General features: G+C 35.7%; 3 protein-coding genes across 3 annotated transcripts; 2 read left to right on the forward strand and 1 right to left on the reverse strand.

The window, feature by feature from the left end:
• The first annotated feature begins 21,804 nt into the window (after window positions 1–21,804).
• Window positions 21,805–22,113, forward strand: LOC128549352 (tigger transposable element-derived protein 6-like). Its single transcript, XM_053525963.1, has one exon. It carries the CDS (start codon window positions 21,805–21,807, stop codon window positions 22,111–22,113), a length of 309 nt encoding a protein of 102 aa, XP_053381938.1.
• A 36-nt stretch (window positions 22,114–22,149) lies between these two features.
• LOC128549353 (tigger transposable element-derived protein 4-like) lies at window positions 22,150–22,719 on the forward strand. Its single transcript, XM_053525965.1, has one exon. The coding sequence runs from the start codon at window positions 22,150–22,152 to the stop codon at window positions 22,717–22,719; it is 570 nt and encodes a 189-aa protein (XP_053381940.1).
• A 242-nt stretch (window positions 22,720–22,961) lies between these two features.
• Window positions 22,962–23,681, reverse strand: LOC123558829 (tigger transposable element-derived protein 4-like). The gene has a single exon (XM_053525966.1). The coding sequence runs from the start codon at window positions 23,679–23,681 to the stop codon at window positions 22,962–22,964; it is 720 nt and encodes a 239-aa protein (XP_053381941.1).
• Between the last annotated feature and the right edge of the window lie 48,408 nt (window positions 23,682–72,089).

The raw sequence follows: 72,089 nt of genomic DNA on the forward strand, positions 1-72,089 counted from the left end.
CGCATCCAACCTCACTCTTACCCCCACCATGTTCCAAAGACACGGGACAGTGTAAATAAAAGTAATCCCCTCCAGGTGAATCTCTAACACACGTAACAGAAACAAAAAGGCATGGCATGTAAAACACAAAAATGCTCGTGTATAAATATATAAAAAGCAAACCTTTAGAACCAAAAACGCATGTACTCAATGCCTTTTCAGAAGACAGAGCAACAAGAGAAACACCCTTAAGGGCCCGGCGAAACAGGTCAGAAGACAGATATCAAAACAATTCAGTCCTGGTAGGATTTAAAAACTGCTTATCATAGAGTTCCACCCCCCCCCCCCCCCCCTCTTCCGTCAGACACAATCAAAGAGGGAAGCGTAGTGTCCAACTGTAAACGGGTTGAACACTAAACATGAGGTATGTCTCAAAACAGTTGGGTCGTAACCTCTTTTAATAAAACGTTTTATAATTTTACCAAATACATTTGGAAAACTACCATGACCCAAGATCTTACGAAGTTTGTAATACCCCTATCCCCATAAAAAACGGGTTTAGAAATACCTTCTCGCAGAAGTGTCTTTAAATTACTATTGAATTTTAAAACTAAATCAGAATTACGATAGTAAAATTTAGCAAAATATTTACGCAATTTGTAATAACGGTAGCCTTGTTGAAGAAGTTTACTTGTAATATATTGATTACGTTCATTGAAATCCTTGACATGACTACACGCTCTGGCAAACCGAATCAATTGAGAAATATATACCCCATAAGATGTAGGCTGAGGTACATCCCCATCCAAATGGGGAAAATTTACAATAGTAAAATTAAAATCATCCCTCTTGTCATAAATTTTGGTATGTATAATATTGTCATAAATAGAGAGATGTAAATCTAAAAATGAAGCATCAGTATCCGAACTGTTAGTTTTAATTAACTGAAGCTCCCTAGGATAAATAGTACCCACCAACTGACCAAAAAACGGATTATCCACATTAAGAATATCATCCAGATAGCGTGATGTATTATTAAATGCAGTTATAATATCTGCCTGCGTATCTGGAGAAAGGCTCAACATAGTCTCTTTCATAACAATATAAAAACAAATCTGCGACAAGGGGTGCACAATTTGTTCCCATGGGAACAACAAGATTGTTGTCTAAACTTAGTACATGGCAAATACTCTGTCCCAATAAAACACTGTATTAAAAAGTCACAAGATACATAGGTTTTATTTCATTGATGGTAGATCTGTATATGCAAGAATGGTAGGCAGTTCAATATTAGTGACTTTGTATCCAAACAATAGTGCTATTTTTATTAAAAAATACTACTGACTTACCTGCATCCGGCTTTGCACCTTAATTTAATTAATCACACTATGATTTTGAAAGGACAAGTACTAACTGAAGACTGTTAGTAGTATTCAATATTATACATTATATTTATTAAGATCAAACTGCTCATTACAGCGTGAACAGTGTGAGTAAGTGTACGCGGGGTTTTGAACAAGTCAAGAAGTGGGTGGACCTTAAAGTAAGTATCTGGTAGAATCATTAGTTTTAGAATGCATTTGTATTTTATAGTACAGAAAAACAACTTTATTGTGTGGTTTAAAGGTCACCCACCCTCCATAGTTTTTGGGCAATGTAAAAAATGAGGCAAACGTGTTGCACTGGGAATGAAAACTAAAATTAAATGTTGTCTTTAAATTTCCTACTTAAAATGTTGTATTATCACAACTCATCTTAATAAATCACCATTCAACTTGGACTTTATTGATGAATAAAAATTACTAAAATCCCGATATGCTCTTTATGGTCTGCACTGTTCACTATTCAGTCTGTACATCTTTCATTAAAACCCCTTCGAACTATTAATGTAAAGATGGATCAGTCCATTTTAGAAATTTAACAAGGGAAGGGCTAAAATTAAATGCATTAGTAGAATTACATGATCAAAAGTGAAAAAATTACTTTTTTTAAATCAATAAGTTGCAAGAATGTGGGAAAAACTCATTCATGTAATTATATATTAAAGGTATAGATTTTATGAATATTTCAGTCGCAAACAAAGAAGAAGAGAATTTTACACATGCAGGAGGTTAGTAAGACTGTTCTTGACCTGGAGACTTGGGAAAGTCAGGTACAAACATTACAAATTTATGTTGAATATAATAAAATTCTAACTGGAAATTAAAGTATTTGCTTTATTACATTTATGATTTATTGTAGTATATGTGTATGTTATGAAATAGATACTTTTTTTTCTCTATAAAGGTTCTGAAGTCAATACCCTTGTGTAGTGTCAAAGGTATAAAGAACGGACCGGACACTTTTCTAGGTAAATTGTTTCCTTATTATGCCCCCCCACCCCCATTTGAAGGAGGGGTATATTGTTTTGCAATTCTCCAAATTTGAAGCACATGCATAGTTCTGTCTACCGAAATGAACTTTGACCTTGAAATTGATCTAGTGACCAACTTTCACATTTTCCAAGCCACAGCTTTCAAATTTAGACCACATGCAGTGTTTTGTACTGAAAAGAAATTTAACCTTGATTTTGATCTTGAGCTAGTCTTGAAATTTGTTACATTCAAAAAAGGCTCAGTGGTCGGTGCCAAGATCACTCTGTGATCTCTTGTTAGTTTAAAAGGTCAAAGTCAGATTGGACTAGAACAGGAGAACTTTTGTTTACAGTGAGCATATAATTTCTGTTCCTTGTGCAATTACTGAATGCATCAAGGGGGGCATTTCGTGTTCGACGAACTCTTGTTATACCTCATTTGCATGTTTCTCTATACAATATATAGGAAATTTATGTTCAAATATCACATGGAAATATTGCCCTGGCTCCACCCTAGCTCCACCTCTGCATTGAATTTGACTGTCAATCTTGAAATGAGTTCAATGCTTATTAAAATGAGAATGTACTCGGGGGTCTGAAAATGCTTTGATTGCCTCTGAATTAAAAAAAAATGGAAATATCTTAAGACTTCCCGTTTGTTGGGTATAATTAAATAAATATTACATTCCACAAGTGTTTGTTTGTTTTGGGTTAAACGCCATTTTTCAACAGTATTTCAGTCATGTAACGGCGGGCAGTTAACCTAACCAGTGTTCCTGGATTATGTACCAGTACAAACCTGTTCTCCGCAAGTAACTGCCAACTTCCCCACATGAATCAGAGGTGGAGGACTAATGATTTCAGACACAATGTCGTTTATCAAATAGTCACGGAGAACATACGCTCCGCCCGAGGATCGAACTCACGACCCCGCGATCCGTAGACCGACGCTCTACCTACTGAGCCATTCCACAAGTGTGACAGTGCATATGGTAAACCTTCAGAAAATACTATTGAACCTCGGCTGACAGCATTTCCTCACATTGAGATAATACATTGTTACACAATATCCTTTGAATACATGTACTGGGCATTTTGGTCTGTCTGTGTCTGTATGTCTTGCTCATTTGTTGTCACAAACTTTAACATTGCCATAGATCAATTTTCATTTCGTGATGGATCCTTTGAAATCATCACATTATCTTGTAACAAATCTTAACATTATTTATGTGTGATTTGACCTTTAAATTGCCTTATTCAGGCCAAACCTTATAAATTTTCCATTTAGACATTCTTTTTTTTCATTTTTTTACAATATTCACACATACCATTCATTACATTGATGCATAAACATATGACCATCACTCTCATTGTGATCTGCTTTAATGTCAAGGGGCCAAACACATCTTGTTTAATTTGTGGCAAGTCTACAAGAATGCTTCATTTCATACACGGTAACACTTAGTACTTTCTTCCAAAAACAAAATATTGGTGGTACACCTATATCTGTGCAGGTCAAACATAGAATTGTATAAATTATTTTTTTCAGAGAATACTTGTACTGCTGTTCTGACAGAGGGTGACAGGAGCTGTGCGGACCTCCCTATTGACAGTTTGACACAGTGTAAGTGTTTTAAAAATACAATGTTATGTGCTTCCAAATGTTTGTTACATCACTGATAACTTGCCAATTTACAAGGAGCAGTTTTAGCTCACCTGTCAGGTAGTGACAATGTGATTTTAACTGTTTATCTGAGAATTCTTATATATTTATTTGTTATTCATTCCGTTGTAGTCTTCTTTCTAAAAACCTACCATATTTTTCTCTTTCGCACACGTTCTCTCAAAGGGTGTACAATATGTAAAATTAATATTCTTTTTATAGTCAGTGCAAAGCTTAAATTCAAATTTAATTGCTGCCTTAAGTGATAGAAATGCATTTGCAGTGTCTTTTTTTAATCATTTACTCGGCACTTTTTCCAACTACACACATGACTTGTTTCCATCTCTGTCAAATGTTGACAGATTTGAATGGATACATTATTAATATGTCATTATGTGGTGTCATTAACGACGTCACAAATCTGATGTAAAATTAACATGAAAATATTGACTGATGTTTCAACGAAACGTAATTGAACATTCAGAATATAATAATTTTAATTTCATCAAATTCATAGGATCAAAGTGTACTACTGTGATTTGGACTTTACTATTTATGTGACTTTTAATTTAAGGGTTACCAGTACCTTATTGTTACCCTTATGGTTAAACGAATTTAAACCTGGCTATGATCGTTTTTATGTTTTATTATAATTAAATAAGCATTAAACATTGTTTAAAATGCCCATTCAAATGTCAAAATTTGGCGATAAAAAAAACAAATGTTGAGTTAGAAATGTGGTTGAGTATATTATTAATATGCACACCATTTTGCTATCTTTAATACATTAGAAGTCATTTTAAAAAGTTCAGTGTTGCCCTTGACATGTCCGAGACCTTGAAATTTCATTAAAATGACCCTTGAATAAGACAATACCAAAAAATATTTCTGCAGTTGATCCAGAGTATAAAGATTAGCAAACGTGTTAAATATAACACACTTTGCCATCGTATGTCACTTTTCCCAGATATATATATACAGTCGAATACCGTTACCTCGATATTCAAGGGACTGTAAAAATTGCATCGACGTATCCGAAGTTCGACGTAACGATATCGACTGTCTGGGAGTACTTTGTACTTGTGTCGGACGCCTATATTGTAATTATATCCAATGCGTATTCCAGGGTGTTTGAAAGGGGAAAGAAATAATATAAAACATAAATACGTTTTTAATTTTATTGACAAATAAAACAGCTTAATTAAATAGTAAATACATGTACATACATACGACTTTTTTAATTTTTCAAAATATATATTTCAAATTAGTTGTTATATTGGAAAACAGCTTGCTCGCTTGCACGCTGTTTTATAAGACTAATTATTGGGAATTAAATGCAAACCCTCCTGACATTTAAATTGGATTAAAGACTAAACAACAAACAAAACAAACACACAAACTAGCTTGATTATTATTAATACATCGACGAACAACAGTAGGTTGATTTTCACACCTTACAAATAACATGGATATTTTTTGACAAACTGTGATATCGACAAAACTAGGTGTAAAAACAATACAGGTAAGTTGACGGGACTGAAAAATCTCATCGAGTTAAACAAAATATCGAGCAAATCATATCGAGGTAATGATAAATAATTACATTAAAATATATAGGGGAAAATCGGGACCGAGTAAAACACATCGTGCTAACCGGAGTATCGAGCTAACCAATATCGAGGTAGCGATATTCAACTGTATATTAACATCAGTTTTATTTACAAAATACTAAAGGGCGTTTAGACACAATATTTAAACCAATTTAAATGGTTATATGAAATTTTAACGAATGCACACAGGCAAAGTTTATTTCAAATGCACTCATTTGACCTTTGACCGTATTATAATGTAATTAGGAACCCTAGAAGGCGACAGCCCCTTTTAAATTTCATGTTTGATCCTGTGCAACACTTCTGTACTAACAGCCGAGCATAAAAAAGAAATGCCACCAGAAGTCACATTTTCCTAAAATATTGGCAGACTAAAACGGCTTCACCTTCGGCTGCATGGCATCACATTTTGATACGCCGCTCCTAATCACACAACACGGTTTCAGTATGCATTAGACTGCGCCAAGCTTTACACTGCACGAACTCATGCTGCGTTTAACGTCAACACATTGTACTACATGATATTAAGCTTTTATACACCACTCTAATTACACAAAGCGGTTTCAGTAAGCATTAGACGGCGTGAAGTTGTAATACATCATTTCATTTAACACTGCACGTACTCATGTTATGTTAAACGGCTTCACATTGAGCTGCATGGTATCATGTTTTGTTTGATAATTTCATATTCTGGTGTGTCGCAACATGTTTTTTCAATGCATCGTTCCATGTTTAAATGGATGGAATGAAGGTTTGTATTACTTGTAAATGATTTCAAAATACAATGCGTTGAATGCAAATATATTGGACTGGTGGAGTTTTAGACTAGACGGCGTTGAAATACACTGCACTGACTGACTTGTTTATGAATGGGTAGTAGTACATTTACTAATTTTGGCGGTAACCGCCGCCCATACTAATATTCAAGCTTCTAGGACAACAATTCGTATAGTTGAGCTTTGGCTGTACACAGTTCATCACAGACTGATTTACAATTTTCCGGTTCTTAAGGTTTGCTTTTAAAATAATTATTAAAGAGCCTGCCCGCTTAACTCAGCAGGTAGAGCGTCGGTCTACGGATCACGGGGTCGTGAGTTCGATCCTCCGGCGGGGCGTGTGATCTCCTGACTATTTGATAAACGACATTGTGTCTGAAATCATTAGTCCTCCTATCCCTGATTCATGTGGGGAAGTTGGCAGTTACTTGCGGAGAACTGGTCTCTACTGGTACAGAATCCAGGTACACTGGTCAGGTAAACTGCCCGCCATTACATTACTGAAATACTGTTGAAAAACGGCATTAAACCCTAAATAAACAAACAAGCCATGCCTTTTGTTATCCCCCGCCGATGAAATCGGGAGGGGGTATAAAAATGGCGTTGTCCGTCCGTCAGTCCGTCCATCCATAGCCATTTCTCAGTAACTAACAGGTAGAGTTTCGTGAAACTTGAAATACACAGGAACCAACATACTGCGATGATGCCCATCAAATTTTGATTTGGATTGGTCAATTTCCCTTAGGGTTATTGCCCTTGATTTAATGAAAAATGCCCAAAAATGTCCGTCCGCAGCCATTTCTCAGTAACTATCAGGTAGAACTTCATAAAACTTGAAATAAACATGCACCAACATACTGCAATGATGCCCGTCAAGTTTTTTTTTGATTGGTCAATTTCCCTTAGAGTTATTGCCCTTGATTTAATGAAAAATCCACGTCTGTAGCCATTTCTCAGTAAAAAGCTGGCAGAATTTCATGAAACTTGAAATAAATATGAACCAACATACTTTGATGATGCCTGTCCTTTTATTTTTTCAATTGGTCAATTTGCCTTAGAGTTATTGCCCTTTAATTGTTTAAAAATCTACAGTTGGTAGAATTTCATTAAACTGCTATCATTCTTTTCCATGAACATTTATTATAAACATGTGAAGTTTTGTACCAACATCTGGTCACCACCTTGCCTTGGTCACACCCCCTCTTCCCCCCCCCCCCCCCCCCCCCCAAAAAAAAATCATTCCTTTTTATTATTATTACTAAATACATTGAATTGAACCTGGAAGTATGAAGTTATCAACTGATTTTTCAGATCTATAATATCATGATGCGAGAAGTGTCCTGTTAGCCGTACATGCACGGACCAAGAGCCTTGCAACGGGGCATTGTGGGTCAACGCACCCCCCCCCCCCCCTATGATTCTTACATTTTACAAAGAAAATCAGTCTTGAAACTCTGTGTGACCCCCCCCCACCCTGAAATGGGTGACCCCTCTTTAACGTTGGTGTCCCTCTAACCAAAATTCCTTGATCTGTACATGCTTTACTTATAAAATAGTGTATTCAAACAAATACGTGTATATGCTTACATGTTATTGTATGCGACAATTTTCGTCGCCGTCTAACATTTCTTGACTGTTTCGCTAGACAATTGGTGACTTCGCACAATTATATTGTGCTTTCTGCGAGTTTGGCATTATACAGAGTGTCATGATGCTGCCAAAACGTATGATATCACGAGAGTATCTTACATTTGTTTCAAATCGCTTGTTAAATGTATTCATAAATTGTGTATATTGGCTCATGTTATCAACGTGTCTTTTAAGGAATTCGATGTACAAAGTACCAATTCAAAGTAAAAATAACCTTTAAGAAAAACTAGTCAACAGAATGACGGATGAATCTGTCCTTTATATTTTATGGTCATGCCTTTTGTGTTCAAAGTATATCGAGAAATGCATTTGTAATAGTTGGTGTCTCATCTTTTTGTTTAAGAACACTATCAGCAATAGAATACGTTGATATGATTATCAATTTTATTTCCTCTCATGTATGATTTACAATCGTGCATTGTATACTGACATCATTTCATATGAAACCTAAATGTTCGGAGCAACACCAATGAGTTTTTACATTGTTCACATTGTTTCGCTTTTTTTTATCGTAATCGCACTAATATCCATGCGATGATTATATTATTATAATAATTGAAATGTTTTAATTTAATTTTCATTTTTAAAACCCTTTCGGACAATTGATATCAAAATGCACGAAAAAAAAAAAACGATCATAATTACGGATAAATTGAATGGGCGGATTAAAAGAAGTAAGGTTCATCCCAAAGTTTGAAATCTCAAGGAATTTTAATCGAACTTCAACTTTATATGTTAACTTCGCAAGAGACGTTGAAGGGGAAGGCGAAGGTTGAAATCTCAAACTCTCTAGTACCTCAGTCATATACGGCGGGCAGTAAACCTAATCAGTGTTCCCATTGTGTGTGTTAGATTCACCTGGCGGTAATTACTGTTATATACACTGTTCCTTGTAAAATGGTGGGGACAGAGTGAGGTTGGGTGTGCACCATTTAAACTCCCCAGTGATGTTTTGCCACTGACAGTTACAAGGCGGTGCCCTACTGTTTTCCTTTATTTGTTTGTTGAAGTGTGTACATGTGCGTGCTGAGGGTTTCGTTTATGGAAGGCTGTGTGTTGGATACCTGTTCGATATTTATCCCTGTTTTTCTTAGTAAACTTCCGATAACTTTAGAAATTAATTATGAATTCCTGCATCTGTCATAATTATGTTCTCGTTGGAAATAAAATTGAAAATCTACTGATTTGGTGTCATCAAGAATTGACCGTAGTCGAAGACATCTCACTGTCAACCAGAAAAAAAACTCAAAGCGCTTATCACCAGCATCATTTGTTTTCTGCGTTTAAGAAACAATCTATCTTAAATACAACCTTTTCTCTAGTGAAAAACGACACCATGAAACTTCTGTTAAGGTTTAGTAAGGTTTAGCAGTATATCACAAAACAAGATATTTTTAGTAAAATAAAACAGCATCTGACACACAACTACTGTCCAATACATGTTTACTGTTCTGTCCACAAGTGGATACTTAAAATATTCTAATGATTGTCCCCATTAAATAAGAATGCATTTTAAAGAAATAATGTAAACAAGTGTCAAACGATGTTTTGCCTAGTTAGTAAAGTTAAAACTCGCACGATGCTGCAATGCATTAAACGATACATAACAGCTTTTAAAAATGGTGATTTTAAAGCGACTGTCCGAATGTGGCCCCGTGCAGCCCTTCGTTACAAACTTCGAGTTAAATTGACAATGTTTGTAGAATAATATAAATGTATTTTACGCTGTTAAATTTTCATGTAAAACAATGCTTTCTTTCTATGATTTGATGACGTTCGAACTTTTTTCTCCGAAATATGGACCTATACCTTAAGGACAGAAATGACTCTTAAATTTGGAAAAGTGGAAACTACAGGTCGCTAACACAACAAAAACGAAAAATGTTGCATGCTGGGTTTGACTGAGCCTACTCATGGGCGGTAGTGGAAATGCATGCTACCATCCGCGCCCTCTTGCCCCGGGTTGAGCAGAACTCGGCATTTACACATGTTAAAAGTACAAACACTATTTAGAGACGTCCGCAGATGTGTTCATACGGCGGTGCACATAGAACCTTCAATGCTACGCTAGGCGTATGAAAATAAGGGGTTTGCTCTAAACGAGGAAACGATGAGCAGAACTGAACAAACTCGAATTTAGAGAGAGGATCTGAGGTTATGGAGCCTGCATATAACATGGACTTTCGTAAGACAAAATTAAAAGGTAAGCACCATTATGTCAGCAAAATACTGGATACAATATTGCAAGATTGGGTCCCTAGGAGAACAAATAACTGAGTTCTGTACGAGACTTGCCAAAGATTTGAACCTGAGACATCTGTATGCCTAGAGTAAGAGGCAATTGGCGCTCTAAAAATTCGCTTACAATATGAAAAAGTGAAAACTAAATAGGACGCGCAACACGACAGAAGTAAAAATGTTGCAGGCTCGGTTTGATTGAGCCTGTTCATGGACAGTAGCCGAAATGCATGCTACCATCCGCGCCCTCTTGCCCCGGGTTGAGCAGAACTCTGCATTTACACACGTTAGAAATACATAAACTATTTAGAGACGTCCGCAGATGCGTTCATACGGCGGTGCACATAGAATCTTCACTGCTGCGCTAGGCTTATGAAAATAAGGGGTTTGCTCTAAACGAGGAAACGATGAGCAGAACTAAACAAACTCGAATTTAGAGAGGGGATCTGAGGTTATGGAGTCTGCATATTGTTTGTTCGTTTTGTCATCATGTGTTGGCTTTGTGTGTGCGCGCGCGCGCGTCTGCGTGCTGTGGGTTTCGTTTTGGGGAGGCTGCGTTTTTTGTACGTGGCATTCCCTGTTTGATATTTGTCTTTGTTTTCTATAATTTTACTATCACTATACACAAATGCCAAAGCCTGTGACGGTATAGAGCACACCCGTATGTGCGTCCAGAATCATCGGGTATTTATTCTTAACATTTGTGGACGAAGAGTACACTTTATTCTTTTTTATACGGAGTATTAAGGATGCAACTCTCTTTGATTTATATAACATTTGACATCCACCCGAACAAACACTGTCGATCGGCTGATCTTTTGTTGGTCTATTTTAATTGTCTACCAACAGTAGAGAGCTTTGGTAATTAATATTTCGTCTGCGTCAGTGTTAGCGTCACTTAATTTTGCATGTAAGCAGGTTGCTAAAAACAACATAGCCAATTGCTTTCAAACCTCGTACATGTCTTCGGAATCATGAGGTGACCTCATACATCAATTAACATAAATGTACCTTAAACTTTTGTTTTCAAAGTATGCGTCTTTTTAAACTTAGAATTTCAGGTTAAATAAAATCTGAAAAGTAGATCCCTCGGAAGCACCGAGAACAAGTTTTGCGATTAGGAAGGTTTGTTAAAATTTACTCCGACAAATTGGAACACATCACAAGACAAGTTGCATAACACTAGCTTACACGTATGCTAAAATATGCCCTTTTGATAATTAGAATTCCAGGTTAAAATTTTAAATTGGTAAAATCTAAACAACCTTGGTAGAGGGTCACGCAAGGACCATTTGTGGAATATAACTTAAAATCGGTCTAGCAGTTTCACGCATGAAGATTTTTAAAATTTCCACTATATACATATCGGGAATAGTGACCTCGCCCTCTGGCGGCCATGATTTTCGACGAATCGAATGATTCGAACAACCGTGGTAGAGGGCAACACAAGGACCGTTTGTGTAAAACGATTTTAAAATTTCACACAAGAAGATGTTATAGTTTCCACTTAATACATTTAGGGAAAAGTGACAACGCCCAACGGCGGCCATGACTTTGAAAACTCAATATAATTTAATCTTGGTAGAGGACACAAGGACCATTTGTGTGAAATTATTTCAAAATCGGACCATTGGTTAAGGAGATGTCGTTTGAATTTTTTTTTTTATTTTTAACCAAGGTGGCCCTTTGTGCAACCAAACCTAACCATTTGAACAATTTCGTTAGGAAACTGTCCAAAGAAAATTCATGCCGAGTTTCATCAAACATCATTCAGTGGTTTTGGAGAAGATATATTTTAAACACTATTGTTGGCGATGGACGCACGGACGACAAACACGGCGCAATCACAATAGCTCACCGTGATAACCGATTTCTTTTTGTTCAAAGTGAATTTACCTCTGAAGAAAAGGTAGAGTTAGACATTTTTAAAAATACTGACTTACATGCGGTAAAAGTTCTCTTTTTTTTTTTGCCTTCACTCTTTAGATTACATATTGTGGAAGAATTGAAGGTAGGTTTACTTCTGCCTCAAGGTTATTTTTAAATGAAGTGAGAAAAATTCAAAACAGACCCACGGGATTTGGCAATAATTTTTCAATGTTGGGAGTTAGAATTCTGTCCCATTAAATCCGTTTACATCAGGCACGGTGACCCTAGAAAAATGATATTCACAGTTTTATTTTGATTTGTATAATTGTTTACCAAAAGCTTGGTGTTTCTTTTATCAGAATTAATAGTAAAATGAATTCTCTGCAAACGTTTTGGACAATGGCCACCACTATGAAAGTTTTCTCTACTTAGGCTTGAGGAAATACCATGCATTATACAAAATTTATATAAAAAACGGCACGGTAGAAGTTGTTAAAAATTGCAAAACATTATCAACTTAAAGAATATACCAATCAAATGACATTTTTTAAACATTGCTAATAGGGATCCAATACCTTGAAGCAATGTATTGCATCTCGATACTCATAGAAACTATGTCACCATTCTGTAAAACTCAATGACCCATACATTTTCATTTAAACACTGTCAAATTCAGATCGAAATTCTGTGCCTTCCTTCTTGATCGTTCTTTAATTACAATTCAGCTAAATTTTGGGTTGTAATTTATGTAAAACCTTGTTGTTTTTAAAGAACATTTACTTTCATGTTAAAATGTAAATTAGATATTCAAATTTCAAATTGAATTTTTGTTACAAGTAAGCACTTACAAACAATATAAAGTGGATGTCAAAATGTTAACCTCAAGATTTTTACTCAGTACTGTTGCATACGTGTTTTTACAGCATAAAATGCAACTTCAGTAAAAAACAAAGCCTCAAATATAGCTCATGATGTTTTATATTATTCGGTATCTTTCTTTTCACCATAAACAACATTTATTACAGTCTGAAACAGGCATAGAAACTTAAATGTCCCTTATCCATTTCTTTTTACTTCAAACATTGTTGTACTCTGATAAAAATTTTCGCAATCATCTTAATGGAATGTTATTTTATCTTCTCTATAATGGCATTTCAACAAAATCTTGGTTTGTAATTGTAAAATACAAACGTTTGTCAAACATGTCAATACACATGCACATTCATGATAGAAATGTAAAAGATATTATTAGGTTTTTATGCCCATCATCAATTTTTACAAAATTCCACAAATATGAAACATACAACTGGTAATATTTTATATAATTCAGTCTGCGAAAAACGTAAGTGATTTTGTTGGAAGTCCCTAGATACCATGTGAACATAAACAAATTTGTTTTGTTTTGACTTAATGACGGTTCACTTAGGCATCCCTTCTCATAGCGTAAATATCGAAAAAGGATGTCCGAGATTCAGTTAGGAGATCCCTCCGAACTTCACCAGCGTCTTGTGCAAGCTCTTTCTTTCCGTCTTGAAGAACTCGTTTAATTTTCAATATTTGATCTGTGATATTGTTGTTGGGGTGGATGTTACTGAAGAATGTTCAAGTACTGATAGGAGATCTGTTTGCTGAAGGAGAACCAGTATCTGTTCGAGAATATGAGGTCAAAGTTTAACTTGCTGTAGGTAGTTGTAGTCGAATGAGAAGCATTTGATTTATTAAGTAGCGAATTCAATTGGGTTCGGATCTCAGCAGGCACGAGCATCCGCGTGTCTTATGAATATGAACTCTGATTAGGATTAGCTACATGTTTTAAACCCTTGTACACTCGAAATAATGGTATTAAAGTTTGTGGTTTTGCATGATCTCACTGTCCCTTCGAAACCATAGTATGGAATGGAAAAGACACATCAGAATCTGTGTAAAATAAATGGTCAAAGTCATGTTTGTGTAGAAATATTTGCTGAAACAGCTGCAGTTTTGATCATATTGTCAGTATAAGTGTCTTGAAGGTCAGTGTCAGTGGACTTTATATCATCACTTGTATAACATCGGTCTGTCTTATCCTTTGCCTTGTTTTCAAGATGATGCAACTTGCTCTCAAGAAAAAGACGTCCCGATTTCAATGGTTGTATATATCTTTCTTGCTCGGTGTTTTTGTTACTGCTTTGAACGTATGTACAGGTGCAACCTTTCTCATATGATATGTTGCAAATAGGTCGCCACCCCTTAGAGATTCGTCTACGTCGGAGAAGGTAGAGTCGCAAAGCTTAAATCTGAACTCCGCAGCCGATCCTTTTAAAGATGGGAGAGAGATATTTAAATTTGCAACATCTCTGCCGCTGTCTGCATTCTGTTTAAGTGGAAGTCTATCATATCGATAAACAAAGTTGAGTTTATAATCCATAAGGACTAGAAACCACTTTAATATCTAAGATAAAATGTTTTACGGTCGCAATACGTCATCAAAGTCTGTTGTTGAAATACGAGTTTTAGAAGTAGTTTGTAGTTTTTAAGGAAAAAGACGTTCTAAGCAAAGGACGCAACTCGGTTAGGGTGAGTCTGTTTATTGGATATAATGAAATGTACACTCCCTCCGTCTTAAGTGGATATTTATCATATTGATAGGTTGAATACATTGAATACATTCAATATAACAATGAATTGACTTCAAATGAACCGCCACAAATAAAGCAACTCTTGAGTCAAATAACGATCTATTTTTGAATCATTATATTGATGTTCATATTTTCATTTTCAGTAAGATTATTTCCTTTCCAGTTAAACGATCGGGATTGTGTGTTTCGTTCCCAGCTTACGAACGTTCTATTTCTTTTCTAAATAGAAAATATTGTTAAAAAACTTTTTGTATCTCCTCTTTCATAAGATTTGATTAATGTGTAGGTCCTATTGTGGCTACTGTATGTCCCTTAACGGCCTACACCTGTTCTTAAAACTGTTTGACATCATGGAAGCTTGGTTATAACATGAAGATGTACCTTGTACATGCTTTATATGTAATTGTTTTCGTGTCAAATTATCCAATTTCGATAAATGGAAGTGATGTCAGTAGCGTTTGTCAACCATGTGATCTTCTTTAGCGTGACTGAATTAATTTTAATTATATGTTGTACAAACAAAAACATCAGTTTAACAAAAAGTTTATTTTGACATTGCACAAAGTGTAATTAACATGATACTAGAATGTGATATTGTGTTACAATGACCTGCGTTGCTTGCTTTTCTCTCCATTTCTCTCATTGTTGTCATCTGTTTGTGCTTGCGTGCCTTCATCAATAAAAGGTGAGTCAGTCTGACTTTAATTAGTATTGCGTGTTATGCATGTTCCAACATTATATTACATGACTTTATATTTAGTCTGCCGTAGAATTACAAGCGGTCGGAGATCTCGAACGGTGCGCAGTTATAATCAATGACTGAAAATGAACGCTTCGAAAACTGATTGTTTTTGTTTGGTAGCAGACTTCAATTGAACAAATGTTTTACGAATTCGATTAACATTGCTGGTGATGATATCAAACGTGAAAGCGTAATTAGATTTCTTGGTGCATTTCTTGACGAAACCTTGAACTTTAAAAATCTAATAAATCGCAAATGTCGTACAGCCTATGAATTAATAACATCTGAAAATATTTACCCAAAACAGGCACTGACATTTTAGTCTTGTCTCTAGTTATTTCACATCTGGATTACTGCAATGTCATACTGTATGGTTTAGCTAACGGTGAGGTGCGTGAGATGCAACGTATACAAATCATGTGTGCAAAACGTGTCCTTAACAGGAGGAAATTCGACAGCTCAGACAAACATTGTTTGACTTCCATTGGTTGCCGGTGGAAGCAAGGATTGAGTTTAAGATACTTTCTTTCATGTGTAGCTGTCACACTGGCAGACAGAATTGCTTACAGAGTATGTTCCTAGTAGACAAGGTTTGAGATCGTCAGAAAATTCTGAATGTTGTTATGTTTTTCCTTCAGTTACAACAAGTGCAAAACATTTAAAGACTTATAATATCTGTCATGTGTTTACGAATTGGATAGAAATATCCGTCCCGAGGGCACCTGCGCATTGGACGGTAATGAGGCTTGCCGAATTACCGCCCATACGCAGGTGGCCGAGGGACGGATATTTCTATCCGATTCGTTAACACATGACTGATGTTTTTTCTTGCATATCGTATACATGTTAGCATTTTATTCTGGCAGATTTTTTTTCTTGAATACCGTATTTTACAAGTAACAGGTAGAAATACTTACGTAGCACTCTTTCTTATATTAGAGAATGAACACAAAGCGCGGGAAATTAACGTCCGTAAGCAGAAGTGACGTCATGATGTTTTGCGTTACGCACAATAACAAAGTTCCACTTTAGTTTTGTCATTTGTAGCGTTACGTTATGTTCTTACGGTAAACTAACGTATTTTGAATCGAGAAATATACTATAAGGAACAGAGAAAAGCTATCAAGGTACCTGCTTTTTCGTATTATTTTAAATAAACAATATATTATCAGTGCATGAACAGCACGAGAGTCATCTGGCATGGGGGTGCCAGATGGGTTTTGCCGGCATAGGTAAAATCACCGGAAACGCCAGTCCGGTGTGCAAGAAGACGTTTCTGAACTTTTGCTTACAGAGTATGTTCGTAGTAGACAAGGTTTGAGATCGACAGAAAATTCTGAATGTTGCTTAGTTGTTCCATACAACAAGTGCATAACATTTAAAGACAGACGTTTCTGAACTATTGCTTACAGAGTATGTTTCTAGTAGACAAGGTTTGAGATCGTCAGAAAATTCTGAATGTTGCTATGTTGTTCCATACAACAAGTGCAAAACATTTAATCTGTACTATTGGTCCAGAACTGTGGAATGAACTGCCGTTAGCTGTAAACAAAAGTAAATCACTTGATATATTCAAAAACAAAATCTTAAGACATTGTATTTTAGAGACTTCATCTCGTGATCATCTCAAGGTCAAGGTCACAACTCGAGTTTAAAGGTTTGAGCGTTCCATTTTGTGTCCGCTCTGTATGATGGATTTTCATGACACTGGTCAAATGATCACCTCATCGAGACAATATGAAATCAACTTATGAATCAACCATGTCGGTTCAAGGTCAAGGTCACAACCCAGTGTCAAAGGTTTGAGTCTCCATTTTGTGTCCGCTCTATATCTCCTAAACCCCTTGAAGTATTTTCAGCTTCATTGCTGTCTTCATACATGAAATATAAAATATACTTAACAACGTCATTGCTTCCACCCAATACCATCAACCCTTTCACTATCCATAACTGCTGCGTGGGATATAGCTCTCTTTCAGACTGCCTTGTTAATGTTAAATTATACGTACATCACCATTGCATATGTCATTGTATAGAAATAGGTGTTTAATCAAATTAGTAAGTTTCCGCTTCGGTTTTTTTTTAATACTTTATGCCAGCTCTGTTCTTCAATTTTGGTTTTCCGTTGGTCTTTTGTCATTGTCCTTTAATATATACATATTTGTCTGCCAATGGAAAATCATATATAAACTGCTACAAAATGGACTTAAAATTTAGACTCAGTTAAGGATTAGTGAACTTAAATTATTATTTCTAGTATGAAGCAACCAAATCATCCGATAATTAATCAGTGTTATTTCTATAATGAAAGACTGGAACAGAGCTCTATTGCTATTTAAGTCTTTAATTAGCTTGAGACAGGGCATTATTTGAAAATCAATACCCATTTAAGGTTGCATTAAACTGACACTGAATACTACTGTAGAATGATCATTTTATTTTCAAACAGGTCAATTGTAGCAAATTGCGATATGTTATTGTCCACGGATGGAAAGCTATTTTGAGCGTATAAACTGGCATCTCTCTTTTTTTTTTTTGGGGGGGGGGGGGGGGGTTTAACGCCGTTTTTCAACAGTATTTAGACTTATTTATTTTTGCATTTAAGGCCACCGGACCATACACAAAAGTATAATACAAGCATAGATAATAATAAATGTATGTTGTCATGACAAAATGTTCTGGTAAAAGTCTATGATAATACATAACAAAATGATTAAACAAAACGTAAGTAATGACAAGATGTTACATCTGTACAAAATTACATGACATTATAAATATACACTGTGCTAGGTTACATTGCATACCTAATAATTATAAAGTTATGATATTATTTCAGAGAGTAATTTCATGGCATAATATATTAACTGTGATAGGTTACGCAGTAACAAGCAATTCTTACTAGACATTAAAAAGTTTAATTTGTGTATAGTCGGATGGCACCAAAACTCTCTTATTCGAATTATCTCATAAAGTGGACATTCCAGCAGGAAATGAATTTCGTTCTCATTAACGTGATCACAATGAATGCAAAAACGGGGTTCTTTTGATAAACCCATACATCTACCTTTTTCAATCATTAATTGATGAGATGACGTTGTAAAAGATACAATACTACGTCGGAATTTAACAATATCTATGTGTTCAAGGTAATCTTCAAAAACATATCTTTGCTTAAACCCTTTATATAATACATTTTGTACCAGTTTCTAATTGTTAACCATTTCAACGTTCCAGATTTGTAGATACTGATCTTTTAACCTTGTTGTATATTGTTTAAAGAATACATTTGGATTGCTTGTTTCTCCCATATATATCCAAAGCCATTACTATACAATCTAATTTGAAATTACCACATACCGAATTTAGGCCCAGTATAAAGAAATACATTTTATCTAAATGGCAATCGTCATGGAACAGTGCTTCATTCAATAAACTTCATGATATCAAACCTACTCTAGGGGAATGGCACCAAGGGAACAGATCTGTTCGCAGGGAGGAAGTTGTTCTTTCTCGCTGTCGAATAGGTCATACCCGTTTGACTCATTCTTATCTTTTGAATAAAGACCAACCCGAATGTGTACCATGCCAAACACCGCTAACTATTAAACATATTGTAATCGACTGTGTGGACTTTGCAACACAGCGCGGTACATATTATGGCGTTCAATCTTTGAAAGAGTTATTTGAAAACGTTTTAGTTGGAAATATTTATCGTTTTTAAAGCAGATAGGAATATATCAAAAAATCTAACATTTCATATTTTTGTTTACATCTTGCAATATTATTATGTTTGCAGCTGATATTTTAACACACACGTATATACATTATTACATTACTATTTTCAGATATGCTTTACATTTTTACATGGATGTTTTTAGAAATGTTTTACATAACTCAGTGTTCTTTACATTTTTACATGGCTGTTTTGGGGGATGCTTTACATTTTGACATCAATGTTTATGCTTTACAGTTGGCGTTTGCAATATGACTTCTTCTCGGCGAAGTATGACCATTTTGTGTCGATTCGCCATAAAACCCAAATCACTCACTCACTCTTTTTCTCAATGTAGTAACCCCGTTTTTAAAACCAAGATGGTCCAAGTGTTTAAGCATATTGTAACATTTCTTTACATATCTATCTTCAGGCATATTAACGATACGAATCCAAAAGTTTATACATCTCTCTGAAGCCCAGATATACATAGGAAATCTAGCACTATCGCCTAAAACAGCAGCATTGCAAGCATACAATGGTGCATTCATATACCTTTTACAAGCATATACAGGAACACGTTCTATACAATCCCTGACTTCTAAGCCCCAAAGTTCTGAACCGTGTAATAGAACCGGAGATATCTTAGTATCAAAAATCTTAAAGAAAGTTTTATAAGACATTGGTAACAAATTATACATACTCTTTAAAAGGGATACGAGCACTTTTGTAGCTTTAAGTGCCACATGTTCAGACATACAACGACAATCTGCAGGTAAAATTTAAACCAATATAACTAAAAGCATTTACAGTTTCTATGGCCTGGCCACCATACATCCTGTTTTCTTTTTTTTTTTTTTTGATAAAGTACCGCCATTTTTGAAGACAAAGATTTGGGTTTTGTCAACATTAACCTTCAACTTCCACTCTAAACAGTACTGATATAAGACATTAAGTTGTCTCTGTAATCCATTAACAGTATCAGATATTAAGGCCAAATCACCAGCAAACAGCAACAAGAAATTTTCAACATCATTTGGTAAAAGTTGTATGCCATGAATTCCACTACTTCTGATTATATTATCTAACTCATTTATAAATAGACAAAATACAATTGGACTTAGTTTACAACCTTGTATTAAACCGAGGGGACATTCGAATGTTGCAGTACATGATGCATTACTTCTTACACATGCTTTTACAGAATGATTAATACAGTCGAAACTCGGTATCTGAAACTCGCTTACCATATATATGTAATTCAACTCCGGTTACGTCAAAATTTGACTTACCGAGACTCCGGATGTGCGAAATGGATTTTCAGTCCCGTCAATAAAATTCAAGTGCATTGTTAACTCGGTAAGTCGAAGTGAGAAAAATATGCGATAAAATTTCACACATGTCATTGTGAATGTGTTTGGTTTTTAACACATGTACATCTATATTGCCTAACCAGAAACCCGTGATGCCGACATATCAAAGGTGCGGCGAATATCAAAGTGAGATGATGTCATACTTGTTTGCAAGTGCCATAATAATTGTTTGATGTAAACATTAGATTTCTTTAATCAGCGGTCATTTGTTTTTGAGAAATTATGAAAATTGCCTTTAATTTAAACTAATGAATTAATTAGTTTGAACAGTTGGGATCTTTAATAAGGATTAATTAGAGGTAATCGCGATGAAACTGTATAAAAAAAAATAACTTCTTTGGAGAAAGCATCATTCGTTCAAAATGTCAGATCAAAATGCTATCAATCCTCCGGGGGAGAAACGTGGTACAAAAAGGAAACTTGACTCAAAAACATTTGAGGTTAGTATCAGTTTTATTCTTCGAAAAACCGAGAAATCTGATAAACACAAACTGTAAGGAATCGTGTACGCGTAAAGTACTGACAGCGTATACATGGCTACAAGTAAACAGTTTTTATTTTTTTTTATTAAATCTTTTCATATTGTGTACTCACTATATAGTAAACAAATCATTGTTCAAGCATTTCGTTTTTTTTTAATTAAATCTTTTCGTATTGTGTACTCACTGTATATTAAACAAATCACTGATTACGCATAACCATTTAGTAATTTTAATCATCGCCTTTGATTATGAAATTGAAACGGGAATTAAAATTTTTAATTAAAATTTGATATACAGACATAAAATGTAATAAAAAGAATGAGAAAAGAAAAATAGAATAGATCTATACAGTATGATTTTTATTCCCCCTCCCCCGCATTAGCTGATGCACTGACTTGTCTGTGCGTCCGTCCGTTCGATCATTCGTAACAATTTCTTGATCTTGAACACCAACATTTAACACTTTTTATTTATTTTTCAGACCAAGTACGACGCCATAATGGAAGTGGAACGCGGCACAAAATCAAAGAAAGAAATCGCCGCCCAGTTCAATATTCCACCATCAACTCTGTCAACGTGGATGAAAAACAGCGCCGAAATCAAACAAAAATACATTTCGGGTGAAATGGGTCCGCAGAGGAAAAAAGACAAAAAAGCTTAATATCTTGAGGTAGAAGAAGCACTCCTACGCTGGTTTACAAGTGCTAGGAGTCAGAATGTGACAATAAGTGGTGAAATTATGAGAGAAAAAGCTCGACAATTCGCTAACGATTTGGGTGTGTCTCAGTCTGACTTTGACTGTTCCGCAGGTTGGTTAGAACGGTTTAAGGTACGACATGGCATTGTGTTTAAACGCACGTGTGGTGAATCTAACAGTGTGAATCATTCAACAGAAGCAATGACAGATTGGAATTCGCGTCTGTCTACCATTTTAAAGGATTACAATCCCAATGACATCTTTAACGCAGATGAAACAGGACTGTTCTATCGTCTGCAGCCAGATAAGACCCTTGAATTCAAACCCAAAGACTGTCACGGGGGCAAATAAAGCAAGGAACGCTTGACTGCTATGGTGTGTGCTAACATGTCTGGGACCGAAAACCTGCCAATGTTTGTGAATGGAAAGTCTGCGCAGCCGTGCTGTTTCAAAAACGTGAAATCACTCCCCACTACGCATAAAGCTAACAAAAAAGCATGGATGACTTCTGAAATTTTCACTGAATGGGTACGCAAGTTAGACCCGGATATGACTCGAAACCAGAGATCAGTCGTGTTAATTGTGGACAACTGTCCCGCGCATCCAAAGATCAATGGACTGAAATCAGATAAGCTAGTGTTTCTTCCTCCGAATTCAACCAGCGTCACGCAACCTATGGATCAAGGTGTTATAAGGATCTTAAAAGTGCATTACAGAAAACAAGTGATTACAAGAAAGATTCGCGCCTTGGATAATGGGACTGATATGTGTATCAATGTCTTGGACGCGTTACGCATGTTACACCAAGCCTGGGGGTGTGTGACCCAGACAACTATCGCGAACTGTTACCGGCGTGCGGGCTTCAAAGCTGGTGAGGAAGTGGGCAAAAACGAAAGTAGAAGTCCGGAAACCGGAAGTCGACATATTTATTCATTTAAACAGACATTGTCAAACTAAACCAAACTAAACGAAAACATGTTTCATGTTACATATAGAATGATTCATTACTTAACGTAACTGTGATTTTCTAACACCTGTCAGAATTACACGTGTCTACTTTCTTAAAGAAATGTGTAAGACTTGTCTGCTTCGTAAACTGTTTGTGTAAATGGGCATTTGTAACAAAGTTATTGACCTTAGCAATGGCAGCAATCACACTTTCTGCATTGTCACAAGTTTCCAGGAATTGAGAGAGAACGTCACACGCATTCAATGCAGACTCCAGATTTGGTCGCGGCTGTACCACCTCCGTGGTTTCCTCTTCGTCGTCGCTCATTTTCTTCTTCACATGTTGGTACCTGAATATCAACATCCACGTACTGTTCCATAGTAGCACCCTTTATCAAACGCGACAAGTGGGCTAAGGATATATCGTCGTCAATTTCCTCGGAATCTGTTTCCGGTAACGGCACAGGTACGGGAACCTGTTCCTCACATGCTTTGAAGCCCGCACGCCGGTAACAGTTCGTGATAGTTGCCTGGGTCACACACCCCCAGGCTTGGTGTAACATGCGTAACGCGTCCAAGACATTGATACACATATCAGTCCCATTATCCAAGGCGCGAATCTTTCTTGTAATCACTTGTTTTCTGTAATGCACTTTTAAGTTCCTTATAACACCTTGATCCATAGGTTGCGTGACGCTGGTTGAATTCGGAGGAAGAAACACTAGCTTTACTGATTTCAGTCCATTGATCTTTGGATGCGCGGGACAGTTGTCCACAATTAACATGATTGATCTCTGGTTTCGAGTCATATCCGAGTCTAACTTGCGTACCCTTTCAGTGAAAATTTCAGAAGTCATCCATGCATTTTTGTTAGCTTTATACGTAGTGGGGAGTGATTTCACGTTTTTGAAACAGCACGGCTGCGCAGACTTTCCTATCACAAACATTGGCAGTTTTTCGGTCCCAGACATGTTAGCACACACCATAGCAGTCAAGCGTTCCTTGCTTTGTTTGCCCCCGTGACAGTCTTTGGATTTGAATTCAAGGGTCTTATCTGGCTGCAGACGATAGAACAGTCCTGTTCATCTGCGTTAAAGATGTCATTGGGATTGTAATCCTTTAAAATGGATGGTAGACAGACGCGAATTCCAATCTGTCATTGCTTCTGTTGAATGATTCACACTGTTAGATTCACCACACACGCGTTTAAACACAATGCCATGTCGTACCTTAAACCGTTCTAACCAACCTGCGGAACAATCAAAGTCAGACTGAGACACACCCAAATCGTTAGCGAATTGTCGAGCTTTTTCTCTCATAATTTCACCACTTATTGTCACATTCTGACTCCTAGCACTTGTAAACCAGCGTAGGAGTGCTTCTTCTACCTCAGGATATTTAGCTTTTTTGTCTTTTTTCCTCTGCGGACCCATTTCACCCGAAAGATATTTTTGTTTGATTTCGGCGCTGTTTTTTATCCACGTTGACAGAGTTGATGGTGGAATATTGAACTGGGCGGCGATTTCTTTCTTTGATTTTGTGCCGCGTTCCACTTCCATTATGGCGTCGTACTTGGTCTGAAAAATAAATAAAAAGCGTTAAATGTTGGTGTTCAAGATCAAGAAATTGTTGCGAATGATCGAACGGACGGACGCACAGACAAGTCACTGCATCAGCTAATGCGGGGGAGGGGGTATAAAAATCATACTGTATAGATCTATTCTATTTTTCTTTTCTCATTCTTTTTATTACATTTTATGTCTGTATATCAAATTTTAATTAAAAATTTTAATTCCCGTTTCAATTTCATAATCAAAGGCGATGATTAAAATTACTAAATGGTTATGCGTAATCAGTGATTTGTTTAATATACAGTGAGTACACAATACGAAAATATTTAATTAAAAAAATGAAATGCTTGAACAATGATCTGTTTACTATATAGTGAGTACACAATATGAAAAGATTTAATAAAAAAATAAAAACTGTTTACTTGTAGCCGTGTATACGCTGTCAGTACTTTACGCGTACACGATTCCTTACAGTTTGTGTTTATCAGAGTTCTCGGTTTTTCGAAGAATAAAACTGATACTAACCTCAAATGTTTTTGAGTCAAGTTTCCTTTTTGTACCACGTTTCTCCCCCGGAGGATTGATAGCATTTTGATCTGACATTTTGAACGAATGATGCTTTCTCCAAAGAAGTTATTTTTTTATACAGTTTCATCGCGATTACCTCTAATTAATCGTTATTAAAGATCCCAACTGTTCAAACTACAGTTGAATATCGCTACCTCGATATTGGTTAGCTCGATACTCCGGTTAGCACGATGTGTTTTACTCGGTCCCGATTTTCCCCTATATATTTTAATGTAATTATTTATCATTACCTCGATATGATTTGCTCGATATTTTGTTTAACTCGATGAGATTTTTCAGTCCCGTCAACTTACCTGTATTGTTTTTACACCTAGTTTCGTCGATATCACAGTTTGTCAAAAAATATCCATGTTATTTGTAAGGTGTGAAAATCAACCTACTGTTGTTCGTCGATGTATTAATAATAATCAAGCTAGTTTGTGTGTTTGTTTTGTTTGTTGTTTAGTCTTTAATCCAATTTAAATGTCAGGAGGGTTAGCATTTAATTCCCAATAATTAGTCTTATAAAACAGCGTGCAAGCGAGCAAGCTGTTTTCCAATATAACAACTAATTTGAAATATATATTTTGAAAAATTAAAAAAGTCGTATGTATGTACATGTATTTACTATTTAATTAAGCTGTTTTATTTGTCAATAAAATTAAAAACGTATTTATGTTTTATATTATTTCTTTCCCCTTTCAAACACCCTGGAAGACGCATTGGATATAATTACATAAGGCGTCGACACAGTACAAAGTACTCCAGAAGTGATTTTGTTACGTTCATCGGATTACTCGATAATCTTTTACAGTCCCTGTTCGAGTAACGTATCGATGTAATTAATTCATTAGTTTAAATTAAAGGCAATTTTCATAATTTCTCAAAAACAAATGACCGCTGATTAAAGAAATCTAATGTTTACATCAAACAATTATCATTATGGCACGTGCAAACAAGTATGACATCATCTGACTTTGATATTCGCCGCACCTTTGATATGTCGGCATCACGGGTTTCTGGTTAGGCAATATAGATGTACATGTGTTAAAAACCAAACACATTCACAATGACGTGTGAAATTTTATCGAATATTTTTCTCACTTCAACTTACCGAGTTTACAATGCACTTGAATTTTATTGACGGGACTGAAAATCCATTTCGACACATCCGGAGTCTCGGTAAGTCAAATTTTCACGTAACCGGAGTTGAATTACATATATAAAGAAGGAAATTTGACGGGACTTGAAAATTTCTTCGACTTAAACGGAATTTCGAGGTAAGCGAGTTTAAGATACCGAGTTTCGACTGTATATTAGAAGATTTACCCTTTCTCCTTTTAAAAGGATCACTACAAGCTAGTATATCAGCATCTTCATCAACTTGCAAGTCTGTTGGGTCAAACATACCGCTGATTGCTTTTTCACGTAGAACATTTTTTAAATGCTCACTATTTTATGTGTTTATACTTATTTTAGTCATGTGACGGCGGGCAGTTAACCTAACCAGTGTTCCTAGATTCTGTACCAGTACAGACCCGTTCTCCGCAAGTAACCAACTTCCCCACATGTATTATCAGAGGTGGAGGACGAATGATTTCAGACACGATGTCTTTTATTAAATCGTTACGGAGAACATACGCCCCGCCTGGGGATCAAACTCGCAACCCCGTGATCCGTAGACCAACGCTCTCCCTACTGAGCTAAGCGGGCGGGCTTCTCTTTTTTATGTAGATTTGCTCAATATAAAAGTGCATGGTATTCATACTTCCCTAGTTCTTTAATATGTCTATATATTCTAGGTGCGCAAAAAGTAAAGTTTTGCCTTACGAAAATGTAACATTAACCAGCAAAATGAGAGTCGTTTGTTTAAACAATAGATTGTCCTTTAATTTCATACATCAAACGAAATTTAGAAATAAATTTCAATGTACTTATTGCTGTACTTGAAAGAGAATAAAATAAAGATTAAACGGGTTTTGATGTATATGTTTTCAGAAGACATAAAACTGTTTATGGTCATGGCAGTCCTGACTTTGAACACTCTATTATAAACGAGCTATGCTACAAGACAGACGTTGTCTAATATACAACCGGTAGTTCATCCTCACTCGGAACGTGCATTTTCTATTAATTAATATTGTATTGATAGTTGGTAATGACATAAAGGAGTCCACTGCGTAGTATATATAATAACGGAATTGGTCGGCATTATTATATGATGACAGACACTAGCAATGATGATATTCAAACCTATCGATTACACCATTTTTCTTCTCTGTATGCAAATTGGAAAATGCAGGTAAGTAACGTTTAGCGTTTTCTGTTACACAAAATTTGTTCTTGCTAAATAACATATTTGAATGTGTAGTTTTCGTTTTAGAGTTATCGTAATTTTGTTGCAAATTTATTTGTCAGGGTTTGATTTATTACGCACACCTGGCATATGTTTGGTAACGTATATATTCCATTTCCAGTAATACTGTTTCCCCAAAGAAGCCATTTTAACTATATCATTCACTTCTTAGCATTACATATAACATTTGTTTAAATTAACTGACGGAATTTTCTAAGTGATGCCGAAGCTCTACAGTATATATGCAGTGTAACTAAAATACAAACTTCAAGTAGGAACTATCTATTTTAGATATATGTGTAGTTAACTGCATCAAAGTACATAGAATGAAACAATTATTAAAATATCGTTTTCTGTATAAGAGTTACTTGAGCTGAAAAAAAAATGATCCCGGGTAAAATATTTGGAAAAAATGGAGACAACTCCGCTAAGACTTTATTGTTGGCTTATGTGATTATTGACCTAGAATCTCATGCAGACTAAGCAGTTTTTACCTCTAAGCAAAGAAAAAGCATGCCACATGGATTAGCAATCTGAATAGAAAACAATGTAAAGATCAAATAAGTTAATGCCCTCGGGAAAGTGTGACATTTTCTGTGGTGAATTTTGTCAACAAACAGACGATTTGTTTGAAAAAGTCAAAACCAACAGAATTTCACAAAGTGAAATATGTTAAAAAGACTACTGATAGAAAGAGAACAATCTCTTCTACCCATATATATGCATCAAAGTATGGGAAAATGTCTAGAAATATGAAAAAATCAAAGAAATCAATTTCAGGACTGTTAGATGCATGATAGATGTATGACTGAGTTATCATGCATAGCATTTAACATACATAGGTTACTATTCCTTTGCACTGATATAACATGGACAGGATTAGGATTAACAAACGGTGTTCACTAAAGAATTTCACTATATTAACAGATCGTTTTTCTTGCGTAAAGAAGGCTAAGGGTAAGTCTCTACAATATAGGTGTTAAGAGACTTTCAATAACAAACATCTAATAGCATGATATTTGTACAACACACGAATTGCCCTATAAAAAGGTGCAGAATCTTGTTTAACTCGCCAAAAATCCAACATGGAATGGATGGAACAAATTACGTCTGTTTTAATCGAGCCCACTGTAGGCGTTATATTAATCTCCCTTGGCCTATTCTGCTGGAAACTGTTCCATTTTATGTAAATAGCCAAACACTGTCCAGGCTATTGAACTCGGACCGCTTGCGTTGTAGTCTAACCTGCTAACCACTTCACCAATGACTCCCTTACAAAAGTACATGTTGACGTAAAGCAGTAATAAGTGGATTTATAAACATTTTGAGCTGCTCAATGAACAGGGTGTATGACTTGTCTTATATACTCTAAATTTATTGCGAAGTTATTTTGAATTTGTTTCATACTGCGATTGTATGACACATTGTTACCCAAACTTGCTGCAAAGTACATACAGCTAAACACAGCTGTTTATCCTGCTGTTCAATAACTGCGATAAACATTTTGCTTTGAAGACTGTAACTAAGGTCAGTTGCAATATATTCAGTAACAAACATTTATGTTACTGTAACTCCACCTACTAGTATTGAAATTACGAAGAATGTGTTTGTTATGATTTGTTTACCATTGGTACCTTATAACAAGACTTCTATCATTCTAATTATCACATCTAAATATAGTATTCACAGCTAAGTACAACACATTTGTTAACATTTCAGGAATATTTTCGTCATTTTAATATACACATTAAAAAGAAAAAGATAATTTCTGTGTATTTCATTTATATGCGTTGTAGTTATGCTCCTGATTAGACTTCAATCTGTAATTTACTGTACAAAACTATGTTATACCTTTTTATGATACGAAAGCTGGACGGAATCATACAACACGATTGACAGTATGACGAATGGCGGAAGTTGGGGAGAGTGGACTGACTTCGAGTTTAGTGCCGAAGAGACACGCGCTTATGGATATGACATGAAAGCAAGTATATTACTTGAAGAATATATGGTTTTTGCATCTTAAGTTAGATGCTTTGATGCTTTTTGAATTTACTTCTGATGCACAGTATGTTTTGCTGTGTGATATATTTAATGTATAATGTATGTCAATTACCGTATGGTTCACTATGAGTTTTAAAACTTACCGTATGGTTCACTATGAGATTTAACTACGGTTTCGAATTGAGTATGTTTATTGTTATGGTATATAGGCTCAATTATTATACAATTTGTTTTCTGCACTATACTTTATATAAAGAAATACTTCAAATGATTATACCTCACATAAATGCTCATTAAGTTTAACTTGAGTATTATATGATATTCCCCAGTGATTGAATATCTTATGTGCAAAATCGTTATTTTCTTTTTCTGAGAATGTTATTTCATCTGTACTTTTATACCACATGCGCAACGGCGCTAGTTTGGTTTCCTGCGCATGTGGTATTATTTTTCTTATCTCCCGTTTGGTGATATAATACATATGCATTGATTAAAAGACTGCAACGAACAATTCAGACGAGGCACTTATACATTATATGATTAATTTATTTTTTTAGTGTACATGCATGTGTGCCCTTTGGTTTTTTTTAATGATTTTACTCTCTATGCCAATATTTCGAAAAACAACCTTTTATAACATTTTGAATTGAAACTGTGATCATCGATAGGAAATGGCAAAACTAAGAAAATGAGTGCTCAAACTCCTATGTTTCGTTTAGAAATGAAGATATGACCGTCATTCGAATATTACTGCTGTCGGTTCGGCGTTAATGCAACGCTGAAATACGCGCATAAATATAGCGGCTAGATATATTAACGTCGTGTCGGCTAAATGTAGCTTGACAAAAAGTCTTACAACAAATTCGCCACAATTTCGGGAGTGCTCTCTAGTTAAGACTCCTACTGTTTTTATTTTATTGAGTGTTTTCAAATAATCTTTTTAATGACTATTTCAATATATCATTTAACTCATTATATTGATTTGCCAGTAATGTTTTGACCTTTATATTTTTTTCGGTATAATGAAATAGATATTGCATTCCTGAGAGGGTGATATGGAAATAGTTCATTCCTCGAAATATAAATAAAGACCTCGACTGACACCTTCGTCAATATTCATATATCTTTAGGTAAACATTTTTCATATCAACGTCTCGGAAATGCAATATTTATAGAATGACGTTTGTGTATGCGTTTGTGCGTACGTCCATACATCCGTGCGGGCATGTGTGAAGACTCGTGAGGGACATTGAAGTTCTGTTTGGAGCAAATCGGATGACTATAAGTGTGTTATTGCCGATAGAATACATTGTATAGGGCATATGGCATTGTTCGAACTGGTCGAGGAGGAGCCTATGCATGCACCTGTCCGATAGCTTGCATTCCTACTACCGTCCACAAACAGACTCAATCAAACCGAGCAACATTTTCGTTTATGTCGTGTTGAGCGATCTGTGGTTTTCCACATTTTATTTTATAATCACAGCAGCGTTGTTTGTGTCGTGTGGAGGCCGTAAAAAGTATCCCCACACTTTCAATCAGAGCTGTAATATTTCGTTCAGCACTACATTTATGTTGTGCTATGTGCTGTTTAATTTTTCAGCTTAAACATTTCGGCTTGGGTGGTTCCAATATTCCCACTTTTAAAGCTTTGGGTAACCTAATATGGTACCTGCTTTTTAATTTTGTCTTTTGGGAGTTTCTGTGATATGCATGCTCAAAAACCACAGATCCCCTCTCTAAATTCCAATCTATTTAGTTATGTCCATTGTTTTGGATAGAACCACAGTGGTCGAACATACAGATGAGAGGTAATTTACTAAAGTAAAACTACTAAGTCCCGAATACCCTATGTCATAGTTACCTGCTATTTAGAAAAGTTATTTATCGTTTTACTTTTTAAAAAGAAACGAAATAGATAGTGCATTCTTTAAATACATTGCATTCTTGCACAAGTAGTGATACACAAATATTTGTGTCTTCAGCAAGATATGTTTTGTTTTGCTTTGTTCCTTTTCGTGAACAATTATTTGGGCGTAGTAATGCTCTCTTTAACATCCCAGGCCATTTATTTCCAGCTGCTGGTAATATATCTGACCCGCATAAAATGCGACATCTTATACCTGTATTGGAAAAACTGCCACTTTTACAAAAAGATAAATGCATTTCTGAGCAAGTTCGTTTATTACAGATCGAACCAAAGCAATTCCTTTTCGTCGATGACAGCTCTTTAAATGGCATACAAAATTTATGCAAATCGCCAAACGATGATTGTGTTGGGTCTGTGTCCTCAAAGCGGTCACCATGGGAAAATTGGGTCGGAGAAACAACATATAATGGCTCTGATGTACTGGTTGCTTTCACCTTGCAAGTAGAAGAAGACGTAAGGTATTATTTATTTATTGAAGTATTAAGAAGTTAAATTGTATATAGATGTTTTAGAGTGACTGACGAGAGGAACGAATGCCAAACAGTCCGAATGCCCCGCTACTCTGACGGTCCACGAGACCTAAACCCCACTTGTCTGGAAGTCAACATTGATCAGATCTGTCTGAATAATCACTAGTCTAAATGCCCGTTGGGTCTATTTGCAGAAAGAAGGAATGCGTACTTTTTTTTTTTTAATTTCGATATATGGGGACTTAAATTGGAATTAAAATAGTTCATGCTTCAATTATGTTCGGATAGACAGACATACCGGCCTTAAACTAAACTGGCGTTATTCCGGACAGCAGGACCTCCGGACGGACGACTTTAACCGTTTTTATGTCATAGTTTGGTCCAGTGGTAATGGACAGGCACGCAACCGTCTGTAATACAGCTAGTGCATATTTCTTTGACTGTAATATGTGAATTCTGGGCGTTCTCGAAAAATGTGTTGACATTGGATACATACGGTGACTTCAGCGAAGACTGTAGCTCTAATTCTGCCATTTGTGGTATAAGAACAAAATCAGAACCGCCCCAAAACGGCGACGACAGCGCCCTTAATGACCTGGAGTTCTACTGCTGCGCTTCATATGTTAAATTCTTATCAACAAAATAAATGTATATCGCTTTCTTTATTTTTTTTATATATTTTTTTCCTTATTATTTAGGAACTTAGTTTTAATATGAATTTCAATTTGGGTAAAAAGAATTATTTCGAACATTCCAGTTCCACAATACAAAACTGAGTTTAAGATGTTTTATAAAAAGTCATGAAATTTTCTTCATCTTTTATTGCATTTTACATTATCAAGAATAAAAATTGTATTTTTGGTGTGTTACTGACAAGAAATGACTAAAACGAGATTTGACAGAACAGACAACATGGGATATGTCATTTTTATTCTTAATAGCTTAACTGAAGTACAGATTGTATAATAATTTGGTTTTATGATATACACACACGGAAAAAATGTTTTATGAACTGAGCTGAGCCTAGTTCACTGCCATAAAAACGTAATTTACCTCTGTTTTATGATATTTTCCTTTTTGGTCTATCATCTTGGTGTCCTGTTGTAGCTATATAGTTTTTAGATATTTAGTACATAACGTCAGTTTTCGGTTTGTAAATTTGGTGAGTTAACTATCGCAGCAACCACTACTTTATCTTTGACACCATTAGGGACGGTCGTGTAAAAAATGTCATTTTAACGTATACTAGTTAAGTTTTTGGTAACATCTCAGTTTTTCTTTGCTGCTAGAACTCTATTATGTTCTCGAAAACACACAAAACCTGTTGGACTATCCGAATGAGAGTTTAAAAAGAAGAAGCCAGCTGAAATTTCTCATTGATATAAAGTATCTCTTGGTAACATAACATCATGAATAGCTGGTGTTTTAATTTGCGTTACCTGGCAATTCGAAGCATACTTACCGAAAGGAAACATTAGTGTTTTAGATATATACAATTTTTGAAATGCCCCTGCTGAAATAGTCATACAGCAAATCAATGGAAACAAGCAAATTCGATGAATTGGTATCCCCCGCCGATAGGGTTTGTGGTGAGGAATGGCAAAAAATATATCCGGCAAAAAGTAGTTAAGGATGTTTGGTTGGGGTGGGGGGCTGCGGGGGTGACCGGGTGAGGGTACGAAACATCACATGATGATAATAAATATTGATGGAAAATTAAAAAAAAAATGTCGGGGGGATGCATGATCGGGGTGGTGGGCATGACTCAGGTGACTGAGGTGGGGGAACAGTACAACTTTGCATGTTGATGAATATTCATGGAAGGTTTGAACAAAGGAATGATTTTTTTTTAGGGGGGGGGGGGGGGGGGAAGGGGAAGGGGGTGTGACCAAGGCAAGGTGGTGGCCAGGTGTGGGTACACCACTTCAAATGTTTATAATAAGTGTTCATGGAAAAGAATGAAAGAAGTGTAATGAAATTCTACCAATTGGTTGGTTTGTTATGTACAAATCTGTTGATTTTTAAACATTTAAAAGGCAGTTACTCAAAGGAAAATTGACCAATCAAAACAAAATTGACTGGCATCATCGCAATATATTGGTGCATGTTTATTGCAAATTTTATGAAATTCTACCTGACAGTTACTGAGAAATGGCTTCGGACGGACATTTTTGGGCATTTTTCATTAAATCAACTATAAAGGGAAATTGACTATTCCAAAGAAAACACTTGACAGGCATCATCGCTGTATGTTGATTCATGTTTATTTCAAGTTTCATTAAATTCTACCTGCTAGTTACAGAGAAATGGCTGCGGACGGACATTTTTGGGCATTTTTCATTAAATAATGGGCAATAACTCAAAGGGAAATTGACCAATAAAAACAAGCACTTGACGGGCATCATCGCAGTATGTTGGTTCATGTTTATTTCAAGTTTCATGAAATGCTACCTGCTAGTTACTGAGAAATGGTTGCGGACGGACGCACGGACGGACGGACGGACAACGCCATTTCAATACCCCCTCCCGATTTCATCGGCGGGGAATAAAAGGTATATTTACTTTCCATAACAAACAAGAACCATTTTAGTTTAAATTACACGCCTCTTACATTAATAATGGTATGGAAACCCAAATGTAATTATGTAGACTTTTATTGGAAAAACGTTTTTAAAAATCTTATTGACTAAAACCACAAGACCTAAGCTTTTGATATTTGGTATGATGCATTGCCTAGTAGTCCTCTTCCAATATTGTTCAAATTAAGCCCCTGTGGTTAAAAGAGGCCCCGCCTCAGGGTCATTTAGTTATTAAATGAGTTATATAAGAAAAATACTTACATAATTATCTGATCCCATTTCCAAGAATGTTTAATTATAATTACATGATTATCCAAAGCAATATGATATCACTTGACTGTGACCTTGACCGGATGACCTACTTTCTTGTTTTTAAATATACAGCCTTTAAATTTTGATGGCATACACAGTTTTGCACACCGATTGTAGAACTGAATTTCATTGACCATGAATGTGACCTACTGACTTTCTTAATATTTTAGCATCAGTTTGACATTTGAAACATGTAGCTCATATTACTCAGGTGGGCAATCCAGGGTCATCGTGACCCTCTTGTAACTTAGAATTTAAGGTTATTTTCTGTATCTTAGTTATTACTAAATGGATTTTAATAAAACTTCAAGTATTTGTTCCACATCATCACCCATATCATGTGACACAAGGTGCATAACTGTTGCAGCAATATTTTCTGAATTATGCCCCCTTTTCACTTAGAAATATACTTAGTGTTTTGATACACTTTAATCTTTATATCTCTTATAAGTATATACTTTTTTAAACAGACTGAAGCTATTTACGATATCTACATCCAATTGCAGTCATTAAACACTCCAGAGACAGATTCAGGTTCCTCAGATGTGCCCTATTTCATTATCCAGCATCGAAATAGTAAACCGCGCTATGTCCTGTGACATCTCTTGTTTGTTCACTTTAAACATTTTTTTAATTACTTCGCTTTTATGTTACTATTAATAGCTTATTTTGTAACTGTTTTATTGTTGGCATTAGGAAAAGCCAAAATCACTTTTCTGTGGTAAAACATGGAATGTACCTCCAATTTTTAGAAGTATTTTGACATATCCGTACCTGGTTAACAATAAACTCCAGACAATTAATTTATTCAGTGACAAATCAATGTTTGTGATATATTATTTATGAAATAAATATAGTTATGAGCTACTATAGGAAGTAAATAATGGTTTATATCAAATAGGTGCAGAAGAGAGAAGAATTGCCATTGAAAAGAATAGTTTTTATCAGGGCGTTTCTTGTATAACAATGATAGCAGATGGTGGCTGGAGTAAACGTACTCATAAACACTCGTACAATGCTTTAGGTGGTGTTGGAATAATTATTGGGAAAGAAACAGGAAAAATACTATATGTTGGAGTACGAAATAAGTATTGCTATATTTGCTCTCATGCGGAAAATCAACATCAGATAGCACCAGTGCACACGTGTTTTAAAAATTGGAACTCTAATTCTCAAGCTATGGAATCCGATATAATAGTAGAAGGATTTAAAACAGCAGAAAAGACCCATGGCTTGCGTTACATGTTCTTAGTTGGAGATGGAGACTCTTCTGTATTTGCACGAATAAGGGAAGAAATTCCAGTATGGGGACCCGAAGTACAGAAAATAGAATGTGCCAATCACATGTGTAAGTGCCTCAGAAGTAACTTGGAAAAATTGGTTGACAACAATCCATCATATAAAGGCAAATATAACTTTAAGTTAACAAAGTCAGTCAGAATCCGAATAGTCAGTACAGTACGGTGTGCGATTCGAATGCGGTCCAAGGAAATTGATCAAAAGAAAGCAGCAATTCAGCTTGAAAAGGATATTAGCAATTCAATTCACCACATTTTTGGCAATCATGACAGATGTTCTGATTTCTGCAAAGTTAAAGTGCAAGAAAATAAACCTAATGAAGAACAAAATGATGGACCATCAGATATTTGTACTGAAACAACTCTGTCATGGACAGAAGGCAGTTCTTTAAAGGAGCAAGAAAATTCAAGATATGCAACATCCCTCAGCTATAATGACTTACATGCCAATATGCTCCAGGACATATCAGTATTGCTTGACCGTATCGCAAGTAAAAGTTCACGACTTATTCAGAACACCACAACCAATCTTGCTGAATGTTGGATGCATATGTGCACAAAATTTGATGGGGAAAAATTGTATAACTTATGCAATCGTGGTTCATGGCACACACGCTGCTTTGGTGAATGCTTAAGGATGAATGTAGGACCTTAATGGTCTCCAATAGTTTGGCGAAAAGCTACCGGATCCACACCAGGACATCATTTTCTAAAGCTTTATAATGAAAAGGATGCTCATTTATGTCATTCAAACGCTTCTAAGAAGAAACATATGGCCAGCATCCAGCGATGGAAAAAAAATGTCTTCTATCAAAGAAAGCTCATCAAAATCAGCCAAAACTGCATATGGAGTATAAGCCACGGATGTAGAGCCCGACGTGTCAAAAGACGTCCTTCAATCAAAGATGTCTTCATATTTTGGAAATCATATTAACATTTCTACTGATAAAATTCAAGCCATTGAGTCATTAACAGTTGATCAGTCAATGCCAAAAGTATGGCATGATGAAAGAAAGAAACGCATTACTGTATCTATGTTTGGTTCAGTTGTAAAAAGAACACCCACTATTCCAGTAAAAAAAACTTTGCAACAAATGGTAAATAAAACATTTAAAGGAAATGCACATCAGAAATGGTCTGCAGCAATAACGCAATACCATTCCTGAATATGTTTTGAAGAAAGCTGAAGAAGGGACACATGTAGAAGTAGTGGTTTTATCATTGATGATAAGAATAAATTTCTAGGTGGAAGTCCAGATGGCATTGTTTATGTGAATGGAAATAAGTCTGGTCTAATTGAAGTGAAAAATGTGTTGTACAATAAGACCTGCAATTTAAATGAAGCAGCAGAACAAAACAAATCTTTTTTCCTTCAATATCATGGGAAGAAATTAAGTTTAAAACAAAACCACAACTACTATTTTCAGTGTCAAGGACTCTTACACATTGCTAAATTACCATATATAGGTTTCGTTGTAAGGACAATGAATCCATATCAGATTCACATAGAGAGAATATATAAGGACATTTCTCTATGGAATTCTTGGCTTCCTAAACTGACAGCATTCTATAACTTGGCACTTTTACCCGAGTTACCATGTCCTAGACATGGAAAAGTGCCTGGTATTCGAGAACCTGGATTATGGGTAAGAATCACACATTTCGAAATAACAGTATAAATGTAATCCTAATTCTTTTTAATACTTGGTCTAAATTTCAGCTTTTGCAGTATTGCCATAATGAAGATATATTTTTAAACATTGTTTCAGTTTAAAGGCAAGTGCTGAAAAGGTTACACAAAGCAAAAGACACGCAACTGCAGTGAGACCATTAATTTGGAAAGCAGAGCAGAGCAATAAACGGTATTTATTAGATATTTTATTGAAAGGCACAGTGTTTAAAAATAATTTTATTTATAATTATTTGAAACTCACTTGGTATATGAAATACTTAAATCAAATATATCTTACCAGTTAATTTTTTTTATTAATAAAAATATTTTTTTCTTTGTTTTCACTTCACAACAACATAATTTTAGGTCATAAGTTGAATTTTCAGGTTTCATGTTGAAGGAATACCGGAAGTGCCCCTCCCTGCATTATTTAATCATGAGTGGACACCTTGTTAGAACCACCAACCTTCAGTAAGCCAGCTGGATGGCTCCCTCCCATGAATAATTCAACGCACAGATTGAGTCTCCAACAACAATTTATGAGGGGCAAGTTATTTGAAATCGGGGATCTTAATCACTCGGTCACAGAGTCCTTGAAGAAAACATAATTATAGATTTTGGAAAATGAACATGCTGTACAGGCATGATGTTATTATCAAACTACCTCTGAAGAAATACACGTAATTGATATTTTATTAAGTTGTTATGATCAACAAACCTCTCAAATTCATACATATTGATAATTGCAAGTGGTGTTGCTTTAAAGAGGATGATTTACTTCATAAATATTACCCATATCTTAAATTGAACATGTTCATCAGTACATATATTGAAATCACAACATTTTTCAGTATAGTATTTTATGTATACAAAATAGGACATAATAATTCTCTCATTTTCAGCCGTAAAGCTTCTCATAGGACCAAATTTGTAGGCAGGAGAATATCACATGAGTGGAAAGTGTCGGATGATTCTACAGAGTAGTTCACAGGAACAGTTGGAGCAGATGATGCTGTTTATGAAGTAACATATGATAGTGACAGTGAAACATATGAAGTAGATCATCTTGTGGAAGATTACAAGGAGACATCTGTGAATGTTTTAGATTTATAAGGTAATTTCTATAACAAGAGATAATGTTCAAGTTCAAATTAGGAGTGTTAGACAATTTTCACTATGTCTGTGCTCGTTTATTCTGTTCGTGAAGCACACATATAACATTTATAAACACTGAAAATATCTGTGATAAAGTATTCTTGGTGAAAATTTGAATGATGAACCATAATTTTCACTCACTCTCTGGTGCAGTTATAGGACAAGGGTAGAGAGGGAAATTCTCCTAGATTGCTACGATGATGCATGTAATTAATATTAACCCCTAAGTCAATAAAATGGACATTAACACTCAGCAGTGGGGCTATAAATTACAACATTGGTCATATCTGGACAATGTGTGAAATGATAAGAAGGAATATGTGTAAAACAAAAACATTGTGATACCATACAGTAGAAAATCATAGCTCATTAATTTGAAACAATTCTGTTCAAGCATCAGTGAAGTCTTTAAAAAATCAAAGTTATCATGATATACATGAAACAAAAATCTTGTGAATTAAAATACATTTAACATGTAAACTAAAACATTGGAAGTAGACATGCAGAAAAGTACTTTAGTTTAAAACTTGTCATAAAGATTCAAGTGTAACTCAGATACTAAATCAATTATATTTGAGCTCCGAAATTACGAAAACAAGGGAACATATATAATACTTTAATACATAACTGTAATTACTTAAACATGTTATGTTTTGTTATAAAGTGTGCAACGTTGTTTTACAAACTGATTTAACATTAGAACACATAAAAGGAAGTGTCTAGGGGTACGGACCTCCTTATTTTGTAGAGATTCTTGGTTATTTACATCTTAAATTTTGTTGAATAAGAATAAACCAGTGTTCAATTAAAACTTGACTCTAAATGGTTGAAAGAACCCAGCGTTCACCCGATTGTTTACCTAAATAACCGAGAAACTTCAAATGAATACACTGTTTCATGCCAATAGCACTCTCTCGTGTTCTATAAATAGAACATACAGCAGTTATACCATAATGCAATGCGCGAATTACGGACAAGGGAGCGTTTTCTATATAATAACGAATCATCAATTATCTCAGTAAACTTTGAAGGGAATTAAAGGGAATTAAAAAAGTAACATGCCACCTGTATAAAATTGTCGCACCTATTAACAGAATAAATTAAAGAGATGAAACAAGAACTAATTAAAGAAATATATTGGAACGAATGTAAGGAATATACAAAATATACAGATATACATTATTTTAACAAGACGATTCAAACCGGGCCGACTAAGCAAAAGAGAGCACTGTTTAGAAGCATGTTACATGCATATTACCCCAGGTTCGGCAATGATACTATTTAAATCTTGCATCAGAAGAACGATTTACAGACTTAATAGCAAATTACAATATTTTCGAATGCGACACACCGAAGAGACTTCATGCTAAATCATTTTGATTCATGACGTTTGAAGAATGTATCAGCACAATTGAAGTCATAACTACAATAACTGCATGTATTTTATTTTAAACAACTGATTCACACAACACAAGACGCAAACTTGATGATGACCCCCGGTGTCAGCTGTGGTCTGTGTCCGTCAAACCTTTCCTTATTAAAATACATATATATGCATGAGTTGGTAATAATAATGGTGTTGCATTAGATTAGCAACATTTTTTTATCAGATAACATCTAAATATTACTACCAAAAGTCAAATAGCTATATGTCACACTAAGGGGTCAATAAAATACAACATATGTATATCACAGAGGTGTTAATTGTTTCAGCGGATAACTGAATATGTGGCCGAAAATAATAACGTGTATGACAGTTTACTTTAAAATATACATGTTGTTCATCATATTTCGAAATTTTAATGAATTTAAATTATGCGATCATAATATTTCTTTTTACATTCTCAAGTAGATCTATTATATTTATAAACACTCACGGAAGATTTTTTTTTTACAAAGATATAATGTCTATATATGACGGTAAGTAAGAACAATTTGGATTTTTTTCTGTTCTGTGAATACATTTTTGTTTTAATTAACGCTTTCCATCTGGTTTTAGTACATTTTTCAGAGTTATTCTATTTTTTTTTCTAAATATTCTTTTTTTAAAACTGGATATGTCACAAAATGAACAGAATAATATAATAACACCATCCATTCATATATATATATTGATGACAAAGCGGTATGTTATTTCTAACATGGATATAAAATAAAGAGTTTCTCGGCTAGTTTATTTAAATTAAAAGTGAAGAAAAACATTTTTTTGATGTGCAGGCTAGAAACCTGGACAAAAAATAATGAAATGCAAAATTTATTGTTTACTTATGCTATTGTACAATGAATGCACTGATTGTTTGTCCGCAAAATGAGTCCTGTGCTATTTTTAGATAGCAGACCTTATCGGTGACGTCACAGATCCTTACATACGGGAATGTGCTATTATAAACTGTTGATGGCATATTAAAGAGTGAATCTAATGCTCGAATGAATTATATTTGAAATTCAGCAGAAGAACAAGAGCTATCACTATTGGTGACAAATGGGTGGACGGATAGCTCAGTGGTTTGCAAACTGGTCTTCTAATCCTGAGGTCGGGGGTTCGATCCCCGGCAACCACTCGGGAATTTTCAGAAACGCTTTTCAGTGGTCAGGAACCCAGGCAATCCTTGCGTGTATCAGTGCTATACACTGGGCACGTAAAAGAACCAGACTGTCTATTTACAATGAGCTAGGCTAAGTTAGCTGGACAAGCTGTATCTGATTTCTGATCTCTCTGTCATGGGAGCTTTGTCTCACTCTGTCCCTCTGGTCAGATTGCTCTGTGTCTGTACTAGTAGAGGATGAAATATGCGCCCTGTGTGGCTGCATTTGAACCATGTAAAGCGCCTTTGAACGAGAAATTGATCATTAAAAGGGCGCTATATAAATCTGGTATAATAATAATAATAATCAATTATGCGGAACATTTATGCCAAGTAATTTCAAAATCCCTAAATGAATGGCAGAGTTATGCTCCGGACACGAAACAAACCCTGTTAATCTTGGACTTCTTAGTGGGTCTGGGTCTTGCGCATGACACCTCGTCTCATTATGCTTAAACATTTCTGCCAAGTTGTCTCAAAATCCCTTCATTGATGGCAGAGTTATGGACCGGACACGAAATAGACCATGTTAACATTTGACCTCTAACTGTGACCTTGACCTTGGAGCTAGGAGTCTGGGTCTTGCATTTGACATGTCGTCTCATTATGGTGAACATTTATGCCAAGTTATTTGAAAATCCCTTCAAGAATGGAAGAGTTACAGCCCGGACAAAAATTTACCGGACGTACACACAGACGCACGGACGGACGGACAGTGCCGTTTTAATATGCCCACCTTCGGAGGCATAAAAAAAACAAGAGCTGTCGGATGACAGCGCGCTAGACAATTCAAGGAATTGATGGAAGAATAGGGTCAAAATATTACCACAGATTTTTAGAAAACAGAAAAAAAAATAGATAAGACAAACAGTGTTCCTGTATTTTACTTTGGGGTATTGCACTTTAATGGTAATGTCTGACCATGATGGTACATGTCAGTTAGTTTTGACAAAACGCTGACTTCTGCGAAAAACTGAAATGATTTTCAAGTTAGAAAAGGGCCATAATTCAGCCAAAATAATTGTCAGAGTTATGTAATCTTGCCTGGAAATCATGATGATAAACAAGTGTTCAAAGTTTAAAAGCCATATGTCAAATAGTGGACTTGTACAAAAACTGAACCAATTTCAAAGTCCAAAAAGGGCCATAATTCGGCCAAAATATTTGTCAGAGTTATGTATTTTTGCCAACATATAGAGATTGTTATGATAAACAAATGATAAAAGTTTCAAAGTCATATGTCAAACACTACATAAAATATGAACTGGTACGAAAAAGTTATCCAAGAATTTCAAGTCAAAAGGGGCCATAATTCAGCCTAAATCCTTGATGGAGTTATGTACTCTTGCCTATAACTGGGTATGGTAATGGTTAACAAGTGCTGAAAGTTTCAAAGCTTTATCTCAAAATACTTTGTCAAAGTATGGACTGTTACAAAAAAAGCTTAACTAAGGTGTTACGCCAACGCCGATGCTGTGGTGAGTAGGATAGCTCTACTTATTCTTCGAATAGTCGAGCTAATAGGCATGATAATATGCACCTATTTATTTTGTTATTTAGCAAGATATAATGATAATGGACAAGGAACTGATTGTTTAACAATCCATTAACCGACATTAAGTAAAAGAAACTGTTTGTGAAATGCCCCTTGTATCTCGTAACGGCTACCGAATGTGTGGAAAACATAAGTACACTATGGGTTAATTATCATTAAAATAGTTTTTCTCACAACGTAGTTAACATTATTTTGTTTAATCTTTATAATCATAATAATATATAAAATCTTTTTCTGCCAGTTCGAATCCTTGTGATTATTTTGATGTTTCTCGGTTATTTACATTTTGAAATATCGGGTGAACTTTGTTATCTGTAAACCATCTAGATCCAAGTTTAAGGTGAATACTGATGAAGTCTTATTTGGTATTTCGTTGTCAACAAAATTTGAAATGTAAATGACACTTAATCTCTAGAAAAACGGAGGTCTGTACCCCTAGAAAACCCGTAAGGTACGTATCCGTACAGAATTGTTTTAAATTTTAAAGGAAGAATACTGCATCATTTTTACAGTCAATCTGTTGAATAAAAAAATACTGTGATTATAAAGCTTACCTATAAATAGTCAAAAGTGTTTCTGTTAAAATGCTTATTATTTCTTAAGAATTTAAACATTATGTACAAAGAAATTTTTATGTGCGCTATTTATAGAAATATGTCGGGTCATGCATACATGTATTTATGAAAATAGTCCGGCAGCATACAATACGGAAGGTACAATACGGAGTTTAAAAGGTACAATACGGAATTTTTGTCTGTCAGTTCATATTTAATTGTGAAATACAAGCCGATTATTTTAAAACAAAGAAAAATATCAAACAGGGAGTGCCACGCACCAAAAGTTTATATAGGTATATAATAAATATGTGTACTAAATATAAAAAAAAAATCACTATTATATACTGCCCATGCATTCCCTTTCCAGTGTTTTAATCTGCAGCATCGACGATTTAAACAACAGAAAGTTTATCCAATGCGCCAAAACATACCATTTTGCATTTAGAAATTATCTAAGAATGTAAAATGTTTCCAGGGGAGCATGCCCCCTAACTCGTAGAACAATGGCTTACACTTCCATTTTGGCCAAGCTACACTGACAGGGGTGTACTTTCTTTGAGAAGTTGCCCCGGGGCCTACAATTCATTAGGAAAAATTTCAAAGTCCTGATATACACCAAAAATGCACCATTTTGTATCTATAATGTAAGAATTCTACAGGGGGCATGCTCCCAAACCATCCTAGGACTGTGGCTTACACTTCTATTTTGGTCTAGTATCCTCCTGAATTATGAATTTCGCCAGAAAGCACCATATTTTGCATTTAGAATGTAAAAATCTTCCGGGGGAGCATGACTGCCCCCTCCCCCACCAAACATCCTAGAACAGTGGCTTACACTTCCATTTTGGCCCTGCTACGTACTTGACACTAGTGTACTTTCTATAAGGTACAGTACCGGTAGTTGCCCTGGTAAACACTAAATATGAAAAAGTTTAAAGGTCCTGATACACACCAAAAAAGCACAACTTTGCATCTATAATGTGCAATTTTTCCCGACCCTGCTAGGACAGTGGCCTACACTTCCATTTTGTGGCCTAACTAAACCCCGGAATTATTAATTTTGTTAAAATACACCATTTTGCATCTAATTTGTGCAATTTGTACGTGAGAGCATGCCCCAGAACCCCGAGGACAGTGGCATACACTTCCATTTTAGCCTTGCAACGCCTCTGATTATGAATTTCACCAAAACGCATCATGTTTTATCAATAATGTACTTTTTCCTGGGAAACACCCCATCCCCTTAAAACAGTGACTTATACTTCAATTATGATCCAGCTACGCCTTTGACACTGGTCTACTTTCTAAATTGTAAAATAGCTTCACCGGGTCTATACTTCATTTTTGAAAAATGAAAAACATAGAAGTCTTGATATAATCCAAAATGCAACATTTTGCATCTAAAATGTGAAAATTTTCTGTGGGAGCATACCATACCCTCCTTGGACAGTGGCCTACAATTCCATTTTAGCCTAACTACGCCCTTGAGTTATAAATTTCAAGCTTTAGGTCTTGTGATTCAAAGTTGCATTCATATTATAGTAATATAAAATATTGCCATTTACAATGTAAATTTTATTTTATCACAAGTTACAATATAAAATGATTACAATGTTTATGCTTAATTTCATTATATAAAACAGTTTCAATAAAGATGTTAATAAATCACATTTCAAAATAAAGCAACTATTGAGTTATCACGTTCATTCTTCTTGTGAGACACAAAATTTAACATTGACTGAAGTTTTAAAATCATTAAACATGTTCTAAAATTCTCAAACTACGATTAGAACAGGTTCCAAGCGTATCAGATTGGTCAGTGCCATTAGTTCACATTTTCTGATTCTTAATGGGACCTCATGCTGACAAGATAACAAGCCTGAAAGTTCCAAATCAAAATTGATTCTCCTGCTTCCCCTTGTCCTATAACTGGGTGTCTGGAACAGGTGGAGCAGATGATGCTGTTTATGAAGTTACATATGACAGTGACAGTGAAACATATGAAACAGATCATCTTGTGGAACATTACAAGGAGACAACTGTGAAATATTTAGATTATAAGGTATTTCTATAACAAAAGATAATGTTCAGGGTGAAATTAGGAGTGTTAAACCATTTTCACTATATAGATGTCTGTGATTGTTTATTCTGTTCATGAAGCACACATATAAAGACTGAGAAAATTTGGATGATGAACCATAATTTTCACTCTCTGGTGTCTGGAACAGGTGGAGCAGATGATGCTGTTTATGAAGTAACATATGACAGTGACCGTGAAACATATGAATAGATCGTCTTGTAGAACATTCCAAGGAGACATCTGTGAAATTTTAAGTTTTATAAGGTATAATGTTCATGGTGAAATTAGGAGTGATAAAATAGAGAAAAGTGGAAACTTCACAGGTGGCTCAACCCGACAAAAACGAAAATGTTGCAGGCTCGGTTTGATTGAGCCTGTTCATGGACGGTAGTGGAAATGCAGGCTACCGTCCACGCCCTCTAGCCCAGGGTTGAGCAGAACTCAACATTTAAACATGCTAAAAGTACAAAAAAAAACAATTTAGAGACATCCGCAGATGTATTCAAACGGCGATGAACATGGAACCTTCGATGATACACGTGTTGAGGCGTGTAATTCCCTGAAGAGCGACGTTTGGTCCCCAGATAAAATAAAGGGTTTGCCCCAAACGAGAAAACAACGGGCAGAACTAAACAAACTGGAATTTAGGGGATCTGAGGTTATGGAGCCTGCGTATCAAAGGAACTGTCAAAAGACAAAATTAAAAAGCAGGCACCATATCCAAGGGGTGATTATACAATACCCAAGGCTATGAAAGCGGGAGTATTGGAACCACCCAGGCCAAAATGGTCATGTTGAGAAACTAACAGTACCAATAACACGACATAAAAATCGTGCTGAACGATCTGAGAAGATCGAAATATAACAGCCCTGATTGAACCATTTTCACTATGTCCGTGATCATTCATTCTGTTCGTGAAGCACACATATATACTGAAAATGTCTGTCAACATTTGAATAATGAACCATAATTTTCACTTTGTTACTTATCATATATTTGTCCATCAAATACATGTACAAACATTCAAAATGTTGTAATAGTAAATGATCATCATTTTATAAGCAACTTCATATATTGTTGTTGATGAAACTGGACAATTTTATCAAAAAATATTCATTTAAAAATTGTACATATTTTTGTTATTCAGGATAATGGCTTCTACTGCTCCCATACTTTTTCAAAACAAGAGGACCATGATGGTCCTGAATCGCTCACCTATCCCAACATGACCCAGTGTTGAACTGAGTATGACGTCGTTATTTCTATTATTTGACAAAATGACCTAGTTTTTGAGCACGTGACCTAGATATCATCCAGATAAAAAATTCTAACCAATTTTCATGAAGATCCATTGAAAAATATGCCCTCTAGAGAGGTCACAAGGTTTTTCTATTATTTGACCTAATGACCTAGTTTTTGAAGGCACGTGACCCACTTTTAAACTTGACCTAGATATCATCAAGGTGAACATTCTCACCAATTTTCATGAAGATCTCGTGAAAAATATGGCCTCTAGAGAGGTCTCAAGGTTTTTCTATTTTTCGACCTACTGACCTAGTTTTTGACTGCACATGACCCAGTTACGAATCTGACCTAGATATCATCAAGCTGAACATTCTCACCAATTTTCATGAAGATCCATTGAGAAATATGGCCTCTAGAGACATCACAACGTTTTTCTATTTTTAGACCTACTGACATAGTTTTTGACCACACGTGACCCAGTTTCGAACTTGACCTAGATATCATCAAGATGAACATTCTGACCAATTATCATGAAGATCTCTTGAAAAATATGGCCTCTAGAGAGGTCACAAGGTTTTCCTATTTTTAGATCTACTGACCTAGTTATTGACCGCACGTGACCAAGTTTCAAACCTGACCTAGATATCATCAAGGTGAACATTCTCACCAATTTTCATAAAGATCCCGGGAAAAATATGGCCTCTAGAGAGGTCACAAAGTTTTTCTTTTTTCAGACCAACTGACCTAGTTTTTGACCGCACGTGACCCAGTTTCAAACTTGACCCAGATATCATCAAGGTGAACATTCTGACCAATTTTCATGAAGTTCCATTGAGAAATATGGCCTATAGAGAGGTCACAAGGTTTTTCTATTTTTAGACCTACTGACCTAGTTTTTTGACCCCACGTGACCCAGTTTCGAACTCGACTTAGATATCATCAAGGTGAATATTCTGACTAATTTTCATGAAGATCTCATGAAAAATATTGCCTCTAGAGAGGTCACAAGCTTTTTCTATTTTTAGATCCACTAACCTAGTTTTTGACCCCACGTGACCCAGTTTCGAACTTGACCTAGATATCATCAAGGTGAACATTCTGACCAATTTTCATGAAGATCCATTGAGAAATATGGCCTCTCGAGAGGTCACAAGGCTTTTCTATTTTTAGACCTACTGACCTAGTTTTTGACCCCATGTGACCCAGTTTCGAACCCGACCTAGAAATCATCAAGGTGAACATTCTGACCAATTTTCATGAAGATCTCATGAAAAATATGGCCTCTAGAGAGGTCACAAGCTTTTTCTATTTTTAGATCTACTGACCTAGTTTCTGAACCCACGTGACCCAGTTTCGAACTTGACCTAGATATCATCAAGGTGAACGTTTTGACTAATTTTCATGAAGATCCATTGAGAAATATGGCCTCTAGAGAGGTCACAAGGTTTTTCTATTTTTAGACCTACTGACCTAGTTTTGGACCGCACGTAACCCAGTTTCGAACTTGACCTAGATATCATCAAGGTGAACATTCTGACTAATTTTCATGAAGATCTCATGAAAAATATGGCCTCTAGAGAGGTCACAAGGTTTTTCTATTTTTAGATCTACTGACCTAGTTTTTGACCGCACATGACCCAGTTTCGAACTTGACCTAGATATCATCAAGATGAACATTCTGACCAACTTTCATAAAGATCCCATGAAAAATGTGACCTCTAGAGTGGTCACAAGCAAAAGTTTACGCACGCACGGACGACGGACGCCACGCGATCACAAAAGCTCACCTTGTCACTTTGTGACAGGTGAGCTAAAAAGTAGTTCCCACATGGCATGAACTTGATTTCATTGAAAAATTTCTAATTTTCTTTCTCTTCTTTTGCAATTATTTTCACAGATTTCTTTAGTTTTTCCTTCCCACTACCTCATGTTAAGCATGAATTTCATTATTTTGCGGGGACTTTGTCATTTTTTCAATGTGGTAATTTTTTACACATGTTCCTATATATCTCACCAACTTCCTCAGTATCAAGCTGCATTTTTTTCATTAAAATTTAACCTGTATAATCAGTTAGTTCATTTTAAAACGAACATTTTGATATATAAATGTATCATATTATTCACTAAATTTACAAAATACAGCTTGTTAAAAAAAATAATTCACTTAACATGAACCTCAAGAGGGGACTGTTACAATCGATAACGTGACGTACGGTATACAGGTATGATAGTAGTTCATTTTTTATTATGTCAATTATAATACTAGTATTATGTTTGTGTGATTTTGCGAATTTGTCACATTTATAAAACACAGCTAAGATAAATCAATCCTATATTACTTGCCAGTAACACACCAATAATACCCTATTTATTCTTGAGAATGTAAAATGCAATAAAAGATGAAGAAGATTTCATGACTTTTTACAAAACATTTTAAGCTCAGTTTTCTATTGTGGAACTAAATGTTTGAAATAATTCCTTTTAACCAAATTGAAATTCATATTTAAAAATAAGTTCCTGAAAAATAAGGAAAAAAATAAAATGCGATATACATTTATTTTGTTGATAAGAATTTAACATATCAAGCGCAGCAGTAGAACTCTACGTCATTAAGGGCACTGTCGTCGCCGTTATGGGGCTCTTCTTATTTTGTACTTATACCACAAATGGCTGAACTAGAGCTAGTCTTCGCTGAAGTCACCATATGTACCCCATGGCTAGTACTAATATGCTAGCTCTTTCGCAAGTTCGTAAGTCTGATCGATAGATGCACCGAAACTACGACATTTGAATTTGATATAGTTTGCTGCTAAATCGTCTGAATTTCCTTGCTACAACACAAGAGGCAACCATTAGCGTTTAAGCTTCGGTATCAATCCTGGAATAGAGATGTTCTACAGTTCATATTTAACACCAAAACCGTCATCTCTTGTGTTTTATATTTAAGCATTACATATATTGTATATGTAAAACGAAGTGAAATAATATCATGAAAATTAACGAAGTAAAATATTATACTGAAAATTAACGCATTCTTGTCCCTAAAAACACAAGCATATGTTACTTAAAATACTTTTTATACTGGGAGTGGATCTTGGAAGTGGTAAAATAGTGGCGGGTTTGCAAGAGAGATATGCTTGTCTGCAGATTTATTCGAAACGTGCATCAACAAGACTCGACATTACAAGTGCAGCTTTGTATTCTATACTCAGACCTTCTAATCTATAATAAATATTAAGTTTAACAAGCAACTCTAGCCAAGAAAAATACGCGTTCCTTCTTTCTATAAATGGTGACTTTCGACCCAACGGTCATTTGGACTAGTGATCATTCAGACAGATTTGGTCAATGTTGACTTTCAGACAAGTGGGGTTTAGGTCTCGTGGACCTTCAAAGTAGCGAGGCTATCGGACTGTTTGGCATTCGTTCTTCCCGTCAGTAACTCTAAAATATCTATTTACAATTTAACTTCTTTATACTTCAATAAATAAATAATAGCTTATGTCTTGCAGTGATAAATAAATAGTGATATACAAATGTGTCTTCAGCAGGCACTATATCCAAGTTATCCAAAGCTTTAAAAGCGGGAGTATTGGAACCATTAAAAGCCGAAATGTTTAAGCTGAAAAATTAAACAGTACACTAGCCCATCATAAATGTAGTGCTGAACGATATATAACATCTCTGATTGAAAGTATGTGAATACATTTTACGGCCGCCACACGGCACAAACAACGCCGCTGTGATAATAAAATAAAACGTGGAAAACCACAGATCGCTCAACAAGACATAAACGAAAATGTTGCAGGTTCGATTTGACTGAGCCTGTTCATGGACGGTAGTGGAAATGCAAGCTACTGCACAGGTGCATGCATAGGCTCCTCCTCGACCAGTTGTAGTTGGAACAATGTCATATGCCCTATACAATGTATTCTATCGGCAATAACACTAACACTTATAATCATCCGACTTGCTCTAAATAGAATTTCAATGTGTCCCACGAGTCTTCACACATGCCCACACGTATGTATGGACGTACGCATAAATGCATTCACAAACGTGATTCTATAAATATTGCATTCCTCAGACGTTGATATAAAAAATGGTTACCTAAATATATATGAATATTAACGGAGGCGTCAATCGAGGTCTATATTCATATTTCGAGAAATAAACAATTTTCATATCGCCCTCTCAGGAATGCAATATCTATTTCATTATACCGAAAAAATATAAAGGTCAAAACATTACTGGAAAATCAGCATAATGAGTTATATGATATATTGAAAAGGTCATTAAAATGATTTGAAAACACCCAATAAAAACAGTAGGAGTCTTAACTAGAGAGCACTCCGAAATAGTGGCGAATTTGTTGTAAGACTTTTTGTCAAGCACGTTAACATATCGAGCCCGTATATTGATGCGCGTATTTCTGCGCTGCATTAACGCCGAACCGATAGCAGTAATATTCGAAAGACGGTTATATCTTCATTTCTAAAAGAAACATAGGAGTTTGAGCACTCATTTTCTTAGTTTTGCCATTTCCTATCGATGATCACAGTTTCAATTCAAAATGTTATAAAAGGTTGTTTTTCGAAATATTGGCATAGAGAGCAAATCATTAAAAAGCAAAGAACGACAGTACTCACACATGCATGTACAATAGAAACAAGAAATGTCTTTAAAAAAGACAAACGGCGTAGAGGTAATAATGTTTTGGCGCATGGAAAAATCATAATTAAACAGGATGTACAGACAGAAAAGATTTGGATATGCATCTATGAACACATGACTCATTTGCAAATATTTCAACTCAGCAGCAAACTTAAATGATCAATATGTATCCTTTAAGTAATAGAAGGTCAAAATGATTCGACGTCCTGCGCTGATTCTGAAATATTTTTGATGGGTCAGAATCCCCCAAAAGTACCCACTAGCACAATATCTCGAGCCAGACTACAGTTACAACCATCCACCACTCATTCATATGAAAGCGAGGTACGCAACTGGGAAAGAAGTGTACTTTCGATTTCTCTTGAGATGATAAATTACTAAAGGCTTTAAAGTAAGAATAAATGATTTTAGTTTTGGGTTAAAATGACTAAATATCCTCTATCTAATATGTGCCTTCTAATATTCAATGTTATTTAAGACTTAGTAATAAATGGTTTATCTTTCCAGCGCGCACCTGTTTCGTGCCCCGCTTACTATAGAATATAGGTCAAAATCAATGTTATACAGCTACGCCGAAAACTAAATTAATCATATAATGTATAAGTGCCTCGTCTAAATTGTTCGTTGCAGTCTTTTAATCAATGCATATGTATTATATCACCAAACGGGAGATAAGAAAAATAATACCACATGCGCAGGAAACCAAACTAGCGCCGTTGCGCAGGTGGTATAAAAGTACAGATGAAATAACATTTGTCAGAAAAAGAAAATAACGAGTTTGCACATAAGATATTCAATCACTGGGGAATATCATATAATACTCAAGTTAAACTTAATGAGCATTTATGTGAGGTATAATCATTTGAAGTATTTCTTTATATAAAGTATAGTGCAGAAAACAAATTGTATAATAATTGAGCCTATATACCATAACAATAAACATACCCAAATCGAAACCGTAGTTAAATATCATAGTGAACCATACGGTAAGTTTTAAAACTCATAGTGAACCATACGGTAATTGACATACATTATACATTAAATATATCACACAGCAAAACATACTGTGCATCAGAAGTAAATTTAAAAAGCATCAAAGCATCTAACTTAAGATGCAAAAGCCATATATTCTTCAAGTAATATACTTGCTTTCATGTCATATCCATAAGCGCACGTCCCTTCGGCACTAAACTCGAAGTCAGTCCACTCTCCCCAACTTCCGCCATTCGTCATACTGTCAATCTTGTTGTATGATTCCGTCCAGCTTTCGTATCATAAAAAGGTATAGCATAATTTTGTAAAGATTGAAGTCTAATCAGGTACATCACTGCAACGCATATAAATGAAATACACAGAAATTATCTTCTTCTTTTCAATGTGTATATTAAAATGACGAAAAATGTTCCCGGAATGTTAACAATTGTGTTGTACTTAGCTGTGAATACTATATTAAGATGTGATAATTAGAATGATAGAAGTCTTGTTATAAGGTACCAGTGGTAAACAAATCATAACAAACATATTCTTCGTAATTACAATACTAGTAGGTGGAGTTACAGTAAAATAAATGTTTGTTACTGAATATATTGCAATTGACCTTAGTTACATGTCTTCAAAGCAAAATGTTATTTATTGAACAGCAGGTTAAACAGCTGTGTTTAGCTGTATGTACATTGCAGCAAGTTTGGGTAACAGTGTGTCATACAATCACGGTATGAAACAAATTCAAAATAACTTCGCAATAAATTATAAGTATATAAGTCATACACCTTGTTCATTGAACAGCTCAAAATGTTTATCCACTATAATCATTTTAAATATTTCTTTATATTGAAGTATAGTGCAGAACTTAATCTGACGGAACAAAATAGCTAAAACATTATATGTATAAATAAAATATTTGTTAACAAATTATAATTGTCCGGAAAAAAACTCATATTGAAAGATACGGTTATTAACATACATTTTCAGTAAATATATCGCAGAGCAAAACATACTGTGCATCATAAGTAAATTCAAAAGGCATCAAACTTCAAAACATCTGTCTTGTAGCATAGCTCGTTTATAATAGAAAGTGTTCAAAGTCAGACTGCCACGACCACGAAATGTTTATGTCTATTGAAAACAAGTACATCAAAACCCATTTGATCTTTATTTTATTCTCTTTCAAGTATAGCAATAAGTACATTGAAATTTATTTTTAGTTTTAGTCTTTTTGTCATTTTGCTGGTTAATATTTTTCAAATAACACCGTAACATTTTCGTAAGGCAAAACTTTACTTTCTGCGCACTTAGACTATATAGACATATTATAGAACACAGGATGTATGAATACCATGAACTTATATATTGAGCAAATCTACGTCTCAAAAAAAGGTGCCAGTTTATACGCTCAAAATAGCTTTCCATCCGTACGTGGACAATAACATATCGCAATTTGCTACAATTGACCTGTTTGAAAATAAAATAATCATTTTACAGTAGTATTCAGTGTCAGTTTAATGCAACCTCAGTTGGGTATTGCTTTTCAAATAAAGCTTTGTCTCAAGCTAATTAAAGGCTTAAATAGCAATAGAGCTCTGTTCCAGTCTTTCATAATAGAAAAAACACTTATTAATTATCAGATGATTTGGTTGCTTCGTAGAACAAATAATAATTTAAGCATTAATCACTAATCCTTAAATGAGCCTAAATTTTAAGTCCATTCTGTAGCAGTTTATATATGATTTTCTATTGGCAGACAAATATGTATATATTAAAGGACAATGACAAAAGACCAACGGAAAACCAAAATTGAAGAACATACCTGGCAGAAAGTATTAAAAAGAAACTGAAGCGGAAACTTATTAATTTGATTAAACTCCTATGGCTATACAATGACATATGAAATGGTGATGTACGTTTAATTTAACAAACATTAACAAGGCAGTCTGAAAGAGAGCTATATCCTATGCAGCAATTATGGATAGTGAAAGGGTTGACGGAATCGGGTGGAAGCAATGACGTTGTTAAGTATATTTTATATTTCATGTATGACGACATCAATGAAGCTGAAAATACTTCAAGGAGTTTAGGAGATACAGAGCGGACATAAAATGGAGACTCAAACATTTGACATTGAGTTGTGACCTTGACCTTGAGCCGACATGGCTGATTCATAAATTTTGCATATTGTCTTGACAAGGTAATCATTTGACCAAAGTTTCATGAAAATCCATCACGGGGTTTACGAGATACAGAGCGGACACAAAATGGAAGGCTCAAACCTTTGAACTCGAGTTGTGACTTTGACCTTCAGGTGATCATTTGATGAAGTCTCTAAAATACAGTGTTTTAAGATTTTTTGGAATGTATCAAGTGATTTACTTTTGCATACTGCTAACGGTAGTCCTTTCCACAGTTTCGGACAAATACAAATGTTGTTCAGAAACGTCTGTCTTTAAATGTTTTGCACTTCTTGTATGGAACAACATAGCAACATTCAGAATTTTCTGACGATCTCAAACCTTGTCTACTAGGAACATACTCTGTAAGCAATTCTGTTAAATACATAGGTGCTTTGCCAATGTGACAGCTACACACCTCACCGTTAGCTAAACCATATAGTATGACATTGCAGTAATCCAGATGTGAAATAACTAGAGACAAGACTAAAATGTCAATGCTTGCTTTGGTTTAATATTTATCTTATTTCGTAGGTAATTCAACATGGCTGTACGACATTTGCGATTTACATGATCTTTAAAGTTCAAGGTTTCGTCAAGACATGCACCAAGATACCTTTTATCGATGAAGGCACGCAAGCACAAGCAGATGACAACAAGGAGAGAAATAGTTTAAAATAAACCGACATGGCTGATTCATAAATAAATTTTGTACATTGTCTTGATGAGGTGATCATTTGACCAAAGTTTCATGAAAATCCATCACGGGGTGTACGAGATACAGAGCGGACACAAAATGGAAGGCTCACACATTTGAACTAGAGTTGTGACCTTGACTTTGAGGTGATCATTTGATGAAGTCTTTGAAATACAGTGTCTTAAGACTTTTTTTTAATGTATCAAGTAATTTACTTTTGCATACTGCTAACGACAGTTCATTCATCAGTTTTGGACTAATAGTTCAGAAACGTCTGTCTTTAAAATTTTTGCACTTCTTGTATGGAGCAACATAGCAACATTCAGAATTTTCTGACGATCTCAAATCTTGTCTGCTAGGAACATACTCTGTATGCAATAGTTCAGAAACTTCTGTCATTAAATGTTTGCACTTGTAAGGAAAAACATAACAACATTCAGAATTTTCTGACGATCTCAAACCTTGTCTACTAGGAACATACTCTGTAGGCAATTCTGTTAAATATATAGGTGCTCTGCCAATGTGACAGCTATACATTAAAGAAAGTATCTTAAACTCAGTCCTTGCTTCCACTCCACCGGCAAACAATGGAAGTCATACAATGTTTGTTTGGAGCTGTCACATTTCCTCCTGATTTGAATACTTTGCATCTTACGCACCTCATCGTTAGCTAAACCATACAGTATGACATTGTAGTAATCCAGATGTGAAATAACTAGAGAAAAAACTAAAAAGTGGCTCCTTTGGTTAAATATTTTCATAATTTTAATTCGTAGGTAATTCAACATGGCTTACGACATTTGCGATTGACATCATATTTAAAGTTCAAGGTTTCGTCAAGAAATGCACCAAGATATCTAATTGTGCTTTCACGTTTGATATCATCATCAGCAATGTTAATCGAATTTGTAAAACATTTGTTCAACTGAGGTCTGCGAAGTCTTCGTTTTCAGTTTGTTTCTATTTATACAGTCATTGGTTATAACTGCGCACCGTTCGAGATCTCCGACGGCTTGTGATTCTACGGCAGATTAAATATAAAGTCGTGTAATATAATGCTGGACCATGCATAACACGCGAGACTTAATAATGTCAGACAGGCTTACCTTTTATTAAGGAAGGCACGCAAGCACAAACAGATGACAGCAAAGAGAGAAATGGTTTAGGGCCGGGATCATTCGAAGCAAGCAACGCAGGTCATTGTAACACAATATCACAGTCTTGTATCATGTTAATTACGTTTCGTTCAATGTCAAAATAAACTCTTTGCTAAACTGATGTTTGTATAATTTATAATTAAAATAAGTACAGTCACGCTAAAGAAGATCACATAGTTGACAAACGCTACTGACGATCACTTCTACTGATCGTAACTGGATAACATGACATTAGGATAGAAACAAAATTCAAAGAACTTGACTGTTGAAGCCCAGCGGACAGGAAGAACAAAGCGAAGAAATTCAAAAAAAAATTCTAACTCGACAGAAAAAAAAATTCTAAGTCCACAAAACAATCTTTACCAGGTACAGATATGTCAAAACACACCAAACCAAAAACTTGGAGGTACTATCCGTACTGTACCACAGAAAAGTGGTCTCGGTTTCCTACGGCAAATAATAATAAAATTCCAAAATAAGCTATTTATAGTAACATAAAAGGGAAGTAATTCAATAAAAAAATAATTGTAAGTGAACAAAAAAGTGATCTGCCAAATAAAAACAAGAGCACCACAATACAGAGTAATATACACATGAAACAAAGTCATATGGCTTTTGACCCCTAAGTGTGACCTTGACCTTGAAGCGAGCCATCTGAAACATGCGCTCTGCACGTCGTCTCGATGTGGTGAACATTTGTGCCATGTTTCTTTAAAATCCTTCAAGCAGTTCAAGAGTTACAGAGCGGACACGAAACAAAGTCATATGACCATGACCCCTAAGTGTGACCATGGCCTTGAAGCAAGCCGAAATCATCCGAAACATATGCTCTGCACGTCGTCTTGATGTGGTGAACATTTGTGCCAAGTGTCTTTGAAATCCTTCAAGGGGTTCAAGAGTTACAGAGCGGACACAAAATTGCTAACGGACGGACGGACACCGGCGTAATAACATAATACGTCCCTTCGGGCATATAAAAAGGTGTAGGCCGTTAAGGGACATACAGTTCCACAATAGGACCTAAACATTAATCAAATTTTATTAAAGAGTGGATACAAAAAGATTTTTTAATAATATTTTCCATTTAGAAAAGAAATAGAACGTCCCTAAGCTTGGTATGAAACACACAATCCAGATTGTTTAACTTGAAAGGAAATAGCCTGAGAATTAAAAAAAAGCATCAATATAATTATTCAAAACTAGATTTTTATTTTACTCGGAGTTGCTTTATTTTTAGTGGTTCTTTTGAGGTCAATTTATTGCTATATCAATTTAGGCAATACCATTTATTATTCGAAGGGGTGTTCATTGAAAATTTACTGACTGAATAGCAAACAGTACCGACCATGATCAGTCTACGGACATGCAGGCTGACCTTGGTCTGCACTGGTCGCAAAGGCAGAATCCCTTGCCGCCAGCAGGCTAAAGGTTAAAGTACTATTATAAACTCAATTTTGTTTAATGATATGATAGATTCCCATTTAACCAGAAGCCAAAGAGCGTTAGATGTTGCAAATTTCAATACCTTACTCTCATTATTAAAAGGACCGGCTGCGAAGTTCAGATGTTAGCTTTCCATCTCTACCTTGTCCGACGTAGACGAATCATTAAAGGTTGGCGACCTATATGCAACATATATGAGAAATGCTGCATCTGTACGTATTTTCAAAGCAAAATGTATCACAGTACATACAGGCGAAGTATCAAAACCTCGGAAAAAACGAGCAAGAAAGATAACATACAGCCAATGAAATTGGGAAGTCTGTTGCTGAAAGCAATTTGCTATATCTTGAAAACAAGGCAAAGGGTATGTCAGACCGATGTTATACAAGTGAAGATACAGAGTCCACTGTTGACACTACACCGATAACAAATTGTAACTAAAATAGAAAAAGTGGAAACTCCACAGCTCGCTAAATACTACAAAAGTGAAAATGTTGCAGGCTCGGTTTAATTGAGCCTGTTCATGGACGGTAGTGTAAATGCATGCTACCAACCAGGCCGCCCTCTAGCCCCGGGTTGAGCAGAACTCAACATTTACACATGCTACAAGTACAAAAGTAATTTAGAGACATCCGCAGATGTGTTCATACGGCGGTGCACATGTAACCTTCAATGATACATTTGGGTGTAATTCCAGGAAAAGCGTCGTATGGTCCCCAGTTAAAATAATGGATTTGCCCTAAACGAGAAAACAATGAGCAGGCAGAACTAAACAAACTGGAATTTAGAAAGGGGATCTGAGGTTATGGAGCCTGCATATCACAGGAACTGCCAAAATAAATAATTAAAAAGCAGGCACCATATCCAAGGGGTGATTATACAATACTCAGTTATGAAGCGGGAGTATTGGAACCACCCAGGCCGAAATGTTCAAGCTGAGAAACTAAACAGTACCAATAACACGACATAAAAGTCGTGCTAGACAATCTGTGAAGATCGAAATGTAACAACACTGACCTTCCAGACACTTTTACTGAAGATATAATAAAAACTGCAACTTTTGCAGCAAATATTTTTACACATACATATATTGGTTTAGATCATTTACTTTCGCTGATTCTGATGTGTCTTTTACCGATCCATGCCATGGTTACAAAGGGACAGTGAGGTCATGCAAAACCACAGACTTTGATACCATTATTTCGGGTGAACAAGAAGACGTTTCCGACAAAAAAGGGTTCAAACATGCAGCTCACCCTAATCTGAGTTCAGATTCATAAGACACACAGATGCTCGTGCCTGTTGAGATCCATAACCAATCGAATTCGCTACTTAATAAATCAGATGATTCTCCTTTCTACAGCAAGTGGAATTTTGACCTCCGATTCTCGGACAGATACTGGTTCCCCATATATAGCTGATTCTCCTTTATGTACAAATCTTCAGCCAACAGATCTCCTATCAGCACTTGAACTTGAACATTCTTCATTAACAGCCACCCTCAACAACAATATCACAGGTCAAATACTGAAAATTAACAAGAGTTCTTTAAGACGGAAAGAAAGAGCTTGCACAAGACACTGGTGGAGTTCTGAGGGATCGCCTAACTAAATCTCGGACATCCATATCCGATACCGGTATTTGTACTACGGAAAAGGATGCTAAAGTACCATCATTAAGGTATGATTTTGGGACACCAGAGTGGGGCCTAGTGCACGTGTGCTGTTATATGGCTATCAATTTTCTGGGTATTGGTCGGTAATACTGGCAAAATGTTTTGCGCTATACGCTGTCGGCCTTGAGAAAGTGACAAATGAATATCTGCTCAAAGATTTATTCAGTTTTGTTTATCTTCTCGAAGATTTATTCAGTTTCGTTTCCATGGACATTTTCAAACATGCACTTGAAACTTTTGAAACAGCCGAGACTGAAGATCTCCTTAAATCACTTGATCTATATGAACGTAGAAACGCCTTATGTGCAGACAACCGAAAGGCTATTATTTTAGAAACAGCACATACATATTTATTTAATTAATTAATGTTTGTAACTGTATGAATGGTGTGCTCAAAGGGATGAAGCTAACCAAACAAAATTCGATGCAATCTTCGAAAGGATATTATCGTCAAATAAGAATTGGTTAGAATGCTGCAGTCTCAAGAACCAATGAGCATTCCGGAATTGGAGGTATACAAACATCTTAAAATTTGAACTGGAGAAGCTTAAAGTGTTCATACGGTTTTGTACAGGATCTGATTTACTGACAATATTTGCAATATCGATAGAATTCACATCTTTGATGACACTTAAGTCTCTTTGCCTATTTTAGTCTGTAATAAATATTGTCTGACAAGGAAGTTACTAACTAATTTACTTTTGTCAGCAGAATATTATAAAATGTGAAAATATTTTTTACTAAAGTTGCTTTTTATGCTGTGAAAACATACATGTTTTGAAGTTAACATTTTGACATTCATTTTATATTGTTTGGAAGTGCTTAGTTGTTATGCTGCGTTTAGTCTTAGCCATGATGTCCACGATTTTAAAAAAAGCGGAGCTCCAAGATTTATTGCATGAATTTCGTATTACTACGCTTCCCTACACTTTCTTACGCTCTTACGCTCTCAGTACGTTGTTACTACCTGTAGCATTTTGTTACGATAACAACACGATCCCCATTAAGATCTTCCAAGATTTTTATCACGTTCTCTCAAGTTCTCTTACGATTACCACGATATGCTATCACGTTTTATCACATTCTGTTTAGATCCTCCCGTTTTCAAGTTCTGTTAAGCTCGATTTATGGCCAGGATTTGATGAAGATTGTCACGTTTCGAGCACGATTGAAGTATAAAAAGGAGGCACGGGCCATCCTCTCATTCTCTCCAGAGATTCCAAAAAGGAACGAGCTCTGCATCCAAGAGATGAAGAAGATGCTGAATTGGCAATTTTCATGTATGCCTGTATAGTTACTCGCCTGCAGCAGCAACAACAGACGGAACAGGACAGGATAGAAGAGAGAGGAAGAAATAGAAGGCATAGGACCTGCCGAATGAGATCATGGTTAAGTGTAAACCGAAATCACCAATTGGAACAATACTCTCAACTTCTCAACAGAGAACTCAGGCGTGAAGATCTTGGCTGCTACGTCAGCTATGTAAGGATGGCTCCAGATATATAATTCTTGAGATCCTGGAAAGAATAGCACCAAGTACAGAGAGACAAAGTACCAGACGAGAACTCCTATCACCTGGATTGAAGCTGACCTTCAACCTCAGACATCTTACCACTGGTGATAAAATACCCTTCACTTTCTTACGCCTTTAGATGAAGTCGTTCTTCCATATGCCATATTATTCCAGAAGTTTGTAAGGCAATTGTCAAAACATATAAATATGAGGTTGTCTCCTGCCCTTTTACCTCTGAAGAACGGAAAATCATAGCAGAAAAGTTAACCAAGATCCCCTACAATGGAGCATCAAGGTCAAATACGCTACGTTACGATCCTTACGATCATCGTGATTCCACCAAGTTCCCTCAAAATCACCACAATTTGATCCCACGCTCACCACGCTTCTCTCAAACCGTGGACTTCGTAGCTAAGTGTAAACGCAGCATAACAAATACTGATGTTGAAATTATATTTTACATTTTAACATGAAAGTTAATGTTCTTTAAAACAATTGTTTTGTATCAATTACAAACCCAAATCAAATGTGAAGGCACAGAATTCCGATCTGAATATGACCGTATTTAAGTCATTTTTGTAGAACGGTGACATCATAGTTTCTATGAATATCCAGCTGCATTGGCAGAATATCATAAATATTAATTGTTTGATGTTTTATACCTTTACTAAAGTCTTGTTTTTGCCACTGACCGTTCCAAGGCGGTGCTCCTCTATGTTCCTTTGTTTGTTCGTTTTGTCCTGATGTGTTGGCTTTGTGTGTGTGTGTGTGTGTGTTCCTTTGTTTGTTCGTTTTGTCCTAATGTGTTGGCTGTGTGTGTGTGGTGCACGCGTCTGCGTGCTGTGGGTTTCGTTTTGAGAAGGCTGCGTTTTTGGTGCGTGGCATTCCCTGTTTGATATTTGTCTTTGTTTTTTTTCTAGATAAACACGCATTTTAATTTTGGAAAATGTAATATATAATTTAAGTAACATGATTAAAGTCACATATTGACATCAGTTTAGTATTGTTTTGAACTGTGATAATATTAATGTTAAAAAACTTTTTTTTTCACTTTTAACGTAAGTACATGTTTTTGATACTAATCTGTATCAACTACAAAAACAAGAATTAATATCCAACAGGGAAATAGCGAAAAGTGGAAACTTCACAGGTCGCTCAACACGACAAAAACAAAAATGTTGCCGGCTCGGTTTGATTGAGCCTGTTCATGGACGGTAGTGGAAATGCATGCTACCGTCCACGCCCTCTAGCCCCGGGTTGAGCAGAAAAAAAACAAAGAAAAATATCAAACAGGGAATGCCACGCACCAAAAGCGCAGCCTCCTCAAAACGAACCCCCCAGAGGCCACGTTCTAAACACGCAGTCTCCCCAAACGTAAACCCAGCACGCGGATGCGCACACGACCAACATACAGACACACACAAAGTAAACACACAAGGACAAAACAAACAAATAAAGAACACATTGGGGCACCGCCTTGGAACGGTCAGTGGCAAACCACCACTGGGGAGCTTTAACCGGTTTATGGTGCAACTAACCTTAATCTTACTCCCTCCATGTTCCAAAGTCACAGAACAGTGTAAGTAAAAGTTATCCCGCCAGGCAAACCAAGAATGGTTGAATTTGCAAGACCAACAGAGCAAACAAAACACAAAAGTATCGTCACCTGTAAACTGTAAAAGCAAGTAACCACTTTCTACGTCGAGATTGCAATATAATGTTTAAGATGTGTGCGATCACTGCACCAAGGTATTTCTTGATTTCGCAATGGTCAAATTGCTAGAGTTAACAGTCTAATTGCTCTAAAATGTATTGTTCTGATGAAATTCGATTTTCAATTCAGAGAATTTAGTCGATTTTTTTCAACAAAGAATGAAAAGGTACCTGAATATGTGTTTTAATATTTCATTTTTGTTTTTAACTACCTACAAGTCAACAAGGTTAATTCTATCATAAAAAAATCTGGTTTATTTTCATTAAAACACATCATAACTGAGGTCACGACGACATAGCATTAGTCGCGGAGAAAGAGTGCTACAATATTTGATCTACTTTTTATGTCCCCGTCATTAGAACTGGTGGCGTATATACTACCCTTGTCCGTCCATCCTGGTTTTATGTGCACAAAATCGTGTCCGGCCTATAACTTCTGAAAGGTTTGATTTGGAAATAAGTTGAGCACAAATGACCACAAAAACAAGATGATGTGACGCAGGCAAAACCGAGACCCAAACCTTCGGACAAGGTCAAACTTACAAATGTAAGATTTAATGTCACCTTTCTTGTCTTCCCTACAAATGTTTTGTGCATGCACGAATATTCAAATACCATGGTACCAATATTCGCCGTAACAAGTCATTCTGTCGCATTTGAAACCAATACCACTACCCGAGGGGCCAAGGCTACAACTACAGGTAAAATATTTAAGTTCATTTTTCCTGTCTGCTCATAACTTTTTACGAATGTATGAATATTCAAATAACTAGGTAAAAATATTTACCGCAACAAGACGACGTGTCGCACTCTAGAACCTTACCTCCGTCCTAAAGCCCAAGCGCACACTTTATGGTCAAGATTTTACATTATTATTCGTGTATACACAAATACATATTTTTTCTTGTCCAGTCTTCAACTCTTTTGTTTTCGTATCCATAGATGTATATTTAAATAACTTTGCTTGCTCAAAAAGTTTCATCATAATTGGGACAAAGTAGCAAGGGGCAGACAAAAGGGTCGGGTGTTGGGTGTGTGTGTGCTCGGTATAAACGTCTTTTTCAACAATTTTTCAGGATGTTGGGGGAAGGTGGATGAACACTAAACAGGGAAACAAACACACACACACATACAAACAACACACAGAGAACAACAAACAGACAAGCAAGATAAAACATCACTGTTGGGAACCGCCCATGACAAACTCGCATATATACACATACACACTTGCGAGGAAAAACAACAGCCGGGCACCGCCCACGGACGGCCGGCGGATAAAATCACGGTGGGCACAATAACTCACCTTTGGTAACATTAGTGTGGGCACAGCCCATGACAAACACGCACAAGTACACATGCACACACAGAAGCAGGAAAAACAACAGTCGGGCATCGCCAAAGGGCTGCCGGCGGACAAAAAAATGGTGGGCACGACAACACACTCATGGAGAGAGGAAGCAAAGAAACGTAAATGCAAGGGAAAGGGATGGGATATGTCGATGGGGGTAAAAGGGAGTAGTGAGGGGAAAGAAACGCCAACAAGAAAGACAACCTACACAACAAAGTACGAGACGGACAGAAAACAAGTTGATAATAGGGGCACCGCCTTGAAATGGTCAGTAACTTGTTTAGTTAAAACTCACCTCTATTTTTAACCACATTTCTGTTTATTACAATAATATAAAACTGAAGGATATATCAAATAACGGAAAAATTACTTAATAATAACTTCTATTGAAGTTTATCCACATTTCTATTTTTGGAATAAGCTTACAGCACTGAAGCTACAGTATCCGTATACTGTTTCTACAGTAATTTAATATGTTACAGTATATCCTAAATATACGTATTAGCCATAATTATTATCATGTACTTAAGTACCAATTTAATGCAACACCAGCCATTACACGAAAACAACGGCCACAATGTGACTGAAAATAAAAACAGTTATCTCAATATAGTTTGGAGCCTTCTTAACCTTTAGAAAGTTATCGACCGGAAACTGCATCATTTGCCTTTTGAATATGAAGTACACACATTTCATTTACATATACGTCACAAATGACTACATCCTTAAATGTACATTCTTCCTTGCACTTTTCTTCAGTCATATACACCGTACACTGCAGGTTATGTAAACATCATGATAGGACGCCCAATTGATCGTATTGGGTGCAAGTACCACAGCATTTTAATCTCGTCAAGTTCGTTCTTTAAAAAAAGAGAACACTTTCAACACTGTACAAATCTGCGCATTTGTTCAACATTTCAAAGTTTCTGTTCTCTTTTCCACTTGTTAAAGATAGCTGAGTGAGTATGACATATAAACAACCACTTTAAAGAAAGTCCTCACGCGCTTTATCAGAAATATTTTTGTTTAGTTCAAAGATAAATACTTTTCAGTTCTTTATGTTCATGTGAACAAGGCATTTTTGCGGGTTTCTGTCTGTAATGTAAATGAGATGTGAAACCAAAATTTGTAGTCCTGTTTGGCGCCATATAACCTTTACTGTGTTGGTGCGCCGTAAAACCCAAATAAATAAATAAATACTGTCATCCACCAACAAGACCATTCTCCGATAAAAAAAAGAACCTTTCCATGACAGAGTGCTCGACTAGTTTGAATCAATTCCATCACTAAATGGCTTATATATTAAAGCATGGATATATTTTTGTGTTTGTTTGTTTTGGGTTTAACGCCGTTTTTCAACAGTATTTCAGTCATGTAACGGCGGGCAGTTAACCTAACCAGTGGTCCTGGATTCTGTACCAGTACTAACCTGTTCTCCGCAAGTAACTGCCAACTTCCCCACATGAATCAGAGGTGGAGGACTAATGATTTCAGACACAATGTCGTTTATCAAATAGTCACGGAGAACATACGCCCCGCCCGAGGATCGAACTCACGACCCCGCGATCCGTAGACCAACGCTCTACCTACTAAGCTAAGCGGGCGGGCTAATGAAAATGCCGAAGACTTCTGAATGTAGTTTGAAAGCATCAGGAAAGCCTGCTTACAAGTAAAACTTGCACAAACATTCCTTTAGTGAAAAGGGGCCATACATTTACCAAAATAAAAGCTATATAACTTGAATCGAGAGGTCATCTCATGAAGCCCATGACATGTGTGAAGTTTTAAAGCATTTATCCCTGTGGGTGTTGAGAAATCTGCTAATATATAAAACATTTAACTTTTTTTAGTTGAAAATTAGCATAATTTTGACCAAAAAGCCAGAGTCCCACAGGAGTAGCAAATCTGTTTTACACACCAGAATTAGAGGTACCAATATTTGATTTTTTGTGTGATTTTTACACATTAAGTTTTCATCACTTGCTTTGTAGGACTAGCAATCATATTTATGTAGAAGTTTTTTTTTGTTTTTTTTTTTTTATATAAATTTTATTTCCACAAATACACACATATATACATACAATTACACATAATTTAATAAACGTGCAGTTCAATGTATCATTTCAATAGTACAATGTATCAATTAAGCAGTTTGTCGGCAATCTAGTCCTAACATGTAAATCTATGTATACCTGTCTGCATAAGGGCTTTTTTTAACAAAAGGGAGAGAATGGAGTAAGGAAGTAGAAGTTTATGTAGAAGTTAGCATGATTTGGGTTTGAGCCTCACTCGGGGCGTTCATTTTTCTATATTTTCAAGATATGAAAATGTGACATTGTTGCGACTAAATACTAAGCAATTTTTTTAATGTTTGCTGAAAGACAAATCTATTTGAAAGGATGCAGCTTGTCCTTCAATGCCATCTTATGATGCAAAAGAGATATGTGAAGTTTGAAAGCATATGACAGAGTAGTTTCTGAGAGACCTGGAATTTTAATTATCAAAAGGGGCATATTTTTTGATAGGTATAAGTTAGCGTTATGCAACATGTCTTGTGATGTCGTCTCATGTATCGGAGTAGATTCTTACAAACCTTTTGGTGCGCAAAACTTCTAAGTTAAAAAGAGTTATGCTTTAAAAACAAACTTAAAGGTACAATTATGTTGATTGGCCCATGAGGTCACCTCATGATTTCGAAGACATCTACGAGGTTTGAAAACATTTGGCTTGGTAGTTTTTGAGAGCGCAATATTTAGTGACGCTGACTTAGACGAAATATTGATTTCCAAAGCTCTCTACTGTTGGAGACAACCTAAAATAGTCGGGCAAAAGATCAGAAAGTGTTCGATCGGATGGATATATCTTGTTTTATAAACCAAAGCGAAGAGTTGCGTCCTCTATATGCCGTATGTAAAGATATAGAACCTCTCTTCGTCCTAAAATTGCTAAGAATTAAATACCATTCTTGAGACACATACGGCCTTACGTTATAAACTGTTCATTCTTTAAGCTGACACCAGACGCATTATATTGTAAAAATATCTTGCAATAGATAAATTGAAATTTTAATGTTCGGCAAGTACAGTACAGTTTAATTGAAAAAGGGAACACAAACGGAAAAATCGATCTTACAACTAATTGGACTTTTTTTTCACAAAAGTTGCCTTAAGGTTTACGAGTATATCACCAAAACACAGAAATATTTTAGAAACGAACAACATTTTACCAATATTTTACCTGACCATTACATGTTCTGCTGTACTGTCACATACTGAAAATATTCTGAAAAAGTTGTCCCCCTTTGAAATTGAGTGCCATTTGTAAATAAATAAAAATAAACAATTGTTCCACCTAGTTATGTGAAATTTTAACACTCGCACGCTATTGCAAATGCATCAAAACAAACATGTGTAACAGTTCTTTGAAAATGGCGAGTTTTTAAAGGCGTTTGACTGCCCGGAAGTGGGGCCCCTTTAGGCAGTCCTTTTTCCGGAATTCAATGTTTATATAAGTGTACTGACACTTATTTTGTAGTTTTTGTAATGATAGCGTGTATATTACTCTACAAAACAAGTGTCAGTATACTGATATAAGCATTGAATTCCGAAAAAAGGACTGCCTAAAGAGGCCCCACTTCCAGACAGTCAAACGCCTTTAAAAACTCACCATTTTCAAGGAACTGTTACACATCTTGGTTTTGATGCATTTGCCACAGCATGCGAGTGTTGAAATTTCACATAACTAGATAGAACACAGTTTTCAGCAATTGTTTATTTTTATTTGTTTACAAATGGCATTCATTTTCAAAGGGGGACAACTTTTTCAGAATATTTTCAGTACGGCAGAACATGTAATGGTCAAGTAAAATATAGGTAACGATGTTGTTCGTTTCTAAAATATTTCTGAATTTTGGTGATATACTCCTAAACCTTAATCGTTCATATTTTATAGAAGAGGATATCCGCCACCTCACACATTATAGTTTTACCAATAGCTGTTGCTTGATGGTTATAAAGGTAACTTCCTTTGAGCAGAATTTGTTTAAGTAGATTTCAGATTCTGACGAGACACAACCGCCGTCTTCTGGTTCCGAGACTCACGCTCCCTCTCCTGGTTTGAACCACTGCTGGAAGAGTGTGTGTGTGTTCGGGTTTAACGTCTTTTTCAACAATTTTTCAGTCATATAAACGACGGGCTGCTGGAAGAAACAAGGGATCAACTTTCAGTTATACCTGTTACTAGTACAGAAGTTAGGCCAGCACCAAATATCACCTCAAAAGATCACTCAGTATGACACTCAAGTGATTGACACTACAAAAAATAACAAAGACAAATATCAAAAAGGGAATGCCACGTACCAAAAAACGCAGCCTCCCCAAAACGAAAACCACAGCACGCAGACGTGCACACCACACACTCGCACACAAAACCAACACACGAGGACAAAACGAACAAACAAAGGAACACAGAGGGGCACCGCCTTGGAACGGTCAGTGGCGAAAACACCACTGGTGAGCTTAAACCGGTTAATGGTGCGCACCCAACAACACTCTTACCTCCATCATGTTCCAAAGAAACGGGACAGTGTAAATAAAAGTAATCCCCGCCAGGTGAATCTCTAAAACACGTAATGGAAACAAAAAGGCATGGCATGTAAAACACAAAAATGCTTGTGTATAAATATATAAAAAGCAAACCTTAAGAACCAAAAACGTATGTACGCAATGCCTTTTCAGAAGACAGAGCAACAAGAGAAACACCATTAAGGGCCCGACGAAACAGGCCAGAAGACAAATATCAAAACAGTTCAGGCCTGGTAGGATTTAAAAACTGCTTATCATAGGGTCCTACCCCTCTTCCGTCAGACAATCAAAGAGGGAAGCGTAGTGTCTAACTGTAAACTGTAAACATGCGGTATGTCTCAAAACAGTTGGGTCTTAACCTCTTTATATAAAACGTTTTATAATTTTACCAAATACAGTTGGAAAATTACTATGACCCAAGATCTTACGAAGTTTGTAAACCACATCCCCATAAAAACGGGTTTCGTTTTGAGGAGGCTGCGTTTTTGGTACGTGGCATTCCCTGTTTGATATTTTTCTTTGTTTTTTTTTAGAAATACCTTCTCACAGAAGTGTCTTTAAATTACTACTGAATTTTAAAACCAAATCAGAATTACGATAGTAAAATTTAGCAAAATATTTACGCAATTTGTAATAACGGTAGCCTTGCTAAAGAAGTTTACTTGTAATATATTGATTACGTTGGCTTCGATCCCCGGCCGCGTCATACCAAAGACGTAAAAAAATGGTACTAGCAGCTTCTTCGCTTGGCGCTCAGCACTAAGGAGATAGTGCTAGGACTGGTCAGCCCGGTGTCAGTATAATGTGACTGGACGGGGTATCATGCCACGTGTCTCCAGTGAAGCAGTACTATAAAGTTGGGCATTGTGCTCACTGCTACAAGTAGACATCATCGTTTATATGACTGAAAAATTGTTGAAAAAGACGTTAAACCCGAACACACACACACACACACACACACACACACACGTTCATTGAAATCCTTGACATGACTACACGCTCTGGAAAAACCGAATTAATTGAGAAATAGATACCCCATAAGATGTAGCCTGAGGTACATCCCCATCCAAATGGGGAACATTTACAATACTAAAATTAAAATTATCCGTCTTGTCATAAATTTTGGTATGTATAATGTTGTCATAAATAGAGAGATGTAAATCTTAAAATGAAGCATCAGTATCCGAATTGTTAGTTTTATTTAACTGAAGCTCCCCAGGATACATAGTACCCACTAACTGACCAAAAAAAAGGGATTATCCATATTAAAAATATCATCCAGACAGCGTGATGCATTATTAAATGCAGTTATAATATCAACCTGCGTATCAGGAGAAAGGCTCAACATAAAGTCTCTTTCGTAGCAATATAAAAACAAATCTGCGACAAAGGGTGCACAATTTGTTCCCATGGGAATACCAATTACTTGTCTAAAAACTGCATTCCCAAACCTGATGTAAATGTTGTTCATTCAAAAAGGGAAAGGGCTTTACAAACTTCGTCACAGGTCCACATTGTATAATGTTTACTAATATTGCTAGTAAATAAAGCTTTATCAAAATTGCAAGCGAGAAATGTAGCATTCTCTCTGGCAAAAGTCTTAAATTATTAAATTATGTAGTAAAGTGGTTTACAAAGTAGAAAAATCGTATGTACTGACTGTAGATACCTTGTAATTATTAATTTTAATCTTATCCAGGATTTCGCCAGAATATTAAATCGACAAAAATAAGTGTTTACCAGAGTTTTCGTATACATTATCGCAGTATCTGACACTGACTGTCAAATGTTAATTTTAAGTGATTGGACCCTCGGAATCGCTATCCATCCCAGAGTCTGCAGCGTCAGACTGAACATTCAATTAAGAAAAAAAGAAAGTGAAAGACTTCAGCTAGAAATAACATTAGGTAGTATCATTGTATATTTGAGAGTGATAGCCTCGAGCTAGAAACTGAACTTCAAAAGGCAGCAAAGAATGAAAAAAAGTCAAATTGTCCAAACTTCACCAAGCATAACTGGAGAAATATTGTGTAAAAGTGAAAATATTTATTCCGGTTCAGTTTGCTGTCTTGATGAAAGGTCTTTTGTGTCACAGACACTGTTATCAGGGAATTTTGAGTTCTGTGACACATTTCCATAATGATCAAGAGATCCTTTTAAGAAATCAACAATATATCCAAAGAGTCATTACTGAATAAATCTAACACTGATATTGTTGGTGAACCCAGTTTCTCAAATGGTCTTGCAGTGGAGTTACACTATTTGCTTCAGATCATACTTTAGTATTTAAGCATTATTATTATGACTGGATTTCAGCCATTGTTAACCTACATGTACAGTCAAACTTGTCTATAAAGACCACCCTTGGGAGAGCCAAAATGTGGTCTTTATTCACAGGTTAAAATACAATGTAAATGTTAAAATAGGAAATAAAACATGTGGTCTTTAGAGCCAGGTGGTCTCTGTTCATAGATGTCAGATGATTAGGTGGGCGTTACGGCCCTAGCATTTATTCCCATTTTCATGTTCTTAACATTTATCGTCATTATTAATACATGCAAAAACATGCCGCGAAAATGTCAGCTGGTCTATACTTTTTTTTATTTAAAACTTGTCTTTTGTATTCAGCCCGTTAAAACAAATTTCATTTCGTCGATAACAACATCTGAAGATCGTCTTCAAATATTTTGCGTGATGTTTTAATTCTTATATACGTAATAGTTTCAGCATCTCGTCAGGTGTAAAGGCTGTCGTTGGTTTATCTATGGTGGCTAAATTAAGATGTTTCGTGATGTTGCGTTGGCTTGCGCGCGGTTTATGCAACACGTTTCTTTGTGCCGTCCTGGCACACACGCCAACACACCATAGCAAAGTTTTGAAAGTTGTGTGTGTTGTTTTGGTATGCGCGCCAACGACGCAAAACGAATCTGATAAAGATACATAGAACGCGACAGAAGGATATAATTAATTTCGTATTTAACAATGAGCTCGAGCAATCGAAAAACTTCCATACATTAAATGGATTCTAAAACTTTCGCTTGAAAATAATAAGGTGCAACTGTTGGCGAGAAAGTGTTTTCTTTGCAGTAAAGAGAGAGCGTCATCCAGTTGCTCAAAGTTTCTTATCAATTACTTATCAAAATTTCCATCCAGATGAAAAAATGATAACATTCTAGAAAGGAATTGGAAAAGCATGCCGGTAATATTCTTAAGCAAACGCGGCGAATAGCAGGTAACGTCACGGTGTAATTGGCTCTCCATATCTAGGGAAATACTACCTTCGTAACTATAAGAAATGTCATAGGTTTAAAAATCATTACAATACTGGTTCCATTATTTATTGTACATAGTCGATTGTCAGCAGTTTTGCAAAAGTTTTATAGAATGATTATTATCTTACTTTTCTGGTTTCTATTACTTACTTTTCAAGGGACGTAAGTTCTCGAAAAGCCGTCAATTTCTGCAATAATGT

The sequence above is a fragment of the Mercenaria mercenaria genome, chromosome 16, assembly GCF_021730395.1.
Source record: "Mercenaria mercenaria strain notata chromosome 16, MADL_Memer_1, whole genome shotgun sequence".
NCBI lineage: Eukaryota > Metazoa > Mollusca > Bivalvia > Venerida > Veneridae > Mercenaria > Mercenaria mercenaria.

Coding starts and splice junctions, on each gene's coding strand:
- LOC128549352 (XM_053525963.1), top strand. CDS start 21,805: ATGAGAGAAAAAGCTCGACAATTCGCTAACGATTTGGGTGTGTCTCAG.
- LOC128549353 (XM_053525965.1), top strand. CDS start 22,150: ATGTCTGGGACCGAAAACCTGCCAATGTTTGTGAATGGAAAGTCTGCG.
- LOC123558829 (XM_053525966.1), bottom strand. CDS start 23,681: ATGTCTGGGACCGAAAAACTGCCAATGTTTGTGATAGGAAAGTCTGCG.